Raw genomic sequence first — 69260 nt, 5'->3', positions numbered from 1 at the left:
GGGCAAAAGAAGGACACATTTATTGGCCACATTTGACAGACCTTACGCGCCGCGCTGTGATGTAATCAGCCCACAAGTACGGACTAAAATGTAAAAAGAACAAAGGCATGTGTAAGGAAAAGGAAAAAGAAAATATTTACATTTCTTGATGAAAACGAATGTCTAAGGAAAAGGAAAAACAAAATATATATATGTCTACTTTTAGTTTTAATTTTGTCAGGATGGGTCCTCCATAATGCATGTGCTAACTGGCACGCAAAAATGTCTGCTGTCACTGTGATGAGAAGGAGGCATAGATTGCAGAGCTGGATCAGTTTGAATATGTTTTTTGTATATAAACCTATACCATGGGAGGGTTTATACAGTAAAAAACGATTTTGTGTCACCATACTACAATTAAAACAAACATGTAGTATATTGTTAAAATATTAGCAAAACAAACAAAACTAATTCAGTAAAATCATTGGAGAATAATTTATTTTTATGTACATAAATGTTCGATTTGAATTCTTTGCAGGACAGTGGTGGGACGTTATGTTTTAAAATTAGCAAAGCTATAACATTCAGATTGCAAACTCCTACAACAATCTATCTTTATGTTGCTGATATTACATTTTCGCTTAAACACTGTGGCTGTTTATGATAAACTCTGAACTCCTCAAACATATACTCTCAAAAAAAAAAAAAAAAAAGAACACGGTGAGTCTCCGAAAAGAATTAAAAGTTCAAGGAAGGCAAACCTCTATTGAATTAATTAACAGACCTATTTGTCTTGTTTGTGGTTAATATTGATTGTCCAATTTTTAAGCTGCAACCGTTGCGAGTTATGTCGAGCAACACAGTAAACAAGCTGTGCGTGCTGATGGCGGAGGGCGCTACTCTGGACACAGCTCTGCCCTCCTGCACAATGGCCTGTTATCTAATATTTTGAGTAATGGCGAAGCAGGATGTAGTCTTTGCCTCAAACAAACATAAAGCATCTGCTCACAGAACAACTTCAAACTCAGCCTTCTGCGTGCGTCATTACGCACTCAGAGGTGCAAACGAACAGATAGGAGAAATATTATCATCAAGGCAGAGGCTGCGATGACAAACCTGCAGACAAAAGTTAACAAACTGTAACAGTCCAGAAGAGCAGGAGCAGTACACAACCGAAGTACAAAATCAGCAACAACCCCTGCATGTTCCAAGAAACATAGCTGTTGTTTGCTTTTTCTCTTGTTCCGCTGGGGGCAGTAGCAGGCAGCCAGTAGCACACGCAATTTCCTCATTTAAATGGGGAGGTCGGGACCACTTTTGCACCTGTTTAAAAATCTATATTAACATAAATCTTTGAAAACACGCCCACTTACTGCACAAGCAATTTTCTTTTGTACAAACAATTTAGCGCCCCCTATTTGGGATCTTTGAAGATCAGGCCCTTAGTGCTCTCTTCTGCTGACATGCTTATAGAGATGCTGATTTCATGTTCCAGCCAGACTTGGCACCTGCCCACACTACCAAAGGTACCAACAGCTGGTTCATAGTGATCCTGTGCTTGATTGGCCAGCAAACTCACCTGACCTAGTCGGGCCAGAGGAGTCTCCAGCAATCATTGTGTGAGAGGTGGGATACATCCTGGACAGGTCACCAGTCCATCACAACACCTGACCGACAATGCCTAACTTTAAAACCCAGAGACCCAGGACAAACAACCATGCATGAACTCATACCTAAATGCAATTTAGAGAGACCAATTAACCTAACATGGCTGTTTTTAGAGTGTGGTAGGATGCTGGAATACACATACATGGGGGTTACAGCTCCACGGATGATAGATAGATAGATAGATAGATAGATAGATAGATAGATAGATAGATAGATAGATAGATAGATAGATAGATAGATAGATAGATAGATAGATAGATAGATAGATAGATAGATAGATAGATAGATAGATAGATAGATAGATAGATAGATAGATAGATAGATAGATAGATAGATAGATAGATAGACGGACGGACGGACGGACGGGGATGGACGGATGGACAGAATAGATAGATAGATAGATGTTCAAATAATCAGAGGGATGCTTCTCATTGATGTATCAGTGTAACATGAGCTTGATTTTTCATTTTCAGTTGGATTGCTGTGCATTATATTAACAAATAGCCAGATTATCAGATCCCCTTGTCAGTCATTATGCAGAGCATATCTCTACTAAATAAAATAAATAAAAGGGTCAATTCAGATATATGCTTTCATCATCCACTCATATTTTGATTTGTTGACAGTGGGTATTTCTTTACAAGTCTTAGGTATTCTAGCTAACCTATTGATTAGATGGTTTATCATAGCAGAGGTAGCTGAGTAACATATGTTCACAAACAGTTAATACACCATCAGGATATTATGTAATTATTATTTTTTGCTCCTGTTTAATAAACCATAACAATTTGTGTTTTGAAAAAATTCTTTCAATCCTGGAATTGTTAACCGCTTTTTAAGTTAGCAGCTGAAAAAAATGATTTTTTTTATTCTGCATTAACTTCAGTAATTGTTTTATTTCTCATTTCTTTTTTTACTTTTCTGATTATGGTTTTCACTTGAACCTATTAGTTTGTGTTCTGCTGCCATCTTGACCTTGACTTACTCGATGAAGCGATACTGTATCTCAATGGTCCCACCGTGTGCTTCCTTCTCATTTCCGTTTCCACATTTGCTTCATCCTGATTGGTCCTCTTTGGTCCCATGACTTTTTTGTTAAACTGACAGCACAACTCTCTCTCATGATGACTGTACATGTCTGTTTCCCCGGGAACACTCCCTTCCTGTCCGTTTTGTTTTTCTCACCCCAAGAGGCCAGATCCTTTCACTTTCAACCAGATTGAAAAGACACAATGCCAAACTCATTGCTCTCCCACGTTTGTTATTTTATGCAATATTTCTTATTATCTTCTAATGCCATACTTCATCAAACTGTTATTCCTCCACTGTTTATCGATAAAACCCTGAACAGATGTGAAGGGTAATCAATAGAGCTGATTAGCAAAGGAACAAAACAATTAATAAAAATGGAGATACACAGTTTTAGAACGGCAGAATGAGTTTGTTGTATATCGCCCTTTGTGTTTTTGGAGTTGGCTTGAAAATGTCTTTTCACAGCTCAATTGTTTTTTCCAAATATGATTCAGTCGGGTTCTAAAAACGTTCAAGATGCCATTAAAAATGCCAAAGTTTTGATTTCACAGACAATGTTATGAAAAAAGGGAGCAACACCCTGTTGCTTAAATTCACTTCACATGCAGTTTCCAGGTGCTTCTTAAAGTCAGTTTTTTTAAAGGTTGGATCCTAAGTTCTATCTTTATTAGGCAAGGGAATACTGCCTCCTTAAGGTCTTACAGAAGTAAGACCTTAAAAGGTTCGCTAAGTTAAATAGCTGTTTTACTTTTTAGATTTAATGACCCTGCCTTCAGCAAAGTCTAATTATATGGATTGTTTCATCACTCTGAAAACACCGTTTGTGTAAACTGTACAATGTCTAAAAACATTTTGATATCCCTATTTTATGGGGTTATGTTGTTTTCTACATCTTTGGAGCAGCCATGTCCAACTTTTTATTTTGATTAACAAAAAACAAATGAAAGAACCATCATTGCATACTGTATAAAGTACGACTGTATTGACTAAAAAATTGCCCTTAGGTGTGAATGGGTGTTTGTCCTGTGTCCCTCTGTTGCCCTGCGCTGGTGGGAACCTGTCTAGGGTGTACTCCACCTCTTGCCTGTAGACTGCTGGAGATAGGCACCAGCTCCCCCGCGACCCAGTATGGAAGAAGCTGAAAATGGATGGATGGTTTTTTTTAGCACTTTGTCCACTAAACTCAATTAGCTGTTTAACCCAGAGGTTTGTTTTCTAGTGAGTATACAGCTCTCAGCTGCATAGCTGTGGTTTAATTATAAAAACTACATTTCTGCAGTTTAGTGACTGTACATACAGTACTTTCCACAGTTACTGGCACTCGAGGTAATCATGTAAAAAACTTTTTTTGCAACAGTGGAACAATCTCAGACTAAAATAAAATTGCTGCAGTTCTTTGTGAATATTTTATTTTTGTCTCTCCTACTTTCCACCTCACCCTATTTGTCAAGTTGGTTTAGAGTTTCTAATTATTTATCCGAATCTAGATAGACCTGTTTTGATAAGTAGGTATTTTATTGTAGTCGTCTCCTTACCTGGAAAGATCTAAACACACATCAGAAGGGGAGAGAGGTGGGGCAAAAAACTAAAAAGGAGAGGAGATAAGAAAAGAGGAGAGAAAGAATGATGAAGAGATTGCAAGGTAGCACCATAGAAGTCTGCTTCTATACCTGCAGAATGAGAAAAAGAAAGAAGATATATCTTAAACACCTGAATCCAAACACCTGTATGTGTGAGGGGCTTGTGTACATAAGGTTTCTCCATTAAAATATTCAATAGTGGGTGTGAGGAGTCACAGACCTGCCCCCTAGGACCCAAGGCAGAGATTAGAGCCACAGACATCTATTTTCGGGTGGGAAATAGGCCTCACATTTGGACCTAAGAGCCTAAGATGACCCAGGAGAGGGGGCAGCCCAAGACCCAACCTGACAAAAAAAAACAGGCGCACACGATCACACTTTGCCACCCTCATATGTACATATGCAAACACTCACACCCACACACCAAACATAAAGACCCACAAGACTCACTCGCACTCCCCATACACAATCTATTCTCCCCGGTCCAGGCACCAATACCCAAGTTGGGCAACCAGCTGCCAGACCCAAGTGGTGGTTTCCCTTATTTGCGTGGTTTAGACAGCGGAAGAAGGCCAATACAGCGTGCCCCGGGGGGGCCCCGGGGGTGCCCCGGCAAGCCAGGTAACATACCTAACCTAAAATACCAAAATCGCAGATTGCATGTCTTTCTGAGTCTTGGAACCAGAAGCAAAGAAGATCTGCTCCTGAAATAGCTTCATCAAGTACATAGCATCTCTTTAGGAAAAGAGTCCAACTTTTTTTTATGTATGTTTATGACATGACATCCTCAAAGACTACAACATTTCTGTTATGCAGATTGTGTTGAAATATACCTCTTGCTAAAAGCTGGAGAAGCTTATGGAGGAGGTGAAGAAACTAAAACAATCTGTGGCGGTGCTAGCTTTACAAAAACCAGGCCTGGTTTGTCAGACAAGCCAGAATTAATCCTCTCCACTGTTGTCTGCCTGATTATTTTTTGGCAAATAATTTCTCTAACAAAAATAAATGATCTAAATTGTTTTTAAAATCATAATGGTGATCTTTTAAATACAAAATTAAAATGTTATGTTTGTGTTCTTCCTCTACAGCTGACCTTTAACACATTGTTCACATGTAAATGTTAATAAACAGAATTTTAACTAAATTAACTTTGTAAATAACTTTTGTTTTATATTGCACATGAGACACCTCTCTTTCTCTCTTGGCATTAGTGTAAACTGCTCCCTAAGAAACATCCAGTAGGTGGATTCTAAATCTATTAAATCTATTGTGACGTTTCCTTTTCACCACCAGATGGAAGCATATAGCAAGAAGTGGAATTAGACAATTATGAACAAGCACCAACCAAGGACATCATACCAGAGTAACTGCTTTTTAAATTTTCAGTATAAGTAATTGATTACAAGTTTCCAGAATTGAGTTTTCTCATTCACTGAAAATAGACACAATACAATCTACCCCCTACTTTTGAACAATTTGCATCTGTGTCCTCACTTTTGTACACTAGAGGGAGTTAAAGGCCGCAGCATGTCAACGTTTATCGATGACGTAATGTGAAAGACCCACTTGAGATGACAGTTATGGCTTATTATCAGTCCATGCTCCTTTAGTTCATATTAGATCAAGTTAATTCTGGATCAGCCTTCTTTTGCTAATGTTTTAATTAGCTAAAATTTTTGCCACAAGCAAACATCCTTTTGATTGTACACCCAGCCTACACCATGTTAGAGATGTTAGAGCAAAAATCTAAGACATCAAACAGACAATAGGCAAACTGAATCTTCCTGCCATTCAGTTTTCACATAATTTGTAAATCGTTGTCAGTATCTGTTTCTACAGTGGTCACATGGGATTATTTAAACCTTAATTTTTTACTGAAGTGATCAGACAACAATATTCTAATTTGAGGCTATTAAAATTGCGCATCTCACCACTTAGTGTGTAAAAATTGTTAGTCGATTATTTTTTTATGTTGCATTTTAGTGTTTGGGATTATTAATGAATGCAGAGCAGCACTCTCCTCTGGCCACTGGTAGAGTCAAAGCTGCAAAGAAGAATAGGAATACTCCAGAAAAGATGTTTTCTTCCACTTAACATACAGTTATAGTCTCAGTGGGAAGCTTATAATTCTTCTGCTGTATGTAAACTCCATCTGCACTGTTTCTTGGCCTGCAGCACAATGATCTGGAGCTGTTTTCTCTTATAAGCAAAGCTGTGAATGCAGGGAATGTCAATGAACCTTGATGAGGTGCGTCATCCTGAAACCGCTCCGATGATGTCATGCTCCATTTTAGTCATTCAGCATCCTCTGAGCAGGTCCTCGTAACCCAGTTTCCCATAGTTACTCCTAGAGGCTGTGGCATTAGTATTTATGGATGTGGACATTATTTATTATGTGACAAAGTGACAATATGATGGGACTTTTAGGTTGATTCAGGGAAAGAAATGCACTCCTCCCATTTCTTCCAATGTGCCTTGTCCTTTTCATGTGAAATAAGGTGTATATACACACACACACACACACACGCACACACACACACAGACACACACACACACACACACAATCTAATGAATCTAGATGAAAAAGAAAATGTTCCGATCACAGAACATAGTCACTCATCACACGTACTAAAAGAACCAGGTTGTATTCAGCGATCTAAGCTGTAAAACATATTTCAGACATTTACGGTGAACATTAGTTGAGGAGGATTTCTTCATTTAATGTACAAAAAAGCCCATAAGGCTGGCTTTTACACTAATACAAAAAGTTATACAGTGCCTTGCAAAAGTATTCACATCCCTTGAACCGTTTCTGTTTTGTAACATTAAAACCACAAGCTAATGTGTTTATTAGGATTTTGTTTAAAGCAATTTGTTGCACTGGATTGTATGCAGGGGTATCAAAGTAAAAGAGGATTGAAAACAAATGTCAAATGCAAACCTTTCTGGGTTTTATTTGTAATAATTTTGAAAACCATGTATCATTTAAGCACTGTTGCCTTGCAGGCAATAGGATCCTGGGTTCGAATCCCAGACTGGGGTCTTTCTGCATCGTGTATCATGTTCTCCCTATGCATGCATGGGTTCTCTGCGGGTACTTTGGCTTCCTCCCACAATCCAAAAACAATTTAGATTAACCATTAGGTTAACTTGTTAATCTAAGTTGCCTTCTAAGTTGCCTTTAGATATGTGTGTGAGTGCATAGCTGTCTGTCCTGTGTTTCTCCATGTTACCCTGTGATGGACTAAAAACTTGTACAGGGTGTTCCCTGCCTCTCGCCCGTTGAGTGCTGGAGATAAGCATTGGCCCCACTGCAACCCTGTATATTTTCAGTTCTACTTTATGCATTACTTTGTGTTGGTCTATCACATAAAATCCTAATAAAAATTAATAAAGAACAACCTTAACCACAAATTTCAGTGAGATTCCCAAAGTTTTTACATTGCAGGCTATGGGCTAGTTTTCAGTCTAAGTTAGTCATCAAGAAAGATGTTATCTTGCATTCTGGTTTAAAAGGAAAAGGAATCAATGAACACCATTTGTTGTTAGGTTGTCTCGTTGTTAGATTGTTGTTAGGTTGTTCCCCCGCCCCCTTTTAGGAAACCTAATCTGATAAATGTACAAGACATTTTTTGCTTCAAGGAATACTGCTATGCTACCAAGCAGGATAGCAACAAAAACTTAAGTGGTCCATTGTTGGTGGAAATTTTTCCACTTTTGTTTTATGAGTGTGATACTGATCACCCCACAAGCGATTGCACTTTTCAGCTTCAAATTTTGCTGAAATGCTTGCAAAATATAAAATAACTTCAGCTCCTTCAATTTCTACAGTTCAATCTTTTAAAAAAATGATAAATTGTACCTTTAGCATAACTAGTCCATTGTTTTAACACTATGCAGTGTTATTTACAGATTACAGGTGAATCATTGAATTGCATCCTCCATTTGTTGGTTAATCACATCCAGAGGCATTGAATGTCCGTCTCTCAAATGAGTAATCTCTGTGTCTCTTCATGCGTCACTCCAATGTGAATTCATGGACCTGTTGCAAGTTCCCGTGTCTTGATCCCTGCTGACCTTCACTACGCACACACAGGAATGTCTGCTGATAACGTATCAGCCTGGGTCAATAACCCATCTGACTACTGTCTGTGTGCTCGGAGAAGGCCGGCTCCATCTTTAAGCTGTCCTTAGTCTGCCTTTACATCTATACTGATCCCCTAAAGACAAATTCTGACAAAACAGTGTTAGGCTGTGTGATCACTTCAGTGTTTTCTTATTTTGCATGCATGCGGTTTGGATTTTTACCATTTAGGCACTACACCTTTCTTTATGTTCTGTCAGGTTTGAGTTGAAGAAGCGCGAAGGATTATTTGCTGATGTCTGAGCTAACCTCTGAGCCACCTCCACACAACCAAAAGAGGAATGACGCAAAGGTGTTGGGTATCGCTTAGATAAACAGCACGCAGAGGGGGTGGGTCACGGAAGTGGAACTAACTTGGACATGAGTAAGTCCTTTGGGCTAAAACTCACACAGACATCCTGCTCTTCTTTGTTCTTGTGTGAATGTGCTGTTCTTCTTTAACATACTCTTACGGTTCGTGGCTCAAACATGAGGTTTACACAGTCACTATCACTCTATGATTGTATGACGAAGTTAGTCTTTAAACTTTAATTAGATACAATGTGTTTCTGAATAAAAAAAGATTCTGTTACATGACTTAGACACAAACTGGGAACTAAGATTATCCAGCCTGCAAAACATGTAAATATAAGACTTTTCATTCTTTCTTGTCCTCAGATCATTTCTGTCTTTTAAAATATATGGCCAAAGGTGCATTTCTTTTTAAACAACTGTAAAATTATTATAATAAGCTTATGAAATAATGAATTTCCAACTTGCCCCAAAATAACTCTTATGTTGCTCCATAGTGAACATACAGTTAACGCTGTGCCATAGGGAGTCCTAAGGGCTGGAATATTTGTAAACAAGCAAGGCTAATACGAATAACTGTTGTTTAGGGAGATTTGTAGGCTTTAGTAAACACTTTGCAGAACAAGTGCCTTTTGGACAAATTCTGACGTAGATTCTGGAGGATTTTAATTAAGTCGGACCGACCCGTTTTCCTAGAATACAGCTCTAACAGAGGATGTGTTTCGGCTGCCAGCAGTTCAACCTAATATGTCCGAAGGAGAATGTGACTCTAATAATCCATGAGCCATGGTGAATGGTAACATGGCTGTCGAGGCTGAAGTAAGAGGAGACGAGGAAGATTCCTGTTTGATGTGTTTCATTTGACGGATTTTTTTGCATGTTCGCCACTCTCTGTCTTACAATCCAATCGACAAATCTCGGTTTAGCACTTGTCGGACTTGTAAAAGCCATGTCCTTTCAACTGTGTTACAGCTGAATAACAAATCTACTCAGGCTGTTCACTGACCGAAATCATTACATTTAGATATTCCAATCACTTTCATGGCCACAAGTACATCATTAACTATTTGTGGTATTATAAAAAAAGTGGAAGCAATTCAAAACGAGAGTAACCCAGCCACTAAGTGAAGTGCTATGTAAATGCAGAGAGCAGGGTCAGGAGACGCTGAGGCGCATGGTGTGCAGAAGTTGCCAATTTTCTGCAGTCAACAACTACAGACCTTCAAATTTCTTGTGGCCTTCAGATTAGCTCAAGGAAAGAGTATAGAGAGCTTCATAGAAGGCAAGGCAGGGCAAGCTATTTGTATAGAAAGTTTGAGCAAAAAGACAATTCAAAGTGCTTTACATAATGAAAAAGTACATCACAGTGGCATGATAAAGGACAGTAAAGAAAAGCAAATAAAATTTGGACTACAGAATGAAATTACTTAACTTATTTAATGCTTTTAGGCCCATATTTTCATAACATAAAATCAAGTGTTTCTCCCTGGGGAGGAGGCAACTTAGAACTGTTCTGACCCATCACCATCTGCAATGCAAAACGTCGGATCCAGTTGTGTAAAGCCCACTGCCACTTGACTCTGTAGCAGGAGGCGTGTTATCTTGGGTGATATATCATGCCTCTCTATCTGGCAATCCAATGAATGAGTCTAAGTTTGGAAGTTTCCAAGCAAACGGTACTTACCTGATTGCGCTGTATCAAGTGTAAAGATTGGTGCAGAGGGGATTATGGTGTGGGGACGTCATCATCAGTTCAGTTTGGCCCCTTAGTTCCAAGCTCCACTCCTAATGTTTCAGCATACCAATAAATCTTGGACAATTTCATACTCACATTGTGGGAACAGTTTGGGGATGACCCCATCCTGCTCCAACCTGCCTGTACACCAGTTGTCAAAGCAAAATCCAAAAACACATGGTGTGTAAATCCCTGCACAAGGTTCTGACCTTACAAAAAACCTTTGGGATAATTCAGAGCAGAGACTGTGAGCCAGATCTTCTTGTCCAGCATCGGTGTCTGACCTCAAAATGTGCTTTTGGAAGAATGGTCAAAAATTCCCACAAACACACTTCCCAGAACAATTAAAGCTCTTATGGCTGCAAAAGGTTCGCAGGGCTCATGTTAAACCTTCTGGACAAAGAATGGGATGTCACTCAAGTTAAGATGTGCGAAGGCAAGCGAATACTTTTGGCAATGTGTATGTAGTGTATGTAATAAAGGGAAGGTAGTTGTGTTACATGTTTAATACCATCCTGCGGACATATGTCAAGTTTTGTAGGTAATGTAAAACAACAGAAGTCCACAATTACACACTTTTAGCCCCTACTTACTGTTCCTGTGTAAAGCTTCCGTAACTGGGATATGTAACATTGAGCTTTTCCCTGTTCGTATAGTCAATTCTTAAAATTTGTAATTTTTGCTTTATCATGTTTGTGTATTTTCAATAAAGTGATATTTTATTACTTACACATTATTAAACTTAGAAATGGAATTGTAGTTTTTGTTTTTATGCAAAAGCGACAATGACATGGTAATTTCATGTAAATAATTGTAATGGTGTCATAGATATGTTTGTAATCATGTGTGTTGGCGTACTGATACTCATTTCTCAGAATGCAAGTCAGCCCTGGTAAGCATTTAGACATGGTGCGAATGTATTCTAATGATGTGTTGCAACGTGTCCCAGTATTTCCTGCAGTAATTCAATCTTCATGCCTTTCTTTATATAGGTCAAAGGTAAAAATCGGTCCCGAAGCTCCAATGTTATCCTGCTGTAATTCCATTCCCAACTTCAGAGTGCACTGTGTTGTAAGTGGCAGCGTCACACGTAGTTACACTCCAGACTACTGAACAGGCTCACAGATTACAGCCCTCATGCGTCAGGTCATGGATGAGATGGAAGATTAGGTTTCATGCATCTCAGCTTAAACATGAACATGTTTTTAAAACACTTTATTCTTAAAATATGAAATCATAGGTTTATATATTTTTTAATTACACCCACAACAATATCAGAATCCCCGGACAAACGACACAAATAAAAGTAAAATAAAAAATATTTTCACATTTCTTTTGTTATCACAGTGAGATGCAGACACATCAGAAGAGTCTGTTTGGGTCACCTATGCTAACTCTAACCCACAGATTTGGTATGGGGTATTTTTTCTGCTTAAGGCTAATGTTCACTCAAACTATTTATGCGACTTATACGTCAAAAATGACTGAATGTTTACAGAATTTTTCAGCAGTGCCTTAATGAATATTTCAGCACTAGAATCGTAAAATGAGTTTGAAACTGCAGGAGAGATTCAGGCTGGATGGTGTGATTAATAAAGCTACAACATTAAAACAAAGAAAAGGGGGGCAGTGGTTATATAATGAAGATGATTTGTGTTATGACTTTGCACAAAGCCAAACATATCTGTCAGAATGAAGATTTAACACCTTAGGTTTTGCAATGCAAAGACGCATCACTACCTAATGATCTATTCATCTTAGTGCTGTACGTGCTGACTAAATGTGCTTTGAACTTTCCCATAATATATGCATGCGAACTCAGAACCATGCTGGTTCTTCGGTGATCATAAAAATGTCAATTAAACTTAAATGATGACAGTGAGAACATGGGGCAATGGAAATGTTTGACTGATATTTCAGTGAAGAAATAACTCCTTAAGTACACATACAGATATATCCTGTATGATGACTGTAAAGTGTTGTATTAATTACCCATGACCTCCGTAATTATTGATACCCAGGTAATGATGTTTAAAAAAACATCAAAAGAATTCATATTTTATTGCAGCAGCATAATCCCAAATTCAATTAAATTCAGTTTTATTTATATAGTGCCAATTCACAACACATGTTGTCTCAAGGCACTTCACAACAGTCAGGTTTATACATTCCAATTAATCCTAACAATTGAACAGTGCAGTCAGAGTTAGCGTTTTATTCAAATTGGATAAAAAGTTTTTCTATCTAAGGAAACCTAGCAGATTGCATCCAGTCAGTGACTTGCAGCATTCACTCCTCCCGGATGAGCATGTAGAGACAGTGGACAGTCACTGGCGTTGACTTTGCAGCAATCCCTCATACTGAGCATGCATGTAGCGACAGTGGAGAGGAAAAACTCCCTTTTAACAGGAAGAAACCTCCAGCAGAACCAGGCTCAGTGTGAGCGGCCATCTGCCACGACCGACTGGGGGTTTGAGAGAACAGAGCAGAGACACAAAAAGAACAAAGAAGCACTGATCCAGCAGTACTTTCTATGGGAAGGAAAAGTAAATGTTGATGGATGTAGCTCCTTTAGTCGTTTCATCTAGAAAGAAAGAACAGATAAACTCTGAGCCAGTTTTCAAGGTTAGAGTCTGAAAGTGAGCACATAGAGTTAGTCACAGTAAAAGCTCAATCGCCATGTCTAGGAGAGAGAAAGGGTTAAACACTAAAAGACAGGGCTATGTGGATCATCGGTAGAGGGTGAGCATTAAGTTGTTGCCAGCAGAAGCTCAGATGATTCCCCTCTCCAGAAAGGTGTCACAGGTAACACAGAGCCAGGCCAGGTGTAGCTTCTAGGAAGAGAAAAGAGAGAACAAGGTTAAAAGCTGAAATAACAGCAAATAATGCAAAATTGGAGAGTAGTGTGAGAATGTAGCGAAGAGGGTGAAAGTGGTCGTTATGTCCTCCAGCAGCCTAAGCCTATAGCAGCATAACTACACAGATAGTTTCAGTTCAGATTGTTTAGTTAAACGGCGTTTATTTACAACAATGTCGTCTCAAGGAACCCCACAAAGGGTCCCACTGATGGTCATTGTTATACTAAAAACCACAAGGAGTGGGATACCTCTCTCTGTCAGACTGATTATAACCACTGGAAAAGAGAAGGGGTCATACAGGTAGCAGAAATGGAGGGTGTGTTTGCACCTCAACCATAACTGAGCTGGTTTAGGCTAAACCTGACTCCCCCTTACTCCAACCAACAGGGAGGGAGGAAGGCTCCCTCCCTGATAACCTAAGCCACTCTAACTATAAGCTTTATCAAAAAGGAAAGTTTTAAGCCTAGCCTTAAAAGTTGACAGGGTGTCTGCCTCACGGACTAAAGCTGGGAGCTGGTTCCACAGGAGAGGAGCCTGATAACTAAAGGATCTGCCTCCCATTCTACTTCTAGAGACTCTAGGAACCACCAGTAAACCTCCAGTCTGAGAACGAAGTGCTCTGTTAGGAACATATGGAACAATCTCTGATGTATGATGGAGCTAGATCATTAAGGGCTTTATATATGAGAAGGAGAATTTTAAATTGTATTCTGGATTTAACAGGGAGCCAATGAAGGGAAGCTAAAATAGGAGAAATATGATCTCTCTTTTTAATTTTCATCAGAACTCTTGCTGCAGCCTTTTTGAATCAGCTGAAGGCTTTTAACTGCATTTTGTGGACATCCTGATAGTAAAGAATTACAATAGTCCAGCCTTGAAGTAACAAATGCATGGACTAGTTTTTCAGTGTCACTCCTGGACAGGATGTTTCTAATTTTGGCAATGTTCTGGAGGTGAAAGAAGGAAATCCTAGAAACCTGTTTAATATGGGATTTAAATGACATGTCCTGGTCAAAAATAACACCAAGGTTTTTTACTTTATTATCAGAGGTCAATTTAATGCCATCCAGGTTAAGTGATTGACTGAGCAGTTTCTTTTTTAAAGACTCCGGTCCAAAGACGACAACTTCTGTCTTGTCTGAACTTAGAAGCAAAAAATTTAAAGTCATCCAAGTTTTTATGTCTTCAAGACGAAACCTTGAAACCTTCAAAAAGCCAGACTTGTAACCAAAGATTTTTGACATGCGCAAATAAAAGTTTATGTTTTGCAAATAACTTTTTTCTCTTCGTGAGAAAAAATGAGTCATTTTAATCAAAAAAAGTTTTATCAAACAAATGTTTTTTCTCCCCAAAATAAAATATTCCATTTAGAAAAAAATAATCGTTACAACACTGAAAGTTTTGATCACAACTTAATATTTTTTGATTGAGATTAGTTTTTTTGATTGAATATTCCAAAAGTTTTGACCACAATTTATTTTTTTGATTAAGATTAGTTTTTTTTTTATTGAATAATATTGAGACAAATTTACCCCCATACAGCAGCACAGATGACAAACTGCTCATAAAACAAACAGCACTGATATGGCATTGATATGGTTTATTTATTATATGCAGGTTAACATGCAGTAAACAATGCGATGCAATGCTTAGGATAAGAAGAACCGTTTAAATTACGATAAAAACAAACACTAATGGCGTACAAAAAAAAAGTACACATGCAGCAGTAATAAGCAAACAAAGTGTCACAGATGTGGTTTTGTGCAGATTTATTGTCCAGACTTCAGTAGTTTGACAGCTTGTGGATAAAAACTGTCTTTTAGTCTGATTGAAGATCATTTTATTCAATGCAGATTTCAAAATAAAACTCAATAAATCTCAAAACGGGTGTAGTGTTTGTTTCATTTTTGCAGTTATCTGGTTTGGAAACTATCCCACAAAGTATTACGAAATAACGCAAAGACTATTGCGTGAGAACGCAAAAAGTATTGCGTGGAAACGCAAAGAAAAAAAATTCCCCATGTCCCCTTGTGGACCTCGTTGAAAGGCTTCATCAAGGGAAGATATTAAATAAATATGTTGTGAAATAGAAATAAATTGAATGTACCATTAAATGTACAATTTATTTAATACATCATTAAATATTAAGTGTACCACTAATTACATCATGTCATCTTTAAAATTATACTTAATTATTCAGTGGCACATTTAATTGCATAATAGTCCATTTCATGATATAATGGTACATTTATTGTTTCTAATGATGTATTAAATAAATAAATGGTACCTTTAATTTAATGGCACATTTAATGTTACATTTCTTTCATGTTACATTTACTTCACTTATGGGACATTCACAACATTTATTTGTTTTATGATGATTTTATTGTATTAATTTTGTCCAGTTTGACCCTCCATTCTTGATGCCTGTATAGGAGGTCATGTCAGAATATGAATCAGGTGTTCTGGAGCAGACACACATCTAAAACCTGCAGGGAAGGGGTCCCTGAGGACCAGGGCTGTGAAACATTGAGGTACAGTTTCTAAATTGTGAGGTAATGCCTTTTTGGCCTTTTGTTCAACAAGTACAGTTCTCTTGCTAGGTGCATTTTTCTTTTGTTTCAGCAACTTGAAACATAAAAGTGATGTCATTGTTCAAAGGAAACAATCACTTAATAAATAAGTAAAATACAACTATGTACATTTTGTTTATTCAACTAAGATAGACATGGTCTGTTTCCTTGTTTGATATTTTATTATTTCTTCATTATTATTCTTTTTACTTTAACTGGCCTTTACTACAGCTAGAAACAGGGACCTAACTGGTCCTTCAAAGAAAGAAATTGCCAAAAGACTAAATGAAGAAAACAAAAATGGGAGTGGGAGTCGTTCTAAATGGGAGCGGGATGGGAGTGGGAGTCAATTTACCAGGAGTGGGACGGTACAGGATTTTTTTCATTATGCTGGCCTGGGATTGGGATGGGACAAGACATTTTTCTGTGGGAGCGGGATGGGACAGGAGAGAAAATCCACTCCCGTGTCACCCTCTACTGTGGATCTCTGCAGTTCGTCCAGAGTCACCATGGGCCTCTTGGCTGAATCTCTGATCAGTGCTCTCCTTGTCTGGCCTGTAAGTGTAGGGGGACAACCTTGTCTTGGTAGGTTTACAGTTGAGCAATACTCTTTCCATTTCCGGATGATGGATTGAACAGTGAACAGAGATGTTCAAAGCTTGGGAAATCTTTTTATAGCCTAAGCCTGCTTTAAACTTCTCCACAACTTTATCCCTGACCTGTCTGGTGTGTTCCTTGGACTTCATGATGCTGTTTGCTCCCCAATATTCTCTTATCCAACCTCAGAGGCCATCAGAGAGCAGCTGTATTTGTATTTGTATTTGTATTTGATTAGATGAAACACAGGTGGACTCTTGCATTCAAAGTAAAGGGGGGTGAATACTTATGCACACCGCACTTTTCAGTTTTTTATTTGTTAAAAAAAATTAATCTTGTATAGTTTTCGTTCCTCTTCACAATTGTATACCACTTTGTGTTGGTCTTTCACATAAAATTCCAATAAAATATGTTTATGTTTGTGGTTTTAATGTGACAATATGTGGAAAAGTTCAAGGGGTATGAATACTTTTACAAGTCACTGTATCTCTAGATCATTCAGAGTCCAGGGTTTCCTCGTATGCTCTCTTCTTTCCTGTTTACACTACAGGTTATTATTGGTATTGAGTTTGGGGAGAGAGGAAAACAGTTAATTTAGTGTCCGGTGAACCACTTCTGTATTGATTTGGGTCATCATCCTGGTTATAGATCGAATTATCTCTTTTATTTTTTATTTCTTGATCACTTGTTAATCAAAGATTTAATGATGCAATGAACACTGTGCACAGGGTCTTTGGAAGATAAACAAATCCACAGCATCACAGATCCTCCACCGTACTTAACAGTGGTCATGAAGTGCGTTTATACATGTCCATCCTTTGTTTTTTACACAAACTGCACCAAGAGAGTTTGGTGCTGCAAAGCTCAGTCTTTTAGTCTCATTTTCCCCAATACGTTTAACTAACTGCAGGTGCTTACTTTTGTGCTAGCAGAATAGAAAGGACTTTTTCCTGACATGCCTCCCAAAACACTACTTATCAGGTTGATCACTCCTAATTGCCATTGTCTAACAGTAAATTGTGGAGTTTTTTTTAATCAGTATTATTACACTTATTGTGTGTGGTGGCAATTGAAACTTGGACCTATGTACAGCCTTATTTATCACAGTTCAAGCGGTTTTTAAGTTTTTTAAAATAATTTAGTCTGACAGCAGACATTGGCAAGTTCAGGCAATCATTTTCTTTAGCAAATTCTTGACTAAAAGATAAAAACAAACAAAAACTTGGCCCTATTTGAATGGCATGCTCTCCTGTCTTTCCCTACTGCTGAGAAGGCCCTATCACCTTTAATTTTCAGCCTTGCCTGTGGCACAACCAGCAAGCCTTGGTCATGTGACCTGCTAGGGACATACAACTGTATAAGTTCTGAGATGTATGTTGGTGCTCGACTATTCATAGCCTTCTAAGTAATAACCTAAGTGTACTCTGGAAGTGAATGAGGAGCCAGTGGAGCTGGATCAGACGTGGTGTGACATGTGGTGTCTTTGCATTGCTGCAATGAGTTTTTGTTGGATCTAGGTCTGTTCGTGTGAAAGAAAAACAGTATCCTAATGTAAACTTTTTGCAGACAATAATTTATTCTTTTATTAGTCACTTCCATTTCAGCAGGAGTAGTCCTGTTAAAGACTGAACTGCTCATATCTGCCAGAGATGGGCAAACAAAAGAAGACGACGTACCTCGTTTGCATAATGTAGCACAAATGTATTCAGTCATGGGAAAAGCAGCTAGAGGACTGTGAAGAAGAAAACACTGAAATAATAATGCTTGTATACATATGTGAGTATATATATTTTTAAAAAGCATACAGTTTATAACTTGAGAAGAAAATACATACAGGTCCTTCTCAAAATATTAGCATATTGTGATAAAGTTAATTATTTTCCATAATGTCATGATGAAAATTTAACATTCATATATTTTAGATTTATTGCACACTAACTGAAATATTTCAGGTCTTTTATTGTCTTAATACGGGTGATTTTGGCATACAGCTCATGAAAACCCAAAATTCCTATCTCACAAAATTAGCATATTTCATCCGACCAATAAAAGAAAAGTGTTTTTAATACAAAAAACGTCAACCTTCAAATAATCATGTACAGTTATGCACTCAATACTTGGTCGGGAATCCTTTTGCAGAAATGACTGCTTCAATGCGGCGTGGCATGGAGGCAATCAGCCTGTGGCACTGCTGAGGTCTTATGGAGGCCCAGGATGCTTCGATAGCGGCCTTTAGCTCATCCAGAGTGTTGGGTCTTGAGTCTCTCAACGTTCTCTTCACAATATCCCACAGATTCTCTATGGGGTTCAGGTCAGGAGAGTTGGCAGGCCAATTGAGCACAGTGATACCATGGTCAGTAAACCATTTACCAGTGGTTTTGGCACTGTGAGCAGGTGCCAGGTCGTGCTGAAAAATAAAATCTTCATCTCCATAAAGCTTTTCAGCAGATGGAAGCATGAAGTGCTCCAAAATCTCCTGATAGCTAGCTGCATTGACCCTGCCCTTGATAAAACACAGTGGACCAACACCAGCAGCTGACACGGCACCCCAGACCATCACTGACTGTGGGTACTTGACACTGGACTTCTGGCATTTTGGCATTTCCTTCTCCCCAGTCTTCCTCCAGACTCTGGCACCTTGATTTCCGAATGACATGCAGAATTTGCTTTCATCCGAAAAAAGTACTTTGGACCACTGAGCAACAGTCCAGTGCTGCTTCTCTGTAGCCCAGGTCAGGCGCTTCTGCTGCTATTTCTGGTTCAAAAGTGGCTTGACCTGGGGAATGCGGCACCTGTAGCCCATTTCCTGCACACGCCTGTGCACGGTGGCTCTGGATGTTTCTACTCCAGACTCAGTCCACTGCTTCCGCAGGTCCCCCAAGGTCTGGAATCGGCCCTTCTCCACAATCTTCCTCAGGGTCTGGTCACCTCTTCTCGTTGTGCAGCGTTTTCTGCCACACTTTTTCCTTCCCACAGACTTCCCACTGAGGTGCCTTGATACAGCACTCTGGGAACAGCCTATTTGTTCAGAAATTTCTTTCTGTGTCTTACCCTCTTGCTTGAGGGTGTCAATAGTGGCCTTCTGGACAGCAGTCAGGTCGGCAGTCTTACCCATGATTGGGGATTTGAGTGATGAACCAGGCTGGGAGTTTTAAAGGCCTCAGGAATCTTTTGCAGGTGTTTAGAGTTAACTCGTTGATTCAGATGATTAGGTTCATAGCTCGTTTAGAGAACCTTTTAATGATATGCTAATTTTGTGAGATAGGAATTTTGGGTTTTCATGAGCTGTATGCCAAAATCATCCGTATTAAGACAATAAAAGACCTGAAATATTTCAGTTAGTGTGCAATGAATCTAAAATATATGAATGTTAAATTTTCATCATGACATTATGGAAAATAATGAACTTTATCACAATATGCTAATATTTTGAGAAGAACCTGTACGGTGAAAAGACAAGGGAAAATGAATAACGATTGTTTTTTAAATTTTTATCCACTTAATCATGTTCATTTATTCCTATTCCTACTATTATGTATCTATCAGTAGCGGATGCTGGTCTTTCAAGGAGGGGAAGCTCATTTTCAAGATCGCTAATTCGCTCATTTTGATGTCAATCAAAAAGGGATTCAGCCTCAGACTTATCATCCAGTCGAGGCCAGCCCACTGCCCCATAGACCCCCAGAGACGCTGAGCGTCCGATGAGTGGGACAAAGCCCAGCATTTTTGCTTCACTATTGAACTCATTGTTTAAAGCACTGTGAAGCTGTGGGAATGAGTGAGAGGAAAGCCATGTCGTTACCAGTGATAAGAAGCTGATTCTGAACAAAAGTTGAGCGTGTTGTAATGGAGCTAATATCATTAGCTCCACTTAAGCATTCCCTAAACGAGGTAATAAGATGGACATATCATTGCAAGCAAACAATTCAGGACGCAAACATTCTGAAACTAAGTTGAGATATGAAATTCTGTTGCTGTTCTGTTAATGATGTGCATTATGTTTTTGAATCATGTTATAAATTATTAGTGCACTCTATAGTGTTTAAAACATCCCTCCATCTATCCATCCAGTTTCTATACCCACTTCTTCCAAACTGGGTCGCGGGGGGGGCTGGTGCCTATCTCCAGCAGTCTACGGTGAGAGGCGGGGTACACCCTGGTCCATCGCAGTGTTTAAAACATAAGACTTGAAGTTCTGAACACTACTAAAGCAATAGCTGACTCACAATGCACTCACTGGCCACTTTACTAGAAATATGTTCTGTACAACTAGGGGTTCAGTCAATCACATGGCAGCCACTGGATTGATTTAGGCATCTGGGCGTGATGAGCATGGCTTTCCAGAGCTGACTCTCACCCTTTTGGTGCCTTAGACGAGGTTATGGTTAACGGGACACAGCCCCCAAACCACACATTTTACTGAACAGCAGCTGTTATTTCAAAGGTTTAAATATGTGAATTATTTAAACATTTCTTTATTTTCTCACTTAAGATCAGCTGAATGAGAAACAACAGGGGCACCTGGGGCCTTGTTGTTATTTCTATTTTCTTCATTTTCTTTTCAATAAAAGCATATGTAAAGGGCACAGATCACACATTTTTGTTCTTATTTATTTTTTGTTTTTACATCAGTTTGTGCCTCAAGCTCAAACCAACCATCAGAATGGGGAAGAAAGTAGATTTCAGTGTCTTTGAATGTAAACTGCTGAAACTGCTGCTCTACAGGCATTGTCAAGCACAACCTGTCAAGTTTACAGAAGATGGTTAAAAAAAAAAAAAAGTATCCAGTAAGCTGTAGTTGTGTTGATGAAAATGCCTTGTTGATGTCGGAAGTCAGAGGAGAATGGGCAGAAATGCCTTTCAAACTTTGAAGCAGATGAGCTGTGACAGCAGACATCCACATGGGGTGCCACATGGAGGCTCAGCAAAATTGGAAAATTATAGATCATAAAATTGTTGCCTAGTCCAATTTATTAAAATTTCCACAGCATTCCAATGGTAGGGTTTGAATTTGACTTAAAATGGGGTCCAAACCAGCACAAACAAGATATACTCAATAAGTATTGTGAGTATATTGTAATTTATGTGGAGAATTAGCAGACAGTTCAAGAAAGTCTTCAAACTTGCATATTTTTCATTAGCAAAACTACTGCATCAACAATCTATAAAATCATTACAGCAAATTTCTTCATATATTTCAGAGAGTGGATGTGGAAAAGGGTTTTCAAGGCCTTATATCTGCACAACTGATGGAATATTAGGATGCCACACACATTGACCTGTTCAGATGACTGAAAAAAGATATAAAAAAAGAAAAGCTAATCTGCATGTTGTTTTAACAAAGAAATATCTCAGAAAAATCTGCTTCAAAGAATTTGAAGCAGATGTCTCATGACATGCAGATTTTCATTGTCATGAAGATCTGCATGTATCCTAATGCTTCCTTACTAAGGTTCTGTTTCATAAATGTGCGGTTTGAAGATGTTTTTGCCATCTTACCTAAAATCTACACATTTAAAGCTAAAACATACCACACAAGTTTTCACTTATAAAAGCTTTTGCAGGGTCTTAGCAATTAATAGGTTTTGGTATTTTTGTGGATTTGAGGAATTTTGTGGATTAGGGCATTGTCCACCCTGCAGAAGGGTGGCTGGATTTGGACAGAACTTTGTTCTATTGGTCTGTGCACAAGTCCAGAACAGTTTTGTTGATGTAACCAGGTTAAATGTCCTGCTGGTGGAGGACATTAGGAACCCAAGCTGATGTGTTTGATGCCTAATCAAAGTGTCACTCACAGGAACCACATTTAACGTTTTTCAGCAGAACTGATTCTTCATTGAAATTATTTCTTATTGTCTATTGTGTTGCCATATGTGTTCTTCTGTGATTCATTGTGTCATATGGGTTTCTTGTGATTTATTGTGCCACTGCAGAGAGGAAGGATGTCATACTGCTGCACATGGTCAAACCATCTGTTGTTTGGCCATGCATCGTTTATGTCTCCTTTACCTCATTGTCGGTGTGTCTGCATGAAACAGTCTTTGTCAATAACAGACTGCAGAGCATCTGGGACTGCAGCCTGTGTTCATTAGATTACAGCAGATCTCATACTGCATCTGCTTTTAAATGTCTCAAACATACAGAGCAGCAGAGATAAGGCTGCAGGAAGAGGCCATTAGTCACTTATGTAGTCAGTGTGGTGCCTTTCAGGGAGAAGCAGGGTAGTCATAAGACCCTGCAGCGACACAGCCTTTCTAGAAACCAGTGGGGATGGGGTGGAGAAAGCTTTGCAGGTGACATCAGCTGCCTGTGACGCCAGCACTGAAACAGCTCTTCTTCTGTTTACCAAACGTTTATTTTCAGGTTGTTGCTTTTCTTGCTATAAAATTTCACCAACGTCAAGCATTTTCACTTTTTTTATGGACTATGGACAAAACTAAATATTTCTGTGTCTGTGCACATAATGTCAACATATTTATTTTTTGTATCATCTATTTGCTCAAAAAGGTTTCTAAAGGATGAGAAAGACATCTTTCCATGAGTGGTTGAAATGGAAGTTATGAACAACACTATTTTCTTCATTTTTTTATTTAGTAAAAGCAAATTAGCAAGCTGGTATGTAAACTGACAGTTCAACACCAAATAAGGAAGGACTGTGTAAAATCCTTACTCATAACACATGACACTTACTGCCAATGCATTTCTTCTTTGTCTTTTTGTTCTTTGCCTTTTTGGGAAAATTGTGGCAACATGTAGTGGAATGTGGTGACGAAATTTATTTTCCATTATTATTTATGTTTTCTTCCTTTTTTGATTGTCCAAAGTTCCATTGCCCCAAGAAAACATATCATGGCAATATTCATGTTCATAATTTATGGGAATAATGTTGATAATAAGCAATATTATCATGTCAGCTAGTACATAAACCATAATCCTGCAATTGTAAGAAAACTGCTTTTGCTTTTCCTTTAATGGACACACAGATGCCTGCACACGTCAGTGATTCTGACAGCAGAGACAATGGACCTTAGACTCTGAACTCTCACATGATTCGGGTTTTGCATCAGACTACAGAACATAAGACAACACTAAGGTGAAAGATTTTAAAGTAGATGATGTGGATAACTTTCTGTGAAATGGAAAATTGTCCTGGTAATTCCTCTCCAGTAAAAACTGTTGTCCTTTAGTTGTACATTCTGTTTTTTTCTGCAACATTTCTATAAATTAAAAGTTGAAGTAAAAGTCCAAGCGGAGCCTTAGTAGACGTTACCTCATGCTATGCCTAATTAAAGCAAAAAACTTAATTTATGACTCTGCAGCTGCGTTACACCCTCATGCATTCTTGCATTAGTTACCAGACACATGCTGGCTAAAGCCAGTCTAACTCAGTTTTAAACATGGCATGACACCTGTTAGAGTCACTCTGCTGGGTGCACTAAATGCCAAGCAGGATTATAACAGATGTCATGGATTATGGACGGTTTAGGTATGTGTGTGCGTGTGTGGATCTTTTATGGGCACCTCCATGGAAATGTTATGAGCAACCACTTGAAGCTTATTTGTCTGTCTGTGTGCTGAGTGCATGCATTGTGGCGCATATCAGCAGATCTGCAAATGCAAACACTTCCTTGTTTTTCTGTCCCTGTCTTAAGGCTAAGCTGGCAAGTTCCCATGCTATTGAAGGGGGTGGGAGGGATGAACCACAGCTGCTGTCTGACGTAAATGCAGCACAAACGCTCTGTGTGTGTGGTCACAGCCTCTTTGACAGCTCTGACCAGCTAATGGGTTACCTCACACTCCCTCCCTCTCCCCCTCCAACTCACTGCTGCAGGGCTGCTTCAGCAGGCTTTTGGCCAAGCCTCAGCAGACACTGGGAGCCCACTGACAATCAGTGTGGAAAACAGCAACTGTCATCCATCTGGAAGCTTGCCATTTAAGGTCACTAAGTGCATTTAAGTTTGAGTTGGTGTCATCAGATTTTATGTATTAAAATGTAAGATAGGTAAGATGATCATCACTACATATCGCCTGATTCTCACGGACCTTATATTTTATATAATCTTGTTTCATGGGCTAAATGTATTAGCTGTATTTTCAGTGTAAATATAAGTGAGTACAATTAAATGAGTTACTAGACGTAAACTCAACATCAACATTCAACACTCTTATTTTGTGTGGCTTTGAAATTTCAATGGTATGAAATATCTGCCAGCATTCACATCAAAATCTGCCCAGGACAAGGACAAAGTGTCTTTTTGCTCTGATGTGTGCGGAGGACGGTATTGCTTCTGTTGGCCAACAGAGGTCACTTTGACTTAGACATTGTTTGGAAATCTGGAGGTTCTTTATTTTGGATCCAAACCCAAGTTGTTAATGCAACTATAGGATGTGTTCAAGAACTTCTTGGATCTAACACAGCACTCCTCAAAGAAAGGTGGAAATTACAAACATGAGATATTGCAGCTTTTTACTCAAAAATCTTTTCTGTTCCAGAGATTCACTGGGACCATGCGACTTGGTTGGGTCTGGTTTCTTGCTTGGATCGAAGCTTTGCTCCCAGGTTTGATCTTAAAAACAAACCTCATATGAAGGGGACTCATGAGGGACAGGAGCTGCCAATCAGGTCAGGATCATTAGGTAAGAGTATGGTTTTGTGACCTAACACAGTCAATGAGATAAAGCAACAACAAGATTTACCAATATTTACACCTAAGGTGTTTAATCCATTTAAAACAACTCTGGTTCATTTCTCTCATTAGTACAATTCATTTGTGTAGATGTGAACACAGCATTCTCACTATGATGCGGACCAAAACGACTGTAATGAGATCGTTTGGAGGAGGTGGCCTTGGTATGGTTCCAAACGAACTGTAGAGCGGTTCTTTTGTGGTGCAAATGTTATCCAGCCTCAGTCGGACACATCTACCAAGTGTGTGCTGCAGGCTTGGGCCAAACACCTTCCTGTTGCCAGGCGTCTGTTGCATTGTGGGATGTGGTAGAGTGAAACAAGCGAGAAACAAAGGCTGTGCATTTTTTTTAAGAAGTCTTCTCAAATATAATTTCATATACTTCTTAGGTAATTTAGTCAGAAGTACTAATGATATGATTAAATTCTCCGTGTTTTCTAGTAGCTCAGAACACAGCATCTGCTTTTTATCTTTACATTTGACACATCTGACCAATAAAGACACTGAACATCTTGAGTAGTTTGTAATGACAGGTTTCTTGTTCATTTGGAGCTTTCTCGTGCAAAAAAAAAACAAACAACAAACCACTGGAAAAACTTAACGAACTATACATGTAAAAAGATCTATTTGTCTTTTATAACAGAATTTCACCGATATCCAACTGTATCAAAGGGCACAGTGTCTCCACCACAGGGCAACACAGAGACACACAGAACACACTAATATGCACACACACTCATACCAAAGGGCAACGTAGCATACATATTTTTAAACTGTGGACGGAGGATGGAGAACCCAGATAACCAGAACATGTATGGCCAGGACATGAAAACTCCTTGCATGAAGACACCAAGCCTGAATTTAAATCCAGGAGCTTCTTAATGCAGAGCAGCAGTGCTAACAATGTTCAACTCCTTTGGATTATTTTAATGAAAAATAAATAAAACTGAAAGTCCAAACAAGTTCTTCACTGAGAAACAAGTTTAAGAAAGATGCTTTACATTGGCTGAACTGAGAGGTTGTTTTGACAAAATAAAAAAAATATCCAGCTGGCCAGCTAATGTAGGAAGAATAACAAAGAGTCTCTGGAAATAAAAGGTCAACTTTAAAGGTCAGTTCACGCTACAGTTGCCTTTCAATGAACTCAAATATTTTTGCTTCCAAATTGGGGTGGGGTTTCTAAACTGAGGAATGGGATCAAGATCAATGCAGACATTTTCTATATTGGGGGACCCATAGATCAAGAATAAAAAAAAATTGCCACAGCATTCAGTTGCTGAAGATAAAAGATTTAAAATTGGATTCCAGGAAGTTTAATCCAGCATTTTGTGCTTGAGAAATACTGGACATCCTTTATGTTATCCTTGGTTCAGTCATGCAGAGCTTCGATTTGATTGATTTGTCCATTTTTTAATTACAATGTATTAATTTGTGTTTTCACAATCTTCTGGAAATGATCCCACAACTTATTAAATAGATTTGTACATAGTCAGCTCATTCAAACTGAGCACCAGTTTCTATCCTTTGAACAAATAAATCTAATTACTGGCCTCATTGACGTCTTTCTCCCCACCCTGCATCTCTAACAGCTTCGAAACAAAATTTGTGTTGTTACACTGAGGTCGGTGTCTATGCCAGTCTGTGATGCAGTCAAATATAAATGCAAACCACACTCTAGATGACTCATTTCTCTGAAACACCCAACAACCAGTGGCACGCTACACCACTTCTGTCTGGCAAGGCGTGAATATTCAAGAGGACTGTGAGGCAGAAAATTGGATCTATCCGTCTCTTTTCTTCCTCACCTAAAATTCATGACCCATGGGGGGACAGTGATGGATTTGTGCAGCTAAACCAAGGAGGATTTGGTCACCTCCACAGACAAAACCAACAGCTAAACCCTGTAATGATCCATTTTAAGGATACAAACAGTTTTTCCTAAAAACTGCATGTTTGTGTGTGTGTCTGTGAGGGCATCCATTGTTTGCACACGTCTGCAAATGTTTATGGTCAGGCCGTCCATACATTTCTACTTCTCTCAAAATCAAGCAGGAGGGGAAAATTGAGAGGTTCATCGCTGGAGATGCAGATTTGATTACTGTGCAGTGATGTGGATCGCAGGCTCCGTTTGGTTAAGAGGAATGTAAACGTTCTCCTGAGGTTCTGACGCAGTCTGCTGACATCATTGCCCATACCTCCCTTTGACCAAGCAGCCTGCTCACTGGTCACTCCCATAGAGGAGGAGGGTGGAAGTGAGAGAAGGGAGGGAGAGAGAGAGAAAGAGAGAAGGTCTAATAGGTTATTGATTTGAAGGGAAGGTGAATAATTATAGAGGTACATATAAAGCAGGCGCATGGAAAGCGTTTTGCACAAAAAAAGTCACAAAAAAGGAAGAACCTCAATCCTACTACCAGAGTATTTACATTTTCCACTCATGCAAGAAAATATCCTCCAACCACCACCACCACCACCATCTTCCTCTTTAAAAATGCACCAGCATCTTTAACACTGCAGAAATGCCATCGTATGCATGACACTAATTATACACAGGGAATTATCAAGCTGGGATAATGATACCTGGTTCACAATGTGTGAGGCAGGGGTATCATGAACAAGAGAAGGAAACTGCTGCAGAGACCTGCATATGTACTATATTTTTCTTCTGACGTCATATTGCTCCAGGTGGTACTGACTAGAAGACCACAAAGGATATAAAACTAACGTTTACATAAACCGTAATATTTAAAGATAGCCGTGTCATGAAGAGCAATTTCTAAATACTTGTGCTTGTAAACAAACCATAGGTTTGACTGTGGCTCCTCAAGCTATATGAGCAGGTTATAAATTTTCCTGCTCTAACATTTGTTGACTGAAAAGGAGGCAGAGCAAGGACATAAACTGGCAAAGGGGAAAATTGTTTGTGAGACGGCAAAAAAAAACAAAAACAAGAAGGGGTCTTTGTGCGGCAGTTTATCTTGGGTTAATCATTAAAGTAGGTGGCTGGGTGTCGGGTGAAGAGAGCAGGTCAAGTTGGACGAGGAACAGAGAGGCAGTTGTGTCAAATTATCTTGTGGTGACTTTTATCTCACAAGAGCCATGGCAACTAAATGAAACACGGAGCAAAACATCCAGACAGAACCTGGTGTGTTCTCACAGACTTCACGTCATTCAGCAAATGAACATGGTGAAAGTCACAGTAGACGGCATGTGAAAGCGCAGGGTTTGCTTAAAAAGTTGTGATTAATCGGTAACAGAGATGTCACAATTCGGATTTTTTAAAGTGCGTTCAAACTACATTTCATCAATATTTCAGTGTTTACATTAGTATCGTGATGGTAGCACTTAACTCACCAACGAAGTTATGGACACTGTAGTCTCTAATGTCTGATTTTCTTGACAAACTTAATATGCTGCTGCAACGCAGGTTTAATTTGATTTAGGCCTCAGCTACCGTACTCCTAATATTGTTTCAAACAGACATTTATTCCTCTACTTTTATAATAATGTAGTCTATAGGATTTCAATCAGAACTTATTTAATATTGTTCCCACCAAAAACTGAATTTGCAGGTAGAAAGAGGGTGCAAATAGAAAAACAACTCAGTCTTTGCAAAATATCCTTGTTAGTGTAAACACAGACTAAGAAAGCTACTATATTGTTGTGACTGCACATCATCTAACACATGCATAGCTTAATTTTTTGTGTTTAAAGATTAATCTGATTTTACATACAATCCCATGATTTGGAAAGACTGACTCCTGGGATTTTACGTGTTGTGCAGCTATAACATAAACATGACTCTAGTTTCAGTCCTTGAACAGGTCACCATTAATGGCTGTTTTTGCCTTATGGAAACTTGTTTTTGATCAGCAAAAGCAAAGTCTCCCTTAACATGACAGAAACATTCATATCTGTTTAAAGCAGAGCTCAATGTCTCTCTAAAGGTGGCAAGGTCTGATTAGTGTAACAAAAGACAACACACCTCTAGCTGAACTGCATAGGAAACAGCAACGCTAAACGTTAAATGCCAGGTAGCAGGTGGTAGATTGGTTGGAAAGATGTAGAAACTGGCGTGTTAATTCATTTCATGTTAGACTTCTCTGTTGGATACATTCAGCCAAGCACCTCATGACAGGAAAAGTATTACTCTTAAGTGGAAGACAAAAAACATGACCAATGTGATCAGCAACATTTTCTGCGGTGCAGACATATAGCTGTATCTGTCTCCCTTATCGGCTTGTTTGACCGATCAGCTAATCGTGAGTCCTCTTGGATAATTTTCAAACATCTATGAAACCTGGAAAGCACAGGAACATACCATCTTTGATGTTACTCATCTGATGTGAAATCCAAAGATTTTCCATTTTTGGTGGAGCCAGAACAGAGTGACAAGTCGCGGCAGATCTTGTGGATTGATTTGAACAGTAGGCTCAACCAAGATAGCTCCACACAGAAACACAGATGTTGTTTGGCAAAACAAAACAGCATCAAATCTGAAAATCTGTCTTTTGTGTAATCATAGACTGTTAACATCCCCTAAAATAGCATTATATCCTACAGATATGAACAGTTTTAGCTAAAGCAGACAGAATACATCTGACTAGCTGTTAGCATCCACCAATCTGATGATTTATTTGTTATAAGATCTCGGTGATATAGCATCTTTCTAATACAGGTACTACAACCTCACTTCAAATAACCTAAACTAACCCTTTAACATCAATGTTTATGATTTAACAATAAGAAAGAAACCGAACAAAAACTGCAACCTTGAGAGACTTCTGGGAGGAAAACAACTACTGAACCCAAAGGCCTGTCTCAGGCATCAATTTCAGCATAAAGATATAAAGTGTTTGCATGGCTGCAAAACCAATAATGGATCACATTTAGATTTGTCGTTAATTATTAGTCTATTCAAGGCTAATAATATTCTAATGTTTTCATCATTCAGATTTTGCATATTCATTTTCCCCATTAAAAAGCATTAGACAACAAGACAATGACGAAAAGGCATGAAAACATAAAATACGTTTTAAAAAAGAATAAAAAACGTTATATATGTTTAATTCTGAACCAGACAAAAATATATATATATTTTTTTACCACACTTTGTTAACTTTGTTTGAGATTAAGGACATAAAGTGTTTCTTTTAAATAAAATGCCACTGGTTAAAAAACTTATGCTTTAAAATCAATCAATGGAATAGCATATCTATGCAATAAATAGATAAACAAACACTGCCTACAATTAGATAAAAACATTGTTTTTGTTTTCTAATTGTATCCATTTTTTAATTATTTTACAATTTATGTTTGGATATTTATCAAATAGCTGGGATCGCAAGTCTGTTCCAGCGATATTTTGTGGGTCAGAAGCGTTGTGGTTTGGAAACCACTGGGTTAACTTACATTGCTTGCCGATGAATGACGCTTGAAACCTCCTGTCTCAAAATGCCTTAGCTTCTCATCAGATTTCAAACGTCAACAAACATTTTTACAAACCCACAATCTACCACCACGTGTTGCAGAGTAATAGAAGAACAACTTCACACAAAACCTGGACTCCATCCGTTCAGTTTGATGGCCTAAATCATAGCAATTCTGCTGAGCTTTTGCAACTAAATTGAGTATGAAAAAAACCAACACATGCAGACTAAGTGATCCTGTATTCCTGTGGCTCCACAGGAAATTTCTGGATTTATTGTTCTGCCACATGCAAACAATGTACTGTGCACTAACGGTGGTTTTGTGTGTCTGTGTTTGCCACTGATTACACAATTGATCTCTTGCTGGGGAAAAGGCGGAAGTGGACGACGAATGATTTGTGTTGAGTCTCAGACAATGAGTTTCTGTTGAGCTGCTTCGGTTGTCTGAAACAAAGGCTGTAATTAACTGAACAGTTACTCTTGCTTTAAACAAAGAACAATAAACAATGCTACTGATTTAGAGGCAAATAAGTCTGTAATTTAATTGGCCGAACAGTATGCTATTATGAAATGATCCTGAGGCAAAATAATTAAACCAACAGAATTTCTAGTTGCTTTTAATTGTTATGAGGGTAATTACGGCAGCTGTAAAACACAAACTTTATCGTCCAACAGAAAACCCACTTCAGTTATTCCTCTGATGGTGTGGCAAGCTCTTTATTTAAACAAATGTGTCACTTTGTATTAACTAGGACCCTGCTCCTCAGGTTGGTTGCTGTGTGGAAACTCTAAACGAAGAGGATTTCATTATCTTACAAACAGATCACAGCACTTCTTATCCTACAAACTGTTAGGACCGACCCTTTGACCCCCCCCCCCCCCCCTCCCCTCGCCTGGAAGCTCCTGAACTCACATGGCTGGAACAGGCAAACGCACAGATGTCCTCAGCGCTGTTTTATGACGCCTTCTTTCACCCAGCTTAGGTCCTTTAATCCGTGTTTAGCCGTTTTTTTCTCTGACAGACTTTGTTGAAAACTACCCTCCACTGAATCACAAACACGTCATGTCTCTTCTCAACCTGTTGCCCCGTCTGCGCTGAAGGAGGAGCTGCAGACATGATTCAAGGAATAAGGCAACGAAAAAAAGGAAGGGGGTGCCAATATTGTTAATTTTGTGTAACTAAGCAGTAAAATGCAGAGATTCTAAAACAGTCCATGCAAGGTAAACTATTTGGAGATGCATTTTTGGATATCTTCTTTATCATATGCTCAACTGCTAAACATGTGTTTCGTTTTTTTTGTTTCTTGGCTTCCTCTGGAGAGTTGAGGGCTGTTATCCGGCTTTAGGGTTCAGCTGGGAGGCCATATGGACATTTAGAGAAAAGATTAGGAGCACAAGATGCACAACCACATGCTGGGATAAAACTTGCAACTTTCTTTCCATCTGGACTGCTGCAATGTCACTTATACTCATCTCCTCGGTATATTAATGAAGACAGAGATAGCCTGTGTGCATCCATGTGCTTTATATGACAACTGTTGTCTGAGGAAGGAGTTTCAAGATGTTTTCTGAAGGATGAATCCTTTTCTAATTTCCCCATAAAAAAGTGTCTTAAAAAAGTCTTCACACCACTTGAACTTTTTCAAATCTTATCACATTACAACCACAAACTTCAACTTATTTAATCAGGATTTTAGGTAATGCAACAACATAAAGTAGTTTTTAACTGTAAGGTAGAAGGAAGCTGATACATATTTAAAAATGTGTGGCGTGTCTATTCAGCCCCTGTTGTCTGATACCCCTACATAAAATCCAGTGCAACTAATTAACTCCAGAAGTCACCTAATTAGCAAACAGAGTCCATGTAAAAGTAAATTAATGACATATACTGTAAATCCAGATGTTCTGTGAAGGCTTTAGAGGTTTGTTAGAGAACATCAGTGAACAAACTGCATCATGAAGACCAAGGAACACAGAAGACAAGTTGTGGAGAAGTTTAAAGCAGGGTTAAGTTATAAAGCAATATGGCAAACTTTAAACATATCATCCTCTAAAAATGAAAATAATATGGCACAAATACAAACCTGCTAAAACATAACTGTCCACCTAAACTGACAGGCTGGCAAAGGAGTGTATTTTCTTAATTACACACAGACTGATGTTTTCAAGCCTTTATTTCTGTTAATTATGTTACTTTGTATTGATCTATTTACATAAAATCCAATAAAACGTAAATTAAGATTGTGGTGGTCCCAAGGGGTGTAAATACTTTTGCAGGGCACTGTAGCTGCCATGACGTATTGTAAGTGATGGAAAGATTAAATGGACTGACCTACTGTATCTTTTGGTGAAGACTTAATGATTTCACTTGTTTTAATCATGATTATAATCATCTCTTTCTGCTGATTCTCCTCTGTCTACTAATCCATTTCATCATGAGCAGCCCAGTAAATCCCATATTACATGCATGCATGGCACTGTGATTGTGCTACACTGAAATGCTGACCCAGACATGTTTAATCTATTTATTGTGTATCTTAGTTGTCAACAAAAAACATTACCTGACGGATTCACCCTTTCCTCTCCATTTCTTTTCCATTCTTTGTTCAGTGCTCCATTTTCCTGACAGGCTTTTATTCCTTCCAGCTTCATCTAATCATTCACTGCAGCTGTCATCGTACTGTATCTGCTTTCCCTTTCAAGCTCTGTATCGCCTTTCTGGGTACCCCAACACTCCCTCTTTCTCCCACCCTCAGCTCTGGATAATAGGCTGATCTGTGGTATGACGCACAAGGCTCCGTCTCCTGAGGGGCTTTTGCGCACACAAGCATTCATAAAGGCTCTGTGAGTGGCCTGGTGTTCAGATACAAGCGCCAGCCAGGTATTTACATCTCCAGATAACCGACACCGCAGGATTACTGTATCAGCCGCTCTGCTGTTTGCACAAAAGACAGGCATTCTTAAGGCGTAAAGGCTTTTGTTGTGGTTATGAAGTGATCATAAAAACTGATTATTGTGTGGCTGCCAGGTTTTGGGAGGAAAGAATGGGGTTGAAGATCAGCTTACTTTAATCTTAAGTCTCAGATTTTAACAATTACTCTGAAACCTGCAAGTACAAAAACTACAAAGAGAACATAATCCTCACCTTTCATATCACATTATTCAGGTCATGGAAGTTCAACTGTGATCGCAAGAGATTTTGACTCACAAATTTCTGTTGCTACAAAATGAAACCCAAGCTGAGTCTTATGCAATCATTTCTCCTAAAAACTACCAATGAAGTATTTTCCAACTGTAAGAAATAGATTTATTGGACATGCCTATTCATTCACTATGTTCCCTACTAGTTCCCTACTACACTACTCACTGGCTACTTTATTAGGCACATCTCCATAGTAATGGGTTGGATCTCTTTTGGCTTCATAATTGAGATCTGGAGACTACGGAGGCTATTGGAGTACAGTAAACTTATTGTCGTGTTCGAGAAACCAGTTCGAGATGCTTTAAGCTTTGTAACACGTTGCACTATCCCTCTTGAAGTAGCCATCAGAAGATGGGTGATGAATTCACACCCAGCTCATGCTCATATGCTTTGCTGTAGTGATAATGGCAACGTTTGCTAGCCTTCTCTCTGATAAAATGCAATATTTTTAAATTTCAGACAAAAAGTACCCACAAAATGTTACATTTTACACCAAGTCAAGTCAAAAAGTTGAGTTTAGTAACACTTTTTCATGTTTAACCAACATTAAATTAACTTGTAGGTCCTGTTTAGTCTGATGAACTCACATGTTGCTACGCGATGACAAGTGAGTAGTGTGCTTGTGAGACATTTGTCAAAATTAAAGAAACTTCATATGGTCTGTTTGGGTGTAATAGTGTTGTGATTACTGGTATAGAATCATCAGTAGGTTGGCTGTCAGTTTACCACAGACCCTCTGCCAACGGTTTGGACCGTGGGGCCAGTAGGTCTCGGGTCTTAGCTTGGAAGAGAAGTCTGTGTGTGGCCTTGTCTGAATTTACCTCAGTGTAAACTAATCAAGCATGCTAATATTAATGTTAGCATGCTAATAGTAACGTCCACAGGTACTTAATGTGATTTCCAGACTTGCTGAAAATGTCTAAGGACAGACGTCTCATCCAGGAATCTACCTGTTCACCTAAAATAGAGAATTTGACTAAATATTTTGACAGTGTGAAAAGAAAATATATTTGAAACCCTTGTGGTCATGTCCAAACAATAAAGATGCAAACAATACCTTGTGGACTACAACATAAAAAGTGAGCTGCTCCCAGCTGAATTATTTGTAAACAACTGTAAAAAAAGGTTGTTTGCAATATTTATAGCTACTTATGGACGATGACATAAATTTCATTTATTGAAGGTTACACTTTCAGCCTATGTTTGTGAGTAGATGCAGTACAATAAAAACTGTAACTGGTAAAATCAGATTTCTCAGTATAATGAAGACTGAAGTACTGAATTTGATGTGCTTTAAGCCAAAACCAAAAAGCTCTTGCTGTTCATTGCCTCCAACGCAGACATGCTGGACTTTTTAAAAATGGCATAACGCTGGAATTATTGAGCACATGCAAATAAAAAAGAAGTGTAATGGAAAATTCTTTTAAAATGCTCTGATATTCCCTTCACCTCTCTCATTTGTTTCTGTGTTGTATCACTCACAGGTGACCTTCCATCTACCTCTCACCTCTGACCTCTGTGTTTTATTAGTGTTCTGTTTTTATTAGCAGATGGACTCTAAATTCAAATGCTGGAGAGTTTTATGGTTAACCCTTCCTGAAGTGTATATTTCAAGGGAAGGTAGATGGGTGGCCTCATAAATAACTTTGTTAACTCTGACCCGGGGAGGGTCTAGGGGCCATATTTCTAAGACTCTTGGAAGTTGAGATAACACAGTCATGTTCTGGTATAAATACTGTGTGTAAATGTTGATCGGGGCTCTGTTTCACTGACTAACCTCAGTGTCAGGGTCTTCAAACGCTGAATGCCTTTGAATAAAACTTATAAGACAAAGTCCGGATTTTCTCTTGTTATGAGTCAACTTCTACCCACTTTGATAAGAAAATTCCACAACAATTTTAGCGTCACGAACAGGATCTAACGTGCCAGAGGAGACCGCAGGATGGGACACGGACGCCTGGCCAGCCTGGAGACGTTGTCCTCAGTCCACTTCCATTTTACGGAGGGGAGTCCTCATGTCCGCCTGCGGCTTCTGGCTGATTAGATCCGAACAATTTGTCTTCAAATATATCTGGGTGAGAAGTTGCTCTGTATGATATAATGTATATTATTATTTTTATTACACATTAACCATCATCTCCTAACTAATTAATTAGGTTCCAGAGTTGCGAGAGGGAGGACATCAGCTGAGGGCCCGGTTACCCTGCAAAAGGAATTGCAGGGAGGTTCTTATTGGTAACAATAAGATAAAGCAAAACACAGGGTTTTGCGGGTGGTTTTTAGCAATTTTCTACACCTCATAAAGGAGAAAAGCCAGTGGGCAGACGTGCCGCTGAACAGGTAAAAAAAAATGGTTCCGGAACCTTGAGGCATCAGGGGTGTCTCCTTCTTCAGACTCTGATTTATAAAATAATGAAAGGAAAAAGTGGGGATGATTGTGTTAAATGTGCTTTAATTTGGAAGATAAGTTTGGTTTTTCACAGCGTGGAAGTTTGAGTGTAAATAAGTAAAATAGTTTAAAAAGTTTCAAGTAAAACAGTTGATGGAAAAATAAATAAAAAAACATAAGAAAAGATTAAAAAGCACAGAGTGCATCAATTAAGGGGTTAAAGAGTTAAAACTTTCCTGAAGGAAGTTTTGTTTGTCTTAAATATTGCGATCAGTCGGAAAAGAAGGTAAAATTGAAAAGGGACATTAGAGATGCGAAAATAAAGTTGTTTTAGAAAGGAGTATAGTTCATGTTGTGGAAGGAAGTGACAGGCAGGGGGACAACTGACTGACTGACTGATAATATGTATTTGTACAAAATCTGAACCTATACTAAACTTTTCTTTTGCCTCTCTCACACACAAATACACACATATATGGGATTTGAGTTCAACATCTGCGTTTTTGAGTCTGGATTTTAGAAACCTGCCCTTCTCCATGGCTACTCCACCAGAGACGCTTCTCCAGCACGGCCTGAAAGAGAGAGATCTGCCTTCCTGCATGTTGAAAATCACAGTGTGACTTTCTACAAAAAAAAAAAAAAACAAAGCTCAGAAGAAGTCTGGACCCACTGAGATGGACAACGATCCATGCTGTTTGCAAGAGCCAGAAGAGCGATACACTGGATTTATATTGAAAGCACATCTTATGCGGGCAGAAGAGAAACCGGAGCAAAGTTTCTTCTTTCTCCCTCCTGGAGAAGTTAAAGTGGACAAAGAATGATTGAATGTCTCACCAACAGACCGGGGAAGGGCCTGGTTGTTTTTTGGACTGATAGAGGACTGTGTGCCATGACAGTCTGACTCTGGAGCGATTTAGAAACTGATGGGGGTAACGTACAAACACACATTTGCATAAATCTTTTCCTATTTTCTGCAATGAAGAACGCTTATTAACCGCTGCTCATGTTACGCTTGCTTGACGTTGACAGATATAGCGGGTTAAAATATTATTTTAGGGTTAGAAAAGTATCTTTAAAAAGGTGATAACTTAGCTCATTTGATACTTTCCAGTTAATTCTTTCAGAGAAACAAGTTCTCTTTCGTCGTGGAATATTCAGGATCAATTATTATAGTTATTAAAAGTTATGAAAATGCAGAGGAAGTTACAACATCTCCAAAACTCAGCAGTAACCAAGTGTTTCTATGTTATTCTCAGGACAGATCTCATGAAGGAGCATTTTTAAAACCAAGCGCATGCGTAAAACCTGATGGGTTTCTCCTTCAGATATTATTTTCTGTTGTCAGAGTTTGTATCCCATAAATCTAATGGGTAGAGACCTCATTAAAACAGGCTTAGTTCTACTGCAGATGGTCTTCATACAGTTTCTGACACAGTATTTACAGTTTGGTGCAGTTTTTGTCCGCAAGTGTTAACTGACGCTTATGGAAAGTACAAATTCATTGTTTTTCACAGCAGCTGCTGGGAAGAGGTTATATTAGGTTTTTTCTTCCCTCTTCTGATTCATGCAGCGTGTTGATTTACACTGTACCTTATATCAGGACCTGACAAAAAACTATGAAAGGTTTGGTTCTGCAGGTTCTTTTTTCTCCCTTTGGAGAAGGAAAGGACACCTGATCAGTTCTGTGTTGCATAGAAATATTAAAACACTTGTTGTTTTCTAAGATATCACCAGCTAAAAACTTTTAAAACTTTTCAGAGTAATTGGCTTTGTTAAACACATTTCTCTTGGTAAAACAAACCTTTAAAATGAGTATGAAAAAATTGGGTTATTTAGAAAGAATCTGATTGGACAGTGGTACCACACAAAAATTAAACTAATCTCATGCTTCCTAAAAGACTCTGCATGAAAAGGCCTTCAGAACCGTGGAGTTATTTTCCACCACAGTACCAAGTTTTTTAAGCATGCTTTTTCTTTATTTTAAAACAGATCTGGTTTTTGTTTTGTTTTTGGTTTTTTAGCATAATGTTTGTCTGAAGCTTCTTATGAACTGGGTTCGAAGCAAATATGATCTGAGGTAAATTAGGAGCTGTGAACTAATAATTTTAAATCTGATTATGGTCCAAGCAGAAATAATATATTTAGCCAATCCTTCAATCTCTGCAGAAAGTTAACACCATTGTTCAATGCAGTAGTACTCAACTTGTGGTTCCTGGACTCCTGAAGCCTGTAAGCCATAGATTTTGGGTCCATGAAATTATAAGACTTAATTAAAGGTAGGCTGATTACCTATTAAAATAGATCTAAGCCAATGATGAGTTCCAGTCATTTGGTGACTTTGAAATGCAATAATACTCAAAATTTCTACTCTGGGGACACAGATTGGGGTCGAAGAGTTTAGTTTTGGAACCAAGGTTAGGACTTGTATAACGGAATAAAGACAAGTAAAATCCTTTATTTTAGGAAAAGAAAAGAAATAAAGGCTCTCTTAACAGTAAGAGGATGGTCGGCTCAAACTCAAGTCTCCTTGTTTGATTTCTTAGGGTTTAAAGATTAAAGGAATACATAGGAGTACAAAGGTACACAAGGTAATTTCAGATTACTAAGAGATAAAATATTGAAACATTTATCAGCATTTGGATTGTAAAAGAGGGGTTCTAGTAATAAGTTTTCCCCAACTCTCAAAATTTAAATAGCCAAATTAAAGAAAATGATGTTTGTTCTTCTTTAAACACTATGTGGGAAAAAGTCCAGTTTGGAGACAAGCTTCTTATCTTAATTTCTGATTAAGTCAAACACTGCAGTTTTGTTTAGTTTGGGTATACTATAAAAATGTCAACGCTGACTTTTCTAATTTCCCCTCGGGGATCAATAAAGTATCTTTGAATTTGAATTGAATTAAATAAAAAATACTTCTTTGCATTTAACTTGAAATTCTGCAATGCAGCTGCGATCAAATTGAGCCAAACAAAAAGAGAACTATAACAATAACTCTCAGGATTGTAGTTATTATTATAGAGATACAGTACAAAGAATTAGCAAAAGGTTTCAGCATCAGTAAATTTGGATTCATTTAAGAGAAAACTGTTGCTGTGCTTCTAAATACTTTGAGATTTTCTGGACTATGTGCACTGATTTTTAAAAAAAAAACAATCCTGTAGATTGTCATAACAACATTGATCAATTATAGCATTAAAAGATATGGTTGAGAAAACATATTCTGAAAAGAGATTGTTAAAAATTTCTTTGAATTCTTGAAGCTTCAAATTTGGCCATTTGTTTGTCTCTGATGTTTTGTCTTTGTTTTGTTGGTATGAATGTTTGTTTATATGTTGCATGAAACAATAATCCATGTTTAGAATAATGTTTCTAAATCTCAGATTGATTAAACTTTGAGTTTTCAGGAGAGTTAAGAAGCAGCTTGTTTCTCAGGTAGGTTCATGTTAACAGTTTTGCAGTTTAAGTTACACTAATGTGGGATGGGATGAAGAAACTGTGGGTCCGCCCATAGGCTGTCAATCAAAGGTTAGTTCTGCCTGACTCCGCCCACCTACTAGATTGGTTCATGCCTTTGCTGTCATGGTAACGCTCAGCACCTCCCTTCCTGAGTTTTAACACTGTTTAAGAGACAATAGAGTCAAAATGCTTGTAGTGATTGTTGCCTTAAAAACATGTTTTTTTTTTTGTATAATGATTAAGGATGTAGCATGACTTTTAGATTTATGTGTTTTATTATTAAAAGGTTAATGAAATAGTTTAAACTAGTTTGAAGAATTAGTTTTGCATGCAGAATCATTGGTGATTTATTAGATTGAAAGTTTCCCTGGTGCCATTAAGCTAGCTGACAGTTCAAGATATGCAAAAGTAAGGAATATATTTTTGATAAAGAATCAGAGTCATGCCTTTATACTTGGTGGGAATTATTTATTAGATTCAATTTGTAGGGTTTATTCATCCAAATTACATTGGATGTCCATTAATCTAATACTCATCTTTGTACAAGACAAATTAGGATGATATGTGACTAATTTCTAAGTGAAACATTGATGAACTGAATAACTAAAGTTTGTGTTTAGTTGTTAATGGAACTGAATTGCAGTTAAAAACATCTGGATTTTCTTTATGTTGCTTTCGTTAAATTCATAGTGACACATAGTTATGTCAGAATTCGTTTCTTTGGTTCTAGGTTATGTGATCTTGGTTACTAAAACATTTTTGTACAAACTTTTTGCTGGATTGTCGCATGGGTTGGACCCTGCGCCAGAAGAGGGGAATGTCTGAATAAAGTAACATGGGGTTCCAAAAGTTTTAGCACTCATGGGAAAAAGGGTAGCTCAGACCTCCAGTGAGGACTTAGTGACAATGCGAGAGAGACGTTGTACTTTGTTATATAAATGGTGCATAGCTCCCTAAGACCACATTATGAAAACCTCTCTGAAATTATGGTGTTGATTCTTTTGTGAAATTTTACATCTCCACAGATTAGACCATTTTTGAAATTCTTTTTGGGTATTCTGAAACTATGAAACGTTGACCTGTAATCAGACCTTCCTCAAACATCATGTCACATTTTTGATATTCAGAATATTTAGCTGATGGTCATTGCTAGTATATCAGGTGAAGTCAGAAGATCAATTCTTTTGATTTTGTTGGATGTTTTGATGAAGTTCATGTAGTTAAGCACTTAGGTTTGAGAATGGGACTTTGAATTGAAAATTAGCCAAGTGTTGTGAAGGCTCTACCTATTGTTCTCACTTATATAAGATTGAGACAAAGGACACAGGCAAATCTCAGTCCTTTTGAAGTGCTGTGTGGCAGGTCTCCTAATTTGGACATGGGGATATTGCCAAGATAATTTTCTTCCACATCTTTGTGTGAAGATAGGATGTTGTTTTACTGTCAAAACCTGTCCACTGTGTTTTCTCAAGTTTCACAGACAGTGAAGGCTGCATTACCAGAAACAGCCACTTCCACCCTCCAGTCCTTTATTCCTGGCGACTGGATTCTGGTCAGAGAATTTAGGAGAAAACACTGGAAGTCCAGGTGCTGGAATGGCCCATATCAGATCCTACTAGACAGCCAGAAAAGCTGCAGGAAAGCTGCAGGAAAGCTCCAGCTCCTCCAGTTTCATCTGGCTTCCAGGACGCAAGTCATCTTCCAACTGGATCATCCACGGCCTGAAAGGTGTGAGGACAGCGGACCACCACAAGATAAAGAACTGTAAGCTGATCACTGGCGAGTGATTGAAGAGGTGGTTGAAGAACACTGTTCTTACAAGGGCACAATAATCCCTTGGGCAGTGCAACGTTATTTCAGAATCTACTTAAGGCCATCGCATTGCCTGAAAGTTAGAAGTCATAAGGTCATTTGCCTCACTGCACACACACCACAGTGAGAGACACATAGGAAACATACAGGGAAGACCTCTACACATTTGCACATAACCTTTCTCTGGATGAACTGGTGACGCCTGCAACAGAGAGACAGTCAAATATGCGCCACGATGCTTATTCTCCTTAATTTCTTAAGCAGGTTAGAGTTCCTGTTTCTAAATATATTTCTAGAGGAGCTTCCAACGACCGCCCACCTGTACCAGACTGGTAACAGGGCAGCTTGAAGCGCAGAAGCCACTCAGGAGAGGCAGCAGGATTTTTGTTTTTTTTAAAGTTGTTTATAATTTGTTTTCTTTGAGAAAAAAAACTGTTTTCTTTCTGTACCAGAAGAAAGGACATTCCACTTCAAGGTCACGATGCAGTTAAATGGAAGATGGTCTGTTCTGATGCTAATGATTGGTATTTCAAGTATTTTTATAACTCTTGTGTTCATTTGGGAAAAGGTGCAGCAAAGACAATGTAAGGCTAATTTGAGGAATTGTGTTAATAATACTCATCAGCTGATTTGAAGAGAGATCCATCACTTTTCTGACTACTATGATCATGCTGATAATGTCTGGTGGCAACTGATGCATCAAACCGTGAGGAAGATAAGAAATGATTGTTGTTATGTTTGTTGTTTGATTTCACGTGCTATTAATGATCAACCATTTTTGGTACCAGTTCCTATTGATGCTACTTATGCTCTAGCTACTTTCTTTCCAGATAACCGGTTGGTGGAGGTCATTTTTCCTTGGGTGATGGTTTTGTAGAATTTTCTTTTAGTTATGTGATTATCTTGTAATCAGAAGAAAGGAGTGTAATGGAAAATTCTTTTAAAATGCTCTGATATTCCCTTCACCTCTCTCATTTGTTTCTGTGTTGTATCACTCACAGGTGACCTTCCATCTACCTCTCACCTCTGACCTCTGTGTTTTATTAGTGTTCTGTTTTTATTAGCAGATGGACTCTAAATTCAAATGCTGGAGAGTTTTATGGTTAACCCTTCCTGAAGTGTATATTTCAAGGGAAGGTAGATGGGTGGCCTCATAAATAACTTTGTTAACTCTGACCCGGGGAGGGTCTAGGGGCCATATTTCTAAGACTCTTGGAAGTTGAGATAACACAGTCATGTTCTGGTATAAATACTGTGTGTAAATGTTGATCGGGGCTCTGTTTCACTGACTAACCTCAGTGTCAGGGTCTTCAAACGCTGAATGCCTTTGAATAAAACTTATAAGACAAAGTCCGGATTTTCTCTTGTTATGAGTCAACTTCTACCCACTTTGATAAGAAAATTCCACAACAGAAGAAAGCTGGCTAGCCCATTTAACTAGTAGCTTTCCATATGGTGAACATGACGTATTGAGTGCGTGAATGGGATAACATTTTGAACAGAGCTACAGTTTGCTTTGGTGCCAAGAGTAACAGGCTATAATGACCCATTGGGTGTTGACTGCAGTGGTAAACTTGCTCATTAGCTCCTCATTTTTAATAGAAAAATCCTTCCCTGGGTCAAATACAGGCCACGTTTTAAAAATCCCATTTCCTTTAACCTAAATGCTACATCATCAAAAAATGTCATGTTTTGATTTTCATCGCACAATACCCTAAGGCAGCTCAATGTGGTTCTTTTACTGAATGCTGGTAAAGATCTTCAAAGAGTGCATTTATCCCTAGGACTCTCAGGGTTTGTATTAGATACCTGTCACAACACAGAGTTATTCTAAGTGTGTTTGGTTCAGTGAGAGTTATATATTTATGAGCACCAAAGTCAAGTCAGGAAACAGGTCTGCATGGTTCCAACAAATTGCCTGACATCTGGAGAAAGCCTTGGTCGGATTATGTTTACATCATACTGACCCTACACTGGACTTTCTCACACTCACAGACAGACAAGCTTTTACACTGTTGCTGCATTCTGGGCCTGCACAAAAAGCCTATTGGTCTAAAGGAATCAAAATCAGGTTCATCCTGCTACGCAAACTTTGTTGTGGCAGTGCAACCAGATCAGAATCCACTGCGGTGCTCTGGAGATCTGGCGGTGTGAGGCTTATTAACTTTATAGGATGTGGAAGGTAGAAGTTGACAGAATAAAGTCACCTTGTAAGGCAAACTTTGATGCTGACAGTGTCCTTAGTTTTTGTCTAAATGCAATTGAAGCTCTGTAAAAATGAAACTTGTGTATAAAGCAGTGAAAATCACTTCACCAGGTAACTTGTTCTTGCCAGTCTTGTTGGTCAACCTAAAATAGCCTCTTATTTCAAGAAGATGCCTTTTCTTAATCTCCTAAACACAGATGTCTTAATGATCTTGTCAGTTGCTTTGATAAAATACAAAGATGTTGTATGATTGCCTCTCAGGACATATTAAAGTTTTTCTTTCAAAAATAATTTTGTTTTGCTTATTTAGAAATTCTGAAACCTTTGACCTAAACTGTGATTAGTCATAAATGGTGACTGATTTGTTAAAACGTAAATATAAACTTTTCTTTGTATTCAATGGAGTGATAACGTGTTTTAGAAAAAAAAAAATTGTGAACTATATAGTTAGAAAGAAAAAAATAACATGAAGGCAGCCTCAGTTATGAGTTGGTTCCTACAGTAATACATTTTTGGTCTTTCTTAACCTGAAGAATGTGATTTGGAAAAAAGATAATATAGTTGATGCTGTCAAATATGACCAAACTCCTTCCTTACCCCAACTCCACATCTGATTGGTTGATCAGTCTGTCTTCATGACTCCTTTCACAGTGATTGCTGAGAGGAAAGATGAGTCCAGGGAAATTCAGATAAGAAAGAACCTTAAAAACCCAGGAAGCTGTGCCCGACCAGCTAAGAAGTCAGGCCTGCTCAGTCTTGAGATACAATTGCAATAAATATATTTGTATTAGTGCACCATGTGCTACATTAGTCTAATTTTGTGTAAAGCAACACAAGTTTATAATCAGAGAGCTACAAGGGCACTAACCGATGCAAAGCCTTAAAACAAAGAAATAAAATCTTAAAAGCTGTTTGAAAACTGACTGGCAGTCAGTGTAAAGAAGCTAGTACAGGAGATATGTGGTCCCACTTGTATGTGTCAATTAGTAACCGTGCTGCAGAGCTTTGGATCAGCTGCAGTTGATGGACTGATACCTGAATAAAGAATACTACAAATGTCAAATTTAGATGAAATGAAGCATGAATGGATCTTTCAAAGTCTTTAAAATATGGGGGGTGGCTTCACATTTGCAAGCTGTCAGAGATGAAAGAAACTAGCTTTGGTAAGAGCATCAACACGTTTGTCAAAAGTTAAAGTACCATCCAAAACTACCCCTATGGTTCTTTTTACAGGCCTCATTCTGGTGCTGAAAGCAGACAGGTCCAGGTGGTTCTGACCCTTTGAAGTAATTCTCCCTCTCTCGTTCCCCTCTCAGATTAACGTAGAAATGAGAACCAAAATTAACTTTTACAACCCCTTTCCTCAGCCTCCTTAGAGACTGATAAAGTCAATAAATCCCAGACTATCAGTTTTTGTTTTATTAGACCTTCACAAGGGTAACCTGACCATAGCGGACAAGACAGATATACACCAATAATAAGATAAACATAAAAAATATGTAAAGTGTGAACAATTTGGCAAATAAAGTGCACGAGCTGTTGCTACAATAACAATGTAAAGTTTAAAAACAGTATGAATTTTTAAGATTTAAAATACAGACACTGTAGGATTTCTGTTGATGGTTATTAGTATTTTGCACATACTCATAAAACCTCCCCTATTAGCCTGTATAGTAGTTACAGTTAGTTTTCTTTGTCTTTGATTTGTTTAGTCATTAGATTTGTTTTTGTTTTGTTGAATCAATTGATTACTAAATAGATTGTAGTTTGATTAATAATACATTTGATGCCTAACTGTGTCCAAAGGATTGTTACTGTAGTAATTTACTGAAATCTCCTTGCTTCTTTTATCTACAATAAAGATCACTCAGCAAGGTCAACAACTGTTCTTAATGTTACTTGACTGATTTTCAATAGATTATGAAATTGACTAGGTTTCAACATATAATTTAACATAGCTTAATCACACTACATTTCAGCACACAGCGCAGCTGATAACTGTGGTGTATTTGGAGATGTAAGTGACCGGAAAAGCTGATGTGAGTCAGACAGTATGGTTTAAACACTGACAAACAACCACATCAACTCTAGATTCCTGTGTGTCTTTGGGCAGAGTGGAGGGAAAAAAGAGCAGCCACAAGTAAGTCTGCTCCTTGAGCCTGTAAATCATAAACCATGTCATAACCGTTACCACAGTACTAAAGTGTAAAATCCAACTATTTTCTCTCAGTAAGCATGTGGTGACGTGGGAAGGTAAAACTACTTAATCGATAGAGACCTCCAGCAGATTTTTGTTTGGCTCAAAGCCTAAAGCAACATGAAACTGCTTCAGTGTGTCACAAATAAAATCAGCAGGAGAAATCAGGAACAAGTAAAGGTGAAAGCAGAGGTACTTAAAGACAAAACCAGCATGAGAAAAGCAAAGGTTTGTCATGGAGCAGCATGCTTTTAAGCTCTAAAACACTAGTTTGATCTAACAAATGAATACATTTGTATTATTCCTTGTTCCTTATGTTAACAAGTGAACAAGAGAAGCCATCTTCACATTTAACATTTGCGCAAGGCTGAAAAACTCCCATTTTCTAGCTACATTAAAAATTTAGAAAATGGGAAATGGCAAACTCATAACAATGTTGTCTTCTGTGTTGCAGTCAGCATATGTTATGATAAACTTTGCTTGTCTGCAGGTGCAGAACGAAACACAGATTAATGGCAATCTCACATACAGGAAACAAGAGAGGTAGACTCAGAGAAAGCAAGAAGGATGAGGTCCACATTGAGCTAATTTACAAGCACCTGCTCTCAGAATCTAAAAAGCTCTACCTTGAGATATTACAGCAGCTGATCAGGGTTGATATACATTGAACTCAGCAATGTGGAGCTCAGTAACGTACTGTATATAGTGAATGTGTCATTCCTTCTATCTGGAGCTCTTACTGTAAATATTATAAATACTCCACCTTCAGTTATCCAACAGCTGGGGATGGGATCTGCAGTTTTTTTTAAACCTAAAAGTCCTAAACTATCAATCTCAGGCCTTGTCCACACATAGGCGGATATCTGGGAAAACTAATAACTTTTTGTGCGGTTTTGCCTTTCATCCACACATTAACTCTGTTTATGTGTGGATGAAAGGCCAAACCACACATTAACTCTGTTTATGTGTGGATGAAAGGCCAAACCACACATTAACTCTGTTTATGTGTGGATGAAAGGCCAAACCCCACACCAAAATCGAATAATTATTAAAACTCCGGCCAAAGTGGAGATTTAAAAAAACTCAGGTTTTGAACCTGCGTGTGTCCACGATCAAACAGACTTTTATAGTTCGGCGCATCACTGTCTGCGACAAATATTGCAGTGCTGACGTCAAATGTGCAACCATTGTTTATAGACTCGGCCATATAGTGGAGTAAAAATGAATGACACTCTCTTGTGTTTTATCAGCTTTATGTTCTAAAAACGTGTTTAAAAGAAGCTCAACTTATTTTTCTGTCCACACAAACGAACCTCCTGGCGCCATGTTTTATACCTAACAGGAAGTTGTGATTGTTTTGAAGGATTCTGATTGGCTGATATAGGTTTCATTTTAGCAGTACAGTGCCCTCTTTGTGTCTGAAATGTTTAACACAATTCTCACTGGTGTATTTCTGCGGGTTGGTTTGGATGACAACTTTTCTGAAAAACCTCACATGTGTACAATATTATTTTTACAAACAATGTAGAAGAGATATTCATTTTATTAAAAACCCTGCTACGTGTGTACAAGGCCTTAAAGCTAACTTTCTGTATCTTTACTTTAGATTACTATTGGCCTTATTTGCAAAGCCAACATCGTCATGTGTCTTTCACAATTTTTGTATGTTTTTCAAACTCTTCTTGTAGCTGATTGAGCGCTCCTTCTTGTAACCAGCTGTGATAGGTTAATTTGATGCAAATGATGTGAACATTGTCTTAGCTGCAGAGATGTGTGCATATGTGCTTCTCTTCCTCTCCTCAGCAGGTGCGGCTGGCAGGCCTGATTCACCATAGCTGCCGCTCATCAGGTTCATCAAGGGAACTGCTCAAAAGACTGGGTGAGGCTGTGGAAAGTCGCCGGTTTGTTCTCCACGTATCTATGGTAAACTAGCTCCTTAGTTCAGGCTTTCCCCTCCTTCCTCTGGACTCTGTAGCTCACCTTGCGAAGCCTCCACTTTGGAATTAGCTGCTGGAACATACCTTTCACCTCAGAAAGCACTACTCTGTCTGTCTGCCCTCTGCTTGCTTGTCCACCGCTCCTCAAAGACAAGAAACACAAAGAGCAAACCACCCTTTCCCACTCGAACATGCCAACCTCAGACCTGTCAGATACTCTGCACCCTCTCCTCTGGAACTTCTTACCTAAAGACCATGTAAGACAACAGCCTCTATTCATTATTATTATTATCATTTTTTACTCAACATTTCCTTCCGTTCCTGTCCTCCCTAGCACCACTTCACCTAAACCAAGAAGAGAAAGATCACAAAAAACCTTTTCAAATAAACCACCTTTAATCTGTCTGTTGTCTGTAATTGTACAGTATCTGTGCCACAGTCAGATTTTTCAAACACCACATGCATTGGTTAATATCATTAAAGATGACTGGTCATGTCACAGTATACAATCATGCCATTCGACTCCATTTTTTGCTCGAAGACCCTTTAATTAGTGCTGAAAATGGTGATATTCATTTTGATCTTTCAACTCTAATTAAAACTAAACACAAGAGCAACCTCTGACTTGGATTATATAATAAAGTGACTTGAGGTTTTTGTGTCATTGATCTAGTCAGTGACCAAGGTTCCTTATCCTTTGTCGATCCCAAACTGGCAAATATCTTTTGGTGAGAAAGTGCATAACATGTTCAAAATAAAACATCCACTTTTGAAAATATTGAAAGCTAAAATCCAGAAAGCAGAGGACTTAGCTTATCTTGATCAAATCCTCCAAGGGCCAAAGACCTGAGAGACGTCCCTAATATAGCAAAATATGCAGGATGTCTGATCCTTCTCCCTTTCATGTTCATAACCATTTATTTTCACTTCCACCACTGAAACTGAGATTTACTTCTGTTAGTGTTTCTTGACATTATTTTCACACTTGCAGGAGTAATTTCTGAGCATTCATGTAGAAGAGAAAGACAGCAACCTTGTTTAGTGTAACAATAGTTACCAATTATCTATAACAACCTATAATGCAGAACACATTGCCATCATAATGTGGAAATCAATTGTGTCAAAGAAGTGCCCTTGGGGCCGTAAGATGATGTTTAAGTTTGTTTCCTGACCATGACATTACCTCCACAATGCAATAATGGTAAACCTGTCTCTGTCTTACAGGATTAACTTCTGGTCAGACAAATATCCTGTGAGAATTCAGGTTGAATGTTCTAATATCTGTGGAAAATGTTCGCTGTGGTGTGGAGAGGTCTGCCAGGCCCCTGGTTGATGAAACTGTTTGTTTGAGGAGAGTTCTCGCTGAACCTCCTGGACGGTAGCTTGACGCACAAGCTCACGAGGGCAGCTCCCTGCCTGCCAAAGTCAACAAGCATAGACAGATCACCCTTAATTGCCAAAGAAGAATGGCACCACTGTGCTGTGCAGAACACAATGACACCAAATGATCACACAAAGGAGCTTTTCATTAACACCTGGGGTTTGCAAAAGCACAAAGCAAAGCAAGAGGACAAATAGGTTGAGGTCAGTGAATGGAACATGGACCCTTTGTGCTCCATTCATTATCTGTATGTCTTCATACAGTTATACTTTTAAATTAGTGCAACAATGCCAAATGTTCAAGTAAAAACCAGCCCAAAATTCTAATATTGCCAGAAAACCCATTCTCAAAAATGTTGGGACTTTTTTCCAAAATCAAATACAAAAATAAATATTATTTATATTTTAATTTTTTCACTTGAGAAAAACACCATAGTTTGATGGTAATAATATGTTTTAAAGAAAATATTATTCCAAATGCCGCCAAATTCATGTACCATATCATTTTTTACTTATAATATTTTTATCTATTGCATTTATTATCTAAACCTAAGGAAAAAAAATGAAATTGTTATGATTCTGGCACGTCTGCTCTACCCTTTCTCCCTGGCTGCAATCAGCAGATGAGATGCACCTGGTGGCTGCTACAGTGTAGTGCAATCTGTGGAATGCCATACACCTGTATCTTCCCTGATATATACTGACTCTGACAAGCAGACGGTGCCAGATTTTTGAAAGCCATTGTGTGAGTAGATATCCAACGTTCCTTCCTGTGTGATCATTGTTCTTGACCTTGCCTTGCTTTTTGGATTTATGCCTCTGCCTGCTCCCTGTCGGACTATTTGGAGTTTGGTTGTCGACCTTGTTTCCTGCATCTGGTTTTTGCCTCTGGGTTTCAAGTTCCACTCAAGACAAAAGCAGCGATTCCTGGAAGCTGTGAGGAGTGTTACCTGTGTGACGTTTTCCTGTGGCTGAATAAACCTTTTAAACTTTCAGTACTGTGTCTGGCTGAATCTTGGGTCCGCCTTTTTCTGATTCATAGCAGAAATTCACAAAATTCTGTTTTAATATGTTTATTATACAGAATGTTATCCTTGTTTGGTGTGCTGCCCTTTATGTAGTAACAGACTTATAAACAAGCTGATATAAGCTGGTTAAGTAGTAGGGCTGTCTGCCCGGGTAAAGCTTTTTAACAGACTTATAGTTTCCATATATTAGCTGGTCATGTTATTTTGCTTCAGTAAATACTCCCAAACAGTAACAAGTTGTCCTTTTTGTATAAGGAAAAGTGTGGTAGTATTATTTCAGCCTACTGACCAGCAGCATGCAGCAACCGGTGGGGGAGGGGAGAGTTGTGTCACCCTATGCTTAAACAGCCAGAGAAATCTCCGGACACTGCAGGACTTACTCTGGCATCTTACTAAAAGAACAGAATGATGGCAACTTTTTGTGGTTTTAAAACTGCAAGTTTTACAAACTTTATCATACCTGCATACATGTAAACTTCATCTCTTATTGCAGAGACAAGTATACACTCTCCATTCAACTAAATATGAATTTGCAAACAGCAACACAGATAAAGTTGTGAGATGTGGTGGCAGCACTCTTTCTTTCCAAACCCATTTGGGTTTTTAGGATGCAAATTGCTGCATTTTTGTTAGATGACAACCTACACACATCTGCTTCAATGGTAATTCATATTAAACAAGCTTGTCATCCATGTCAGCAACCTAATGCTACAACTAAAGTCCTGCTAATGCTAAAACGGTAGCCATCGTTAGTTCTGCGGGATTTACTACACATACAGTTCTGTTCATGCTCCGATCGGCCATAGCACACCGCCAGGTACTTAAAGGTACATGTGGGACATAGAGGGTTTATTAAACAGCAGTTCACTGTTGGTGCCATTCGTTTGCCATCTTGTGAGTCCAAAAATATTTTAAGCTGCCATTTCAGTGGTTCACCTCTGCCTGTGATGGTCCCTAGATGATTCCTAGTTGACTCTCAAGAATTAATTGTCCAGAAGGCTGATGGTTTGTAATTTAGCTAATTAAATAGAGACACTGATTTTTGAAAAAAAGGTTTTATTTTTGCTTCTGCTGGTTGTTTAAACACATACCAAGTATAGTTCTTAATTAGTTTTAACGTTAATTTGACCTCATTCCAAATTCCTCAAAACAAACCTTGGTTCTTAAACATAGTTTGGTGCCTAAAGTATTTTAACTTGAAGTTGAGGTTTTCTGTTAATTCTTGAGCTGTTTGTGTTTATTCTGTATATGTGTGGAGGGCTTGCTGTTTGAGAACGCCAGTGTGTGAATTCACTCCTTCGTTTATTTGTCTATAATACCACACCTCACCAGGCAGGTATTCATAATACCATAACTGAGGCTGAGAGCTGTTTAGCTATTAATTTCTGGTTTTCAGGTGGTGCTCTGTAAATATTATATTACTTAGGGCAAATGAAAGATGCAAACATAGAATAATTCAAGTCTTCCCTTTGTTGTCACCTGGACAACAGACTAGAGTGGAGATGCAACTGTGAAGCCGTCTACAAGAAAGGACAGAGCAGACTGCACTTCTTGAGGAAGCTTAGGTCCTTTGGTGTTTGCAGCAAGATGCTGCATATCTTCTATAAGTCTGTTGTGGAGAGTGTGATCTCTTCTGCCATCATCTGCTGAGGAAGCAGCATCAGAGCCAGGGACTTAAAAAAGCTCAACAAGCTAATAAAGAAGGCTGGCTCTGTTCTGAGGACTCCTCTGGAACCTCTGGAGATCATTGTGGAAAGATGGATTCTTCATAAAATGAAGAACATTATGGAATTATGGAGAACCCTGAGCATCCTCTTCATCAGACTGTCCTACAACAACAGTGTCTTCATTTAGAGGCTTCTTCAGATCTGCTGTAAGACGGAGCGCTACAGGAGATCCTTCCTGCTCACAGCCATCAGCATCTACAACGGCTCTTTGAAGAAACCTTCATAATGAGCTACAACAACATTTAATTTCCCTTTGGGATTAATAAAGTATTTTTGAATTGAATTGAATTGAATTAAAGATTGTAGCACTGTGGTAAACCAGGTAATGTCATCATTGTTTTAGGAATTGAGCTGGCTGTTGGCTAATGTGTGCAGGCAGAGTTGATATGATTAGTCATTATATGGACAATGTGGGCTTTCAGAACAATTTTTATCTAAATATTTTTCATTGATTTGAATTTCTTCGAAGGTGAAAAAAAATGTGGTTAATCCCAAATGTCATTGCATTGCTGTGTTTCCTCGTTGCAGATGACACACAGTTAAAGAGAGTCAGCGGTTAGGCTGCGTGCCAGGTTTAATAAAAACAATCTGCTGCTGCAGGAAAGATTACAACTTAACTCTAACTAACTTACCATCACTGTTGTTATGCCCATTTTAAGGATTTGCTTTGGAAATCTTAAAGGAAATTAAAAGTTTTAACAAAGCCTATATTGTTTTTCCAAAAGTAAATTGTATTGTTTTGCCTAAGGATGTTTTTTTCAATAGAAAAGAGGAAGAAACAAAAGTGAAACTTCTGTAAAATTGCTAAATTTGTTATGCAACATTTTGGTCAAAGACTTTATTAGCCAACTGAATCATTGCATTGTAAATTAAAGCACCTTAAAGCTCAGTTCCCACGATTAAAACTGAAACATTGTTCAAAACACCAACCAAACCTTTTAAGGTTCATCGATCAGTTTTATTAGAAGGCAAGTATTATTTAAGGCTGGGAATTGAAGTTATTTTTTAGTTAGCAGATTTCTGCATCATAATATAGTATGTTCAATCTGATCCTTGACAGTTTACTTACAACCTTGGCACCTACCTTTAATTCTACTCTTTCTGCATTGTAGTTAATGCCACACATAAAGTCTTTTATTTACACCTTTTTTCCATTTACTGTTGCCAGAAAGTAAAAAAAAAAAAAGCCTGAAATTAAGTTGCATTAACACTAGATTTTACTCATGGTCACTTGAAAACCTCCAGAAGATTTAACCTCAAGGTGAACAGCTCCAGAATTTATTTAAGCCAGGTAAACGGAAACCCTCGTCTCACATAAATTACAGACAACTTATATGCCATATTTACAAATACAGTTTTAAAGAAGTATTTAATAAATAAATGCACCAATTTATGTCACTAATAAGATGAAGTAGTTATTTGTACCACTGTTTAAGTAGTGTAATCAACAGCTGCATGTCAACAACAAAGAATCTGCAGATTTGACATGCACGTGTTGGACAGATCCCTGTTTGGGCAACATTCATTACAGGACCAGAAATTGACATTATTAGTTCATTGATCCAAGAAGCGCTTCTCTACTAGCGTTCTGAAACTTTTTAAATATTTTGATCAAGCCAAATATATTATTTCTCAGATAAAACAAACATAAATGAAAAAACATAAATGATGGAAACTCCGAAACACACAATAACAAAAAACAAATGCAACAGAAAAACATTGCGAAAGAAAAATGCTGCAGTCACAGAAAATAGAGAGAAGCAAAAACCTACAACCACAAAAAAAAAGAAAATAAATAAAATGCTAAGGAAAAACTGCAAATAGAAAAACAGCGAGTTAGGAAAATTTGCAAACTCTCTCCACAAAACGTAAGAGCACCAGACCACTAGGGGGAGTTAAACACGAAGTCATGTCAGACCAGACCCTCAGTAAAGACAATTACAGGATGTCCAGAAGAAACGTGAATTGAAAGAAAGAAAAGGTATGTTGTCCTTCATGTCTTTTTTAAACAAGTGGACAAGTGGTCGTAATATTTAACAAGATTAGCAGCATATTTACATCAGTGATATAAGTGGTTGGCTCCCCCTAGTGGTCTGGTGCACTTCCGTTTTGTGGAGGGGGTATGCAGATTCTCCTAACTTGCTGTTTTTCTATTTGCAGCATTTTTCCGTTGCATTTCTTTTGTTGGGTGTAGGTTTCTGATTATATTTACTGTGATGGCAGCATTTTTCTTTTGCAAGGTTTTTCCATTGCATTTCTTTTTTGTGTTTGTGTGTTTTGGACTTTGCATCATTTATGTGTTTGCAACAATTTAGCCGTTTGCTGCGCGTTTGCACCTGTTGGCCACTGTGGATACTTCATTGCACAAGAAGAAAAGCTAAAAGTGGCCCAATGAAGATAGCACAAATGTGTGCAACAGTCTGATTGGTTGGCACAAACACAGCAGACTCTCTGAAAACATATTAGATATAACAAAATCTCATTGCATGCATTCTCACAAATAATATTTACACAATGAAGAATCAAGCACAAACACATTCCACAGTGTCAGTTGTATGAATGTCAGAAAAGCCAGTAAATGCCACACCTATACTGTCAACTATTTCTTTCAGATACATTTTTAATGGTTAGACTGTGCAATTATATTTTGTTCACACCTTGCTAATAAAATTGGTCTTAGACATCATTCATAATGACAACTCTGTAAAAAACCTGCCCCTTAATTAATTTTCAGTTCTGCAAGTTGTTTTTCTTGTATGGAAACTATAGTTTGATTCTGAACGAAGAAACAAAAACAAAAAAACATTACATGTTACAGGAAGCTGCTGTGTGTTTTAGTTCCCTCTGTAGTGGGTGCATAATATATCCACTCCAATACAACTCTTTTGAGCACCTTGTAAAAGTATTCACACTCTACCAAGATGTTTGGTAGAAAACTACTACTGCATATCACTCCGAACACATCTTCCACACTGTGAAACATGGTGGTGGCAGCATCATGTTGTGGGGATGCTTTAAGTTTGCAGGGACAGTGATGCTAATCAGTGCTGATGGGGAGATGGATTAAAATAAATACAGGAGAATAAAAAAAACATGTCTTAGGCAGCAAACGTTTTGAGACAAGGGAGGATGTTAACCTTCCAGCGATGGATCTTCAAATCCAGTAGAAACACTGTGGCAAGATTTTGTGATCTCAAATGATCTCCATCTAATCTGACTGAGCTTGAGCAATTTTGCAAAGAAAAATGTTTTATTTTCTAGATGTGCAAAGGTGGTAGAGACATACATACCCTCAAGCATTAAACTGTAATGGCAGTGAAAGGTGGTTCCAGTAAGTACTGACTCTGAATGCAAAAACATAAATCAGTTCCTTTAACTCTATAATTATGTTCTTCTTTGTTTTAGTCCATGACATAAAATTCTAATAAACACGTTGATGTTTGCAGCAGTTAAATGTAACAAAACAGGAAAAGCTTGAGGTGTATGAACATTTATCCACTGTTAGAAGTATTTAAATTGCAGACTCAGGTGTCCCAAACTATAGCTACTGATAATTATTGAGTGTTGCTAGCACACACACAGCCAAAGTTAATTCAACTTGTAGCAAGAGCTCAAAGTTAATCTGTGTTCCAAGACAAAACCTGGTTTTTGGAGCATGCATCACACCTCGTGTTATGAGGTGTAAGACTGAAGTCAGTTCAGTCCTTGGAGAGAGATCTTTGAGGGGACTGTTTATTTGATCCCAGTAGGAAAACACATAAACTACTTAACAGATATGTATAAAACTAGAGCAATCTCAATGAATTGATCTCTCATTACGGGCAAACATCTCACCATCAAATATTTTTTAGCTGTTTCAAATCCTCCACCTTGAAATCCTGATGGGCCTTGGTAACTATAGGTATTCAAGGCGCAGCCAGAGGATGCAGGATTTCATTAGATCAGGTAACTAGACACAATTCACAGATCCCAATTAACGGAAGTTAAGGGAGGCTTTGGTTCCTGCTGGTACTCACGTTTTCACAGATATTGACAGCAGATGGAGTACAAGAAGGAACATGCAACTGCTCTTTATCACAGTGTTGCAAACAGAAAGTTCCCAGGTCACATTTGTGACTCATCACATCCTATCATACGCCCTCTGTTAACTGTCAGACTGCAAAATTTAAGGAAGAGGTTGAAATACCCCTCCGAGATGACCTTTGTTTAGCCACGTTAGCTTAAAGGTCATAAGAAGTGCGGAAAGTAGAATCATGTGTGTCTTTCTTTGTATCTGCTTACCACACAGTGAAACAGGAAGCAATAATCACCTCTTTTTGTTGCTGCTAACTGTTAAAGACAAACCAACGATGCTCAACTGTTTGTTGCAATTTTCTGCAGATATCCTGCTGCACTCTCATAGTAAGAAATCCAACATTATTATTTTTTGACATTTAAAGGAAGAAGGGAAACATTTTCAACACCGATGTGAACTCTTAGAGCTTAACATTAGTGGTTACCTTTATTATCATACACAATCAAACAAAGCAGAGAGCAGGGAGACAGTGACTAAACAAGTGTTATAAGAAGTCATGGAGGGTTCTGTGTTTGTCTAAACATGTGAGAAAGAAAGGAAGTGACAGAGAGGACTTGCTTCCAAAAGGCTGATTTGTGTTGAATTCTTGTTCTCTTACTGTGTTGTTCTTAGTAGTTCTTGTTTTTCACTTTTACTACAGACTTTAAGAAATATAGTTTTCCTACAGATAAGGTTTCATTGGCTTGTTGTTATTTCAAATAACAAATCATGGGTAGAACTATTTGTAATGTTTTTAGATACACTAGACTGAAATGCTTTATGTACATACTGAGTCAAATAGGGGTAGGGTTTAATAAGCACTGGCTTCTTCCTGCTTCTTTACGAACTGAATAGGAAGGTTTTATTTTATGTTTATCATCTGTAAAATTATACAGGTTGTGGAACAGACAGGAAAGCATCCATGAGGAAGGCAAAACAAACTGTCAACTGGATTGATTTAGGTCACCTATCTATGATCCATATAACACATATTAATGTTTTCTGGTATGCGTTGGAGTTTTTACCTCTGTAATCAATTTAGACTTGACTTAAACATATTTATATTTTTTTTAAAGTCAGTATTAAATAAAAACAAACATATGTCCAGCTTAGCACTGATCTGTCAACACCAAATGTTAAAAAAAGCGTATTACATCACCATTAACGTAAATGGTACATGTGCTGGCGTAAACAGGAAATATGGGATTTGCAGCTTTGTTGTGTAAACACATGATAGAGGTGTAAGGATTAGGGGAAGGGTTGGAAGTGGCTGATAAGACCCGATCAAGCAGCAAACCGACGGGTTTGCGTCAATGTTTCAAAACAACTCTGGCGTTCCACGTTTGCCCGTTTCTTTATATCGCAAACCTCAAAAAAGGCTTCTTTCAAAAATGTGCCAACCAACAGAATTTCTAATAACATCTGGAAAAAGTTAAAGAAATTATTTTGTCCCTTACAAGCACAAGTCTCTTTACTTTTTTAGCAGTTTGATAAATTACATACATACCCCGGATATCTAAGTCAAATAAGTGAATTCCCGAAACATAGCATTGAATTTGTTTATGCAAGAAATGCTGCTGCTTTCAGGCGCTGACTAAACAAATACCCTGTGTGTGCTTTGCCCACACAGGAAATACAACATCTGCAGCATGCAAGGGATGCTCACACTCAAATGGCGGCAGACATTTAGTTATGAAAAAAGCGTGACTAGATGCTCTGTGGGCCATGTGGTTTTGTTGCAAGTGTGCATCAAAATAGTGTGTGACCTTTGAGTTGTGACATTTTGCATGTGATTTGCATTCCTTTAACATTTGAGAGCATGGCAGAACACAATTAGGAGTTTGCTGTTTACAGTGACATTTTTTCTGCACATGTCATGCAGTGTTACATCAACACGCTGTTGTCTTTTTTTATGATCTGTGCCACTCAGCAGCCCAAACAGTTCTGACATGTTTTGTTGACTTTGTCTTTGGACATTATGTATTTGTTCCCAAACTGATAATTAGAGGCAGAAATTTACACAAGTAAGCCAATTGCAGTGAATCTAACATACGTTCTGTGGTTTTGTGGTGATAAAAAAGGACTCCTTAAATAAAAGCAAACGGAGTCATACTGACAATACTGATAAGATTATGCATTTGCGAATTGCTGATATCCTTGTATGCATAATCTACAATGTCAAGCTGCAAACAATACAAAAGCAGAACTAAAACTACCCTGTAATGGTAGGAAGGAGTCTTCTTAAATCATTGTGGGAACAAAACCTGATAAAACTGTAGATCAAAGATAAGATGTTCAGTTAACCTCTGTTTAACACAAGATTCATTATTCAGCACAATAAAAAAAACTGTCAAATAGTAAAACATTGTCGTCTATTTGGACATTATTATATGTAACAGATTGTAAAATTATCTTAATACAACTATAAATGGGCATTTAATTGTATTTCACTAACTGAAACCACAAACGCAGAAGCAGTATGTAAAAAATAATCGTTTTACCTTTTCTGCTTTCAGAAAAGAAGCAGCCAAGTGCTGCTCCTCAATGAACGTGATTAACTTGAAACTGAAAAATAAGCAAAATGGAAACTCTCTACAGAATCATTGGTTTTGCAGTTTTGCAAACTTATTTTGCAGCTCCAGTGCTTGTTTAGAGTCTACCAAGAACTTTCATGTATACCATTGTGTAAAATAGTCAGATGTGTTGCCATCTGTTTGATAGCTGAGCTTTGTTTAAAATGGGTCAGCAACAGGACATTGATCTTAAACACAGCAGCAAATCTATAACCTAATGGCTGAGAATGAAAAATATTGAGGTGCTTTATTGAGCCAGTGGAATGGTCCATTCAACTTGTCCTTAGAAGTTGAAATTTCTCATTTCCAAGTCAGGAAAACAAATAGAATGGCCCCTAAAATCAGAATCCTGTCTATGTGAGGCAGGATCAAATTCAACATGGCTGCTTTGTATATAAATTGATCAATGTTTAAATTATAGCCTTTATTTTTGCACTTCTGACAGTTTGTGGCTCATCAAACCATTGGCACACAAAGTATTGTGGAAAATCTATTTGTAAATACATGACTTTAGTGTTTTAATCCATTCAATGGAGATAAACACGTTTATCAATTTTCTTATTGCTAACAGTAGTTAGCCTGGTCACTGAATACAAGTTGGGTGTGACATCATTCCCAAAACCAAGTTTTGTCGTCCAAAACCAATCATACATCAAAAAAACAGGAAATGCCTTGAAAGGAAGACTTAAAGCAAGACGTGGATAAATAAAGGCCTGCACACCTTAATCATTAAACAATGAAAGAAGAATAAGAGGAAAAGTCAAAATGTTTAGTTGCTAGTGGTTCTCATAAAAGTGTAGCATTAAGAAAAGCACAAAAACTGACTTTAAAGATACGGATTCATTCACAGATGTAAATATTTCACATTCTGACCAAAACGTTCCCCAAAGTTTAGACAGGTATTTAGAAAGTCCAAAATATGCATAAAAACATTACTTCACTCTTGAGGAGAGAGAGGGAGAGCATTTGATAAAGCTAGATCTCCAACCAGCTAAAGAAAAGAGTTAATTCATAAAATCCCTTTCAGAATTATCCTTTCAGTAGGTAGAGTTCATGTGTGTGTGTTTATGTCTTTTTATTTAAATAATTGTTTTATTAGTGTGATTGATCTGTGATGGACTGGTGACCAATACAGATAAGCGATGATAGACAATGGATTACTGATGTTATCTGATGTGTTAGTTAAATTTACAATAATAGAATAGAATAGATTAGAATAGAATAGAATAGAATAGAAAAAATAATATAACATAATATTTCATACTTCATTACACATAGTGAAAGGCCTGTCATTGAGGAAGGAGCCTTTATGCCAGAAGCAACATGAAAAAGTAAGATTACAATTTAGAAAAAAAAGAAATGCATTTTTGGTGACATGTCCTATGGTCCAGTGAAACTAAAATTGAAGTGCTTGGCCGTAATGAACATTGTTACATTCAGACTACAAAAAGGGGAAGATAGACTTAGAACATCATCGAGTCCTAATCGTTCCACCAAATTAGTTACAAAGTAGTTTAATTAAGGAAAACAAAGTCAATGTTGAAGAGTAGCCATCAGTCAGGAAGGATATCCAAAACATTTGACCCAAGTCACAAAGTTCAAAAGGCAGTTCTTTTGAATTCTACTAAATTCTGAATTTGAAGAAAGTTTAAAAATTCTCAAAAACAATTCTCTCTATTGCTATCCTTTGCATATGTAGCATTACAGTATAAATATCTGATATGTTCCACTGTAGTCAGTTCAACTGTTCTTACGTAGCTCTTTACAAAACTCATACATCTCTGAAAAATTGGCGTGCATTTTGTGATATAGATTTGTTTTTCTGGCTGCATGGTGGTGCAGTTGGTAGCACTGTTGCCTTGCAGAAAGAAGGTCCTTGGTTCAACTCCTGGCATGGGGGTCTTTCTGCTTGGAGTTTGCATGTTCTCCCCCATGCATGCATGGGTTCTCTCTGGGTACTCTGACTTCCTCCAACAGCCCAAAAACATGACTGTTAGGTTACCTGGTCTCTCTAAATTGCCCTTAGGTGTGAATGGGTGTGTGCATGGTTGTTTGTCCTGTATGTTGCCCTGTAATGAACTGGCAACCAGGTGTACCCTGCCTCTTGCCCATAGACGACTGGAGTTAAAGTTTATTTGTATAGCACATTTCAGCAACAAGACAATTCAAAGTGCTTTACATTATGGCAAAAGGCATTTTAAAAAGTACATTGCAGTGGCATGATAAAGGAAAGTAAAAAAAGGAAAGAAAAGTTGGACTACAGATTGAAATTAAAGACCTCAACGTTTTTGTAAAATCTAAAGACTAAACAAACCCTCTGCAGGAAGATTTACATCTTTTACCCATTCATTGATGCACTCTGTGCTTTTTGATCCATATTTGTTATTTATTTTTTAAAGATAAAATCAAACATTTCTCTCTGGGGAGGAAGTAATTCCTTAGAACCCCTCAGGGGTTAACAGTGTGGGGGGTTGTGACCTCTTTTTGGATGTGTGGTCATCGGCATTTGGATCGACTGAGTGGTGACGGTGGAGCTGAGCTGGTTGGCGTTTCTCCCTGGGATGTCATTGATGTGGTGGGTTTGTGTGGTCGCGGGGGCATGGTGGGGGCTGTCAGCCCCGGGTGCGTGCCGAGGACTGCTTGCCAGGTGAGTTTGTCCCGTCTTGGTGTGAGCCGGGACTAGTCTGGCCTGGTGCTGGGGTGGTCTGCCTGTCTCCACCCTGGAATGAAGAGGACCACCTTCTGGGTCCAGGGGCTGGTTGCCCCTCTGAGGTATTGGTACCGGACCTCAAAACAAAAAAAGAAAAAAGGACCCTTCTGGTCCATCAGACGTCTGAGTAATGGGTGGATATTCCTTTAAAATGTGTCCTCGTCTGGACCAAGAGTCAGATTTTTCTTCACACTGTGTAACTTTCCCCCAAAATATTGTTAGGAGAGCCCAGCTCAGCCACGGTCTGTTGGGGAGGGGTTCTTCCACAGTGAACTGCTCCTCACTGCACACATTTATTTATTTAATCCATTATTAAATAATTAAATATACCATGAAATTAGGGGCTGCACGGTGGTGCAGTTGGTAGCACTGTTGCCTTGCAGCAAGAAGGTCCTGGGTTCAATTCCCAGCCTGGGGTCTTTCTGCATGGAGTTTGCATGTTCTCCCCGTGCATGCGTGGGTTCTCACCGGGTACTCTGGCTTCCTCCCACAGTCCAAAGACATGCCTGTTAGGTTAATTGGTCACTCTAAATTGACCTTAGGTGTATGAATGAGTGTATGCTTGGTTGTTTGTGTGTTGCCCTGCGATGGACTGGCGACCTGTCCAGGGTGTACCCTGCCTCTCGCCCATAGACCGCTGGAGATAGGCACCAGCTCCCCTGCGACCCACTATGGAATAAGTGGTAGAAAATGACTGACTGACCATGAAATTATGAAATGCACAATTAAATAATTGAATCCTATTAAATAAACAAGTATACCTTTTGATTAAATTAATTTAAAAATACATGTAATTATTTCACTCTATACTTATATAATGAATAAATAAATATAGAGTAAAAATAATGCATTTTTAGGGGGTCACCAATCTCTGGCACTGTTATTTTTGGGGTCACAGGTTGAGATTTTTGGGAACCCCTGCAATAACTGCCTGTTGCATGATTGTAGCATCCATCCATCCATTTATCATCTATACAAGCTTTTCCTTGCAGGGTCCCTGGGGGTTGGTGGCTATTTCCAGCTCTCATTGGGCAAAAGGTGGGGTACAACCTGAACAGGTGAGGAGTCCATCGCAGGGCAACATAGAGACAAGGAGAGCCAACTACCATGCACACATACACTCACTCCTAACACCAATTTAGTGTAACCAATAAACCTAACTCATGTTTTGGACTGTGGGTGAAAGCCAGGGTACCAGAAGAGAACCCAGGCATGCACAGGGAAACTCCATACAGAGAGACCCAGGCTGAGACTCGAACCCAGAACTTGGGTTGGCTGCAGGGCTAATAAAAAGTGCTATAAATGTAACGTGCATAATTAATAATTAATGTAATTTTACTTGTATCCTAACGATGTATATTTGTGTTGCTGCAGGTGGAGGCTTGAATGAAAAAGTAGGCATACTTGAGAATAAAGGTTTCAGATTCAAATGCATTTCATTTTAGAATGTTTTAGATTTGGATAACAGCAAATCAGTCTGCTTTATGTTTCTGCTGAAGCTGCGCGCGCTCCCGCTCTGTGGAATGGAATGGTGAAGCGCGAGGCAGAGCCCGCGAGCAGCCAGCCCGGCGGACGGAAACATCACGTGGTGACACATCTTTACGACTGACGTCACCGTCCCCATCTCCAAGCAACCGCTCCATCAGCACTCGCGTCACCGAGCGCCCGAGCCGCGCCGTTGCCCGGCAACCCGCGCCTTACGCTCGGGTCCGGCCTCGCCTCGCACCCAGCTCGGAGCTCTGACGCGAGTGTGACGTTAATGAGGTGGGTATCAATTTGTTATGGTGGCGGAGGGGAGGGAGAGAGAGAGGGGAGGCGGGGATGAAGGAAGGGAGGGAGGAGGAGGAGGAGTTCCCTCCGGTGAGTGCAGAAGCCCTCTGCTCTGCATTCCGGCGGAGCTTTCAGGCACACACCGGCCGCTGCGCAGTCCCGGGCCGAAACCATTTCTCTTGAGCTCAAAGAGAAGACCTGAAGGGGGAAAGTTGCACCGCGTGTGGTTCCCGCAGTTTTTCCTTCTTTGATGTGTTTGTTATTCGGAGCTGTGGTGGAATGGTTCACTTTTCGTCACAGAGCTGTCTGAACTGTGAGAGAAGACGCTGTATGTCTTTTTAAGGTAAGACTTTGTAATCTTTTAGTGCTTAATATTTGGTTTGTACCTTATTGTCACAAACAAAAATCATCTAATTTGGTCAAGTGCGATAATTTCACATTTTCTTTTTTGTCACTTTTAGTTGACAAGTGTTTGTTCTTTGTTCAATTTGTGGAACTAGAGTATTTTTTTAAGAATAAAATATCTGAATTATTTAACAAAACATAGTATTGATTTTGAGTAAATATAATAATCATAATCATAATCCTAATAATAACAATAATAATAGTAATAATAATAATAATAATAATAATAATAGAACACCTACTTTTGAACATCTCATTTTTCTTTTATTTCCTAGGTCTATATAGGTTAAATTTAGAATACCATATAACACATGAGTATTTGTCTCCAGTGACATCTTTCCCGTTTGCGCTTGTCTCTACAGGTACAAGCCTACCTTTATCCAAGCATTGTTACTACAATTGGTGTACCATGGTGATCATGACAGACACCAGCAGGGCTGCTCAACCCAGCCCTGCGCAGGGGAGGCCACTTCAGGTCGGCTTCTATGAGATCATCCGCACCCTGGGGAAAGGAAACTTTGCAGTGGTGAAACTGGCCAAGCACAAAGTCACCAAAACACAGGTCAGTAGTCATTCTCCTATTATGAATTTGTAGATATTTTAAATTGCATGCCTATTTTTATTGTTTTACTTATTGTTTGCTTATACCTTTTTCGTGTATTTTACTTTCCAGGTGGCAATAAAGATCATTGATAAGACCAGGCTGAGCCCCTCTAACTTGGAGAAAATTTACAGAGAGGTGCAGATAATGAAGCTGCTGAACCATCCCCACATCATCAAGCTCTACCAGGTGTGTGTCTTATCTTAGCTTCATCTGCTGCGGTTTTGCATGTGGTCCAACAGTACGTGTGCAGATTACTGGAAGGCGTGCAGGTTCAGAGTTTCCCTCCTTAAATCTGGGACTTTGTCTGAATTTGTGGACGAATGTAATGTGGAAAGCTGCAGGTTTAACGGTGCTGGACTGCAGAGCATTGTGCGTCATTCCTGCATACTTTAGGAAATAGCAGTGGCAATATGTGAGAAGGAAATAAGGGGAATTTGACATTTAAGTGGTTTTCACCAGCTTGTGGTGAGCTGCTGATTCTCAGGGTATTCAAAATCATAAGTACAGCTCAGCATTAGTGCAATCCTATTTGACCTTCCCCTCTATCTCTCTCTGTGTGTGATACAAGTGCAAGGACATCTATGCACACCAGTGGATTGTGGGAACAATGCATTTCTGGTCATGTTTTTTGGTTATGCAATGGTAGAGGTTGGCTGCAGAAATGTTGGTGTGAGAGCAGTCAGGTTAGTGCTGGTAAAGGAAGTGTGCAGCATCAGAACATTAAGTCCAATTAGCACTTGTTAAAGCCAAGTGCAATGTGTCTGCATGTCACGTGAAAGCCTCCTCGCAAAGCTCTGCTTTACTTCTAATCAAATAGAAGACTTAGTGAGAAGAATCCGCTTTTACCATCTCAGCTGACCTTGCAGGCGCTTTGGCACACGTCTGGCAACAAACACACAAACAAATACCCATGGGAACAAGCACCCGATGGTTGTTTTATTATTATTAATTCTGTTTTTGTTTTGCTGCTTTTGAGAATTACTATACATCTTCATTTAAGGTCTTAAAGCACATTTGAACTGAAAGAAAAAAAGCGTGACATTATTTCTGGGAAGCCCCACATTACTTCCTCTCATATGTTAGATCAATATCAAGCTATAACAATAATGAACAAAAATCTATATCTATACTGTTTTAGTGTATTTTTTAAAATTGAATGAAAAATAACTCTATAATTACCCTGTTTTCTTCGCTTTGTTAAGTGTAAACCACATTATTTCATTTTCAACAATTTTTGTGTAATATGATTGTATGGTCAGAACCTACATAAAGACAATGCAAAAATATATTATGCACATGAAAACTATAAATGCCTACTATTTATTGCTGATGTCTATATATTAGTTTTACCAGACTGGATTTGCTCTGCATGGCTTCTGCCTTAAATGAATTTTGCACATGAGCTGCATCTTAGTTAGATTTATCAGACTGAATAATTCAAATGACTGATAACTGCTTGCTGCTAATGTTGCTATGCATTGGCCGGTAGAAGATTTTCATTTTTGATGGTCTTGGGTAAAAAATACTTTGGTTTCACTGTATTTACTCAAACATTTAAAACCATAATTTAAAACGGGATATGATTGCCTCTGTTTAAAACAGAAATGCAGCAATTTTGTTGCTAAAATAATACTGCGTATTAATTATTACAGTTCATAATAACGTCTATAATGTTCATTTATTGGTATTTTTCATTTCGATACATAAAATACAGAATACGCTGTTTTCTGCTGCTCTGCTCTTTGCAGAGTAACACAAATCAAACAAGCTGATATTACTTTGGTTAATTTGTCTGTTCAAGTAGATGCTGGAGTTGGGTGCTTAACAAACATGCCGACTGTAGCAATACGTGTGGGAGGGGCAGTGCTGCGTCTGTACAATTGTAGAAACGTTCTGTTTTAAGTTTCACATGGCGCCATGTCCAGTCTTAATTGGCATCTACTGAGCTCTCTCGGCCACTTGATTGGCCTGAATCAGCCTGTGAGGAATGTGACGGTGATTAAAGTCTGATCGGTGTGGCTTTAACAGGCTGATGAAACCACTGATGTTCTGTACACTTTGTTTTAGAGCAGCTGATGTAAATCTGTTTGGCTAATTGGTCATGAAACTAGTAACTGATGATAAAGAGCATTGTTGCATCACTCAAATGGGTCTTGTGTCTGTCACTAGCCTCTTTGTGACCTTGCCTCTGGCTGCTGGGTTGATGGAGATGATGGTAGTCACATAATCATCTCTTTCCTGTACTAAGGAAGGAATCTGGCATAAGGCAGTCTTATGATCTTTGTATTTGTGCTGTTTCTTTTGTTGCTCTAAGACCTCTCATCAGCTGCTGCTTCCACTCTGTTACCATCATCATGGGAAAAAAATGCATTTTTCCTCTCTATCGTCAACAATGACTGACCTTTCTTCGTTGTGTTATCGAACCCTCTTTTATCGTTTCTGGAAGGCCCCACCAGTGGGGCACTGAGTATTAACTTAGCCGATATCCTGTGATGTGAGCGGAAATGATGGTAAAGGATCTTCTATGAGGCTTTTCAAATGTAAAATACTGCTGAATGGGGCCCTTTAAAGCTGCAGGTCTGTGACGTTGGCATCACCTAGAGCGGCTCTATCTCACAGATAAATACTGAGTCCCACTTGGTGGACTGGGTATTGATCCACCCCCCCCCTGGTTTTCTAAAGGGCCTGGAAAGAATAAAACTCCTCCATTCAGTGGAATTTGGTGACATTCAGTTTAGAGCCGGCCTGTGGTATTATCCTTACAGGCTTTTTGTCATCTGACGGAAAATTGCTTTGTTGTGCAACCTTTCAGCTAAAACTACTCCGTCCCCAGGGGTCTCGTAGGAAGTGGAGGCCCTCTGTGAGGTCCAGGAAAGGACAGGAAATTTCACCACACGTACGCTGCTTTTAATACAAAACACAGGCCTAGTGTGAGCAAGCCTGTGTGAATGTGTCGCACTTTCTTTGCCATCAGGAGGCTGGGGAACTTTGAAATTCAACACTAGCATCTGTTGCCAACTGGTGCTAGCCACAGGGTAACACTCCCAATTATTTAAGTAGCTGGTCCGTGAGTAAATGTTAAGAATGTTTGATTAGGGTTAGTGTTGACGTGTGTAAACCGGTGTTTAAGACATGGCAAAAAAATGCGTTCAGGAAATTGGTCGGCTTATGTAATTGGAGAGCCTATGGAAAGCCTTAGTATTTCTGCAACGAGTGGAACAAGTTTATGGAGAAGTATGAGAAGGAGGTTTTGGTGGTTAAGAAATGTCTTGTGACTGCAATGGAATTCTTGGAGTAAGTTTTACACTCGACTCATTTCAAACTCTCTTTTCTTTCTCCAGGTCATGGAGACCAAAGACATGCTCTACATTGTGACAGAGTATGCAAAGAACGGAGAAATGTTTGGTGAGTTCTCATCTGATCCTGATAATCTGACACATGGACCCTTTCACTTTCATTTTAAGGTGCCGAGATCAAGTTTGCAAAAGTATGGAATTAGCTTTTATAATTTTCCAGGTCTGGATAAGTATAGGGAAAACAAATTTAGTTTGGAAAAACATTCGATTTTTCCAACGTTTTTTGGAATTTTCTAAAGAACAAAATTCTTATGATTCCTTATATATGCTGTGTTTTTGATTTGTCATTAAACGTCATGCTTTATCTCTGATTAGCCACATCACACTACGGTTTTAACATCTGTAGTTTAAAAGGTTATTTTACAATTTTTTGGACTCTAAACTTAATATTTAGGTGCAGTGGAACTGTGGTTCTTAAACTGGGTCTGGGCACTAAAACAGTTTATTGGGGATTTTTAACAAGCATAATAAAGTGAACTAAGTTCATAAACTGTGCTTTAAAGAATCTGCATTTAATGTAGGATACTTCAGTCCTAATTTGTTATAGATTCTGAAATAAAGCTGATGTGAGTCCAGATTTTTTTTTAAAAGAGTCGGATTCACAATAAAAATAAAAAGCGAGTTTCATTGTTTTGTTTAATGATTTCTGAAACCTACAATTAAGACTCAACTACAATTAAAGACATTTAAGGTTAATATTTGGTACCCAATGTGCAAATTGTAACAAAAACAGTGAAATAAAACATTTCAGTCTCGGAGAAGTGAACTACAATATCTCCTCTCTTCCTCCTTCCAGACCACCTGACCTCAAACGGCCGCATGAGTGAAGACGAGGCACGAAAGAAGTTCTGGCAGATCCTCACAGCGGTGGACTACTGCCACCGACATCACATCGTCCACCGCGACCTCAAAACTGAGAACCTGCTGCTGGATGCCAACATGAACATCAAACTGGCCGGTAGGTCTGTAATATGAACCGTTCACTGCTCTCGTGTTTACTGGGAAGCAAAATGCGAGACAGCGTTAATTGGTTTAAGAGTATTTGCAGCCGCTCTGGGATTCCTAAATGGCCGTAATTAAATCAGTGTTGCTCTGTATGAGTGCTGGTTAAACATGAGTGATGGAGTCAGTTCACTAGGACTAATATTAGGCAGAGTGGATTGACAGCTTGTTTCTCAGGGTGTTCCCCAGGTTTAAACAGTGATAAATTCATCTGTTTTTGCCTTGTAGACTTTGGATTTGGAAACTTCTACAAAGCAGGCGAGCCTCTGTCTACATGGTGCGGCAGTCCACCTTATGCCGCTCCTGAAGTGTTTGAGGGGAAAGAATATGAGGGGCCACAGCTTGACATTTGGGTGAGCACCTGATGGATAAAAGCAAACAACTAACTGGAACTGTTAACCTTGTTAGATAACATAAATTAACCCTTACACTATTGTCCTCACAGAGCCTCGGTGTGGTGCTTTATGTTCTGGTCTGCGGCTCTCTTCCATTCGATGCGTCCAGCCTTCCTGCTCTCAGGCAAAGAGTCACTGAGGGCCGATTCAGGATTCCTTTCTTCATGTCCCAAGGTACCCTTCTCCCTTTTACAAAATCTAACATTGAGTTGAGCAGAATCAGTCAGGCTCATTTCAGTTTTTAATCCCTACAGACTGTGAAAATCTGATTCGTAAGATGCTAGTGGTGGACCCGGCCAAAAGGATCAGCATAGCCCAGATCAAGCAACACCGCTGGATGCTGACCGACCCGTCGGCCGCCCGCCAGACCCTCAGCCATTCCCTCACAGAGTACAACTCCAACCTTGGTGATTACAGCGAACCGGTGCTGGGCATCATGAACACACTGGGCATCGATCGCCAGAGGACAATCGAGGTGACTGAGCTA

The 69260-nt window shown here is 38.6% G+C and overlaps 1 protein-coding gene and 1 long non-coding RNA gene across 7 annotated transcripts in view; both read left to right on the top strand.

The window, feature by feature from the left end:
- The first annotated feature begins 8551 nt into the window (after window positions 1-8551).
- Window positions 8552-49800, top strand: LOC124871693. 6 transcript variants are annotated; one of them, XR_007039087.1, is made up of 4 exons: window positions 8552-8767; window positions 11422-11500; window positions 24951-25094; window positions 47636-48172. It is a non-coding gene; the product is annotated as an uncharacterized LOC124871693 (long non-coding RNA). The 6 variants fall into 6 exon arrangements; XR_007039084.1 differs by lacking the exons at window positions 8552-8767; window positions 11422-11500 and adding exons at window positions 24321-24459; window positions 48994-49800 and having other exon boundaries at window positions 47636-48026; XR_007039086.1 differs by lacking the exons at window positions 8552-8767; window positions 11422-11500 and adding an exon at window positions 24321-24459 and having other exon boundaries at window positions 47636-48026; window positions 48104-48172.
- Window positions 49801-63028: 13228 nt separating this feature from the next.
- sik1 (salt-inducible kinase 1) overlaps window positions 63029-69260 on the top strand; it is an 11380-nt gene continuing 5148 nt past the window's right edge. Inside the window, exons 1-8 of the mRNA XM_047370835.1 lie at window positions 63029-63354; window positions 63779-63978; window positions 64090-64206; window positions 67362-67425; window positions 68173-68334; window positions 68607-68731; window positions 68824-68947; window positions 69028-69248. Of these exons, the coding sequence (XP_047226791.1) occupies window positions 63826-63978; window positions 64090-64206; window positions 67362-67425; window positions 68173-68334; window positions 68607-68731; window positions 68824-68947; window positions 69028-69248 (966 nt within the window). The 5' untranslated portion in view covers window positions 63029-63354; window positions 63779-63825. The remainder of the gene's footprint in view (window positions 63355-63778; window positions 63979-64089; window positions 64207-67361; window positions 67426-68172; window positions 68335-68606; window positions 68732-68823; window positions 68948-69027; window positions 69249-69260) is intronic.

Source organism: Girardinichthys multiradiatus, chromosome 7 (assembly GCF_021462225.1).
Source record: "Girardinichthys multiradiatus isolate DD_20200921_A chromosome 7, DD_fGirMul_XY1, whole genome shotgun sequence".
NCBI classification, from domain to species: Eukaryota; Metazoa; Chordata; class Actinopteri; order Cyprinodontiformes; family Goodeidae; genus Girardinichthys; species Girardinichthys multiradiatus.
Note: the sequence above shows the minus strand (reverse complement) of the source record. Positions and strands in the feature narration are given on the sequence as shown.